The sequence below is a fragment of the Primulina eburnea genome, chromosome 3 (assembly GCF_022965805.1).
Source record: "Primulina eburnea isolate SZY01 chromosome 3, ASM2296580v1, whole genome shotgun sequence".
NCBI classification, from domain to species: Eukaryota; Viridiplantae; Streptophyta; class Magnoliopsida; order Lamiales; family Gesneriaceae; genus Primulina; species Primulina eburnea.
This window is the reverse complement of record NC_133103.1, coordinates 50,196,219-50,268,307: the sequence shown is the minus strand read 5'-3', so window position 1 is coordinate 50,268,307 and position 72,089 is coordinate 50,196,219. Positions and strand designations below refer to the sequence as shown.

At 34.8% G+C, this 72,089-nt stretch overlaps 3 protein-coding genes across 4 annotated transcripts in view; 2 read left to right on the top strand and 1 right to left on the bottom strand.

Annotated features, from left to right (window-relative positions):
* The window catches only part of LOC140827815 (uncharacterized), a 4,329-nt gene extending 3,650 nt beyond the window's left edge, over window positions 1–679 (top strand). Inside the window, exon 3 of the mRNA XM_073190662.1 lies at window positions 146–679. Coding sequence (XP_073046763.1) covers window positions 146–481 — 336 coding nt within the window. The 3' untranslated portion in view covers window positions 482–679. The remainder of the gene's footprint in view (window positions 1–145) is intronic.
* A 29,722-nt stretch (window positions 680–30,401) lies between these two features.
* On the top strand, window positions 30,402–41,361 carry LOC140827813 (uncharacterized). 2 transcript variants are annotated; one of them, XM_073190660.1, is made up of 10 exons: window positions 30,402–30,520; window positions 32,677–32,782; window positions 33,862–33,961; window positions 35,229–35,372; window positions 36,374–36,432; window positions 39,017–39,084; window positions 39,174–39,225; window positions 39,955–40,092; window positions 40,188–40,787; window positions 40,994–41,361. In XM_073190660.1, the coding sequence occupies exons 1-10, from the start codon at window positions 30,513–30,515 to the stop codon at window positions 41,207–41,209; spliced, it is 1,491 nt and encodes a 496-aa protein (XP_073046761.1). In that variant the 5' UTR covers window positions 30,402–30,512; the 3' UTR covers window positions 41,210–41,361. The 2 variants fall into 2 exon arrangements, with proteins under 2 accessions (XP_073046761.1, XP_073046762.1); XM_073190661.1 differs by having other exon boundaries at window positions 30,472–30,520; window positions 33,872–33,961.
* Window positions 41,362–56,195: 14,834 nt separating this feature from the next.
* Window positions 56,196–58,104, bottom strand: LOC140827812 (cytochrome P450 83B1-like). Its single transcript, XM_073190659.1, has 2 exons — window positions 57,110–58,104; window positions 56,196–56,910 (listed from the first exon to the last, which is right to left on the bottom strand). The coding sequence occupies exons 1-2, from the start codon at window positions 58,028–58,030 to the stop codon at window positions 56,305–56,307; spliced, it is 1,527 nt and encodes a 508-aa protein (XP_073046760.1). The 5' UTR covers window positions 58,031–58,104; the 3' UTR covers window positions 56,196–56,304.
* Between the last annotated feature and the right edge of the window lie 13,985 nt (window positions 58,105–72,089).

Below are 72,089 nucleotides of genomic sequence, written 5' to 3'. Positions count from 1 at the left end.
TAATTTGTGAACTTTCACTTGCTGCCCGGGCCTTCATCTGCCCCATTGTTACTTTCGAATATGACTTAATGACAACATCAACTGTCGTAGATACTTTCCCCGATCCCTTTTGCACATGATGAAGACATGTTTTTCCTTGTTTCAGGTTGCCATTCCAATCGTCCCTACGATCAGGGTGATGGTTACATTCAAAAAATTCGAAGAACTACAACCTTTAGACGAGTTCTCGACTCCCCCTTCAAGTCCCACAGGCGATGACAGAGAAAGTCCCAATGTGATCAAATCCTCGACTTCCTCCTGGTTCCAATGGATAAAATCCCCATACCAACGTGCCGGCTCTTCTGTCGGTTGCTCCAGCAACATAATCGAAAATACTCAAGACCCCTTCGCGATTCCTTCCGACTACACATGGATTACTGCTGAAGCCAAGAAGAAGATTATGCAGGAAAATGTCAAATCCAAGAAGTCCAAAACCCAATAGTATTCATGATGTGTTGAAATGTCGATAAGTTGATTATGCTAACTTTCATTCTGAGGACTACATTATCGTGTTCGAAATCATTTATCGTTTCAATTGTGATTCCTTGTAACACATATTTCGTGGATTAAATATTGTATTTCCATGGTATTATTATTTCGTTGTAAGTTTGTATTCATTTGTTGTTGTGTCTGCATTATGTAATAACAGTAGTTATTGTCTCGACCATATCGTCTGTAGTTTATTTCTTCATCGTATGGATCGATCTGTAATATTCGTGATAGTCGAATACACTCGAATAACATCATTACTATTAGGTATAACTTTTGATTTTATCAAAAATATTTGATTCTACGACGGGTATAAAAGTTTAAAATCAGACGTTCGATTCTCATATACATAAGAACAGTGGTTGAGTTTAAGTGAAGCACCGGAGTCTATTATCTAGTATAACCATTTTTGTATTTCTCTGGTACGATGATCAAAAGATGACATATGAGCTTTGGTATGATCCAACAAATATTACCACTTGTTTCTTCTATGCTTTAGTTATTGTATGATCTAGTAAAATTGAACAACATATATTAATTCTCTTACATATTCGATGAACACAAGGGTCACTCTACTTGCAGTGCAGTGACAAAAACCATCTCAAACGGGAAAATACTCGAGTTTGATCTAGGTGATAGTGAAAAAAACCCCACCTCGTGTAATAAAAAAAAATATTCGAGTAAAATATCCAACGATCGATCAAATGATAGTTTTGATAGATAGATCACTTGATTTTTATACTCTGGAACATAAGTTAATGTGAATTTGATAGGAATTTTGAGGTCCTACTTCACTAATTTAACAAGGCAGGGAATATATATATATATATATATATATATATATATATATATATATATATATATATATATATATATATATATATATATATATATATATATATATATACAAGTCAGTGGCTTGAGTGACGAGAGAGAGAGATCAACAGAATTCATTGAAACACAGGAAGCTTTTCTGAGAATTCCATCGATTAATCAAGAGTGTATATGCTCTGTACTGAGAGTGATATACAAGAGTGATCTGTGAGGGATTGATAGCTGAGTGTGTGTTCTCTTGTTATGTTTCTATCTTCGAATCCTTGTAATCAAACAAAGATAAATAAGATTACTTTTCCTTCTCCCGTGGATGTAGATCAATCTTGATCGAACCACGTAATTTCCGTATTCTTATTTTTGCTCTTAGATTCAGTTTCTTGATTGGTGTTTGCAACTCAGTGTTCATATAATCTTCATAGCTGTGTATGTTCGATTGATTGTTTACACAAGTGTCTGTCAATTTATTCACTACAATTGGTATCAGAGCACAGGTTGCTTGATCGACTGTGAATAGACAAAGATGACGACAAGAATTGATGTGGAGCGTTTCGATGGTAGGGGAGACTTTGGGATTTGGCGACGAAGGATTCATGCCATTCTTGTTCAACAGAAGGTGGCTAAGGCATTGGGTGGTTTTAAAAACCTCCCTGAATCTCTCTCAGAAGACCAGAAGAATGAACAAATGGAACTGGCCTTCAGCACATTAACCCTGCATCTTGATGATAAAGTTCTGAGAGAAGTCTCATCAGAGACGACTGCAGCCGATTTGTGGAAGAAACTAGAAGACCTGTATCTCACCAAATCCCTACAAGATCGTATCTACCTGAAGAGCAAATTGTTTGGATTCAAGATGAATGAAACTAAGACAACGACTGACAACATGGATGAGTTCAACAAGTTGTTACTTGACCTTGAAAATATTGGGATCAAGATTGATGATGAGGATAAAGCCATCATTCTTTTGAACTCTCTCCCAAGATCCTATTCCACTTTCGTTGAAACTCTAAAATATGCCAGAGACTCGCTCTCCTTGAATGATGTACAGAAGGCCTTAAGATCCAAAGAATCTGATGCACTTACTGAAAACAAATCCCTTCCAAGTGCAGACAGTCTTCTGGTGCGGGGAAGGCCCGAGTTCAGATTTGATAGAAGGAAATCTAGGAGCAAGTCTAGGAACAAGTCAAAGAATAGGATGTTCAAGGGCAAGTGCTTCCACTGCCACAAGGAGGGTCATTATAGAATAAACTGTCCAGAAAGAAAGAAGAGCCAAGAGAACTTCAAGCTCCATGGAGAAGTAGAAGTTGCCCAAGATGGTTATGAGAGTGCAGAAGTACTTTGTGTCTCAGATCAGAAAACTGATGAGGGTTGGGTAATGGACAGTGGTTGTTCTTATCACATGTGCCCACACAAGACCAGCTTTGAGTCATATCAAGAATTCAATGGAGGACATGTAATTCTTGGAAATAACAAGACCTGCAAGGTTGAAGGGATCGGCTCAATAAGACTCAAACTTTATAATGGCACTGAGATGGTACTAAATGATGTGAGACATGTTCCTGAATTAAAGAGAAATTTAATCTCTCTTGGAGCACTGGACATAATTGGATGTACTTTCAAATCTGAAAATGGAAAGCTCAAAGTGTCAAAAGGATCTCTTGTGGTGATGAAAGGAAATCTGATCAATGGACTTTATATACTCTCAGGAAATACCACTATCATGCCTACTGCCCTTATCACTAAATCCACTGAAAGCAAAAACCTATGGCACTTGAGGTTAGGCCACATAAGTGATCGAGGTCTACAAGAACTAAGTAGACAGGGACTTATAACAACTGCATGTGTGACAGCTCCTGAACTCTGTGAGGTGTGCATAAAAGGGAAAGCTACCAGGGTCAAGTTCACCAAAGCTGTTCACACAACCAATGCACCTCTTGAGTATGTGCATTCTGACCTGTGGGGGCCGTCTAAGGAACCATCAACAGGTGGAGCAAACTACTTTATGTCTCTAGTTGATGATTATTCCAGAAGAGTATGGGTGTATCCATTAAAACACAAAAGTGATGCTTTCGATAAGTTCAATCAATGGATAACCCTCCAAGAAAATCAAACTGGAAAGAAGTTGAAATTCCTAAGGACAGACAATGGATTGGAGTACTGTTCGAAGGAATTCAATCAGTTCTGTCAAGACAAAGGCATTATTAGACATCTAACAGTTCCTGGCACACCGCAACAAAATGGCTTGGCCGAAAGAATGAATAGAACACTATTGGAACGTGTAAGATGCATGCTCTTAACCTCAGGATTGTCAAATGCTTTCTGGGCAGAGGCAGTAGTTACAGCAAGCTACCTGATCAATAGGTCTCCATCTGTTCCACTTGGATTCATCACACCAATGGAGAAATGGACCGGAAAAACACCCTCATTGGACCATCTCAGACCTTTTGGATGCACTGTTTTTGCTCACATCAAGCAAGGAAAGCTGGAACCTAGAGCCATTAAGTGCATGTTCCTTGGGTATCCAGAAGGTGTTAAGGGATACAAAATAAGATGTATAGAGGCAGGAAGAGAAAGGACTTTCATTAGTAGAGATGTTACCTTTAAGGAGGAAGAATTTCCTGTCAAGATGAAACATGAACAGAATGTGTCAAGAGCTTGTAAAGAACCTGAGCTCAGTGTTACACCAGTTGAGGTGGAGCTGCCAATTTTCCCATCTGAGGTAAAGAATGAAGATCAGGAAAGTCAAGACCATCCTAATAAGCATGACTATCAACTGATTAGGGACAGGAAAAAGAGAGTTATCAAACCACCACAGAGATACGGACATGCAGACATGGTTTCCTTTGCCCTAACAGCAGCATCGAAAATCGAAGACAATGAACCTGCCTCATTGAGTGAAGCCATGAATTCTGCAGATAACACACACTGGATGAATGCCATGGAAGAAGAAGTGAAATCACTTGAAAAGAATGATACCTGGAAACTGGTCCCGACCCCAAAGGGACACAAGATCATTGGCTCTAAATGGATATTCAAGAAAAAGGAAGGTATTATAGGCGTGGAAAATCCTAGATACAAGGCTCGACTTGTTGCTAAAGGGTTTGCTCAAACTGAAGGTGTGGATTTTCATGAGATATTCTCACCAGTGGTTAAACACAAATCCATAAGGACCATTCTGTCGATTGTTGCTAAGGAAGATCTGGAATTAGATCAGCTGGACGTTAAAACAGCATTCCTACATGGTGAGTTGGATGAAAAGATCTACATGCAACAACCAGAATTGTTTGAAGTCAATGGTAAAGTTCCAATGGTGTGTGAACTTAAGAAATCCTTATACGGTTTAAAACAAGCTCCTAGGCAATGGTATAAGAAATTTGATGACTTCATGATGAGTCATAATTTCAGGAGAAGTGAATATGACTGGTGTGTGTATCATAAAAGGTTAACAAGTGGCAAGAATCTCTATTTACTCCTGTATGTCGATGACATGCTACTGGCCAGTGAAGACCGGAGTGAAATCTCAAAGTTGAAGGCAGAACTCAGTTCAAAGTTTGAGATGAAAGATCTTGGATCAGCAAGAAAAATCCTTGGCATGGAAATAAGTAGAAAGAGGTCAAGAAGACAACTCTTTCTCACTCAAGCAGGATATGTTCGAAAGGTCTTGGAAAAATTTAATATGCATAATGCTAAGTCAGTACAGAGCCCTATAGCTAATCATTTTAGACTCTCGACTGACCAAAGTCCCTGTACAGAAGAGGATATAACATACATGGAAAGCATACCATATTCCAGTGTGGTGGGCAGCTTAATGTATGCTATGATATGTACCAGACCTGACCTGGCTTATGCAATCAGTCTAGTTAGTAGATTCATGACCAATCCAGGAAAGGAACACTGGTCAGCTCTCAAGTGGATAATGAGATATGTGAAGGGATCGGAGAACATGGGATTGTCATTTACTGACAGCAGAAAACATGAAAACGAGCTGGTTATCGGCTATGTGGACTCAGATTATGCTGGGAGTATTGACACCAGAAAATCCTTGACAGGATATGTGTTCACGTTGAATGGAACAGCAGTAAGTTGGAAGGCTATGCTTCAACCGGTTGTGGCCCTATCCACAACAGAAGCGGAGTACATTGCTGTCACTGAAGGAGTAAAAGAAGGAATTTGGTTCCAAGGATTCTTGAGAGACTTAGGTTTCGATCAAAAATCAGTGCTCATACACTGTGACAATCAAAGCGCAGTACACTTGTCCAAACATCAAGTGTTCCATGAAAGGTCCAAGCACATCGATGTTAAGCTGCATTTTGTAAGGGAAGTGACCGAAACAGGGAAGATACAAGTGGTAAAGATAAATACACAAGATAACCCAGCAGACATGTTCACTAAGGTTCTTCCCATTCGTAAGCTGGATTATTGTATGGACCAGATCAAGTTAAAACGTGATATAGAACCTTAAGGCAAGACAGGAGGAGGAAGAGTAACTTATGTGAGAGAATTGACAACAAGGTGGAGAATTGTGAGGCAAAATTGTGTTAGTCAACTCTCTTGAGGTCAACACAACAACTTGATAAGACTTAAGAAGCTTGACAGCTGGAACCAGTGTTCGGTAATCAACAGAAAGTGGTTGATAACTGTCAAGAGGACCGAAAAGGAAAGGATATATACAAGTCAGTGGCTTGAGTGACGAGAGAGAGAGATCAGCAGAATTCATTGAAACACAGGAAGATTTTCTGAGAATTCCATCGATTAATCAAGAGTGTATATGCTCTGTACTGAGAGTGATATACAAGAGTGATCTGTGAGGGATTGATAGCTGAGTGTGTGTTCTCTTGTTATGTTTCTATCTTCGAATCCTTGTAATCAAACAAAGATAAATAAGATTACTTTTCCTTCTCCCGTGGATGTAGATCAATCTTGATCGAACCACGTAATTTCCGTATTCTTATTTTTGCTCTTAGATTCAGTTTCTTGATTGGTGTTTGCAACTCAGTGTTCATATAATCTTCATAGCTGTGTATGTTCGATTGATTGTTTACACAAGTGTCTGTCAATTTATTCACTACAATATATATATATATATATATACTCATACCTTCATCATTGAATTGCACACCTACAAGAGTTCCCTACACCTCCTAGTTCCCCATCGTCTGAAACACTGAAAATAAACATATGTGCAAAATTATCAAAACAGTATTATACGACAGCCTATACAGGGGCGGACTCAGGAATTTTTTTTTTCCAGAGAAGCAGAGTTTTACGCGAACAAATTTATTGATAAAAAATCCATGAGTCAAGCTATTATTCATATATTTTTATGATACATGAAATATTTTTAATATTTAATACATGTTTATATCAATGCATATTAGTTAAAAAAAAACCCCATTGTTCAAATAGTTAATAAAACTATAGAAATTAGATTGCACTTTGTCAAGTTAAATGCTAATCAATTTATGTTACAATAAAATTTATTTAATTGATGAGATGTAGACATGTAGTTATATTAGACCAATTAAATAATCTTATTTTTATTTATCATAAAAGTTATAAATAATTGTAGCTATATACTCGCCACACTACCTACTTGCTAAATTATAAATATTCTATATCTCCATTTAAATTTTCTCTAATCCACAAGAATAATAGTAATAATAATAATAATACCCAAATAGATAAGTATATATAGCTATATGGGTTGAAGATAGCACGGGCTAATAGCCCCCGCATATAAGTCTGACCTTTTTCAGTTATATAATTAGTCAAAATTTGGTTTCGATCCAATAATTTGGTTTTTTCATTCTACGAATTTAGTGAGATTTTCATCGAAATTTTTACACAATAATGTTGATATGATGCTGAAAAAGTCGCATTGCAGTAAATAATCACGTCAGTAATACATTAAAGATCAGATTAAATGCGAAAAATATCAAAATAATAGGATTAGTACTATAGGCTAAGCCTTATGATTTTTGGTTTCTTCTCTTTTAATTAAAAAGTTAGTAAATATGAATTAATTATTTTAATCATATATTTTATCCCTATAAAATAAAAATTAAATCTTCCTCATGATCCCTAGACTGATAATTTATTGAAAATATAAAATGTTAATCCAAAATTAATTATCTTATTTTCCCAACTCAATGTAACGCAAACACCACATGTCATGTAAACTGAATTAGCCAAACACAGAAAGTTTGAGAAAAAAAAAATGAAGATTAACATCGTGACACAAAGTCTGTGTATATTATCACTACAAGAAAAATGATTTCGATTTGGAAAATAAAAATAAAAATAAAGAGCCAACTTTCAAAATTTCTAAATTTTCGCGTATGAAATTTCGATTTTTTTTTCCCACCAATCAGTTTAATAAATTACTATTATGTTCATGAAATTAAATTAATACCCATTCTTTCCAAAATTAATTAAATTAGTTCTAAGACATAAAAAAAAATATATGAAGATTGTACATACCTAGGCTCAAATTCTTGAACATGAGCAATGTTTTTGCCATGAGCATCCGACCAGCTAACTCTCCTCATCTTTGGATTTACTATTTCATCAGAATTGTCAACCATTTTTGTTTTCTTGATATTACTTTTGAGAGGAGGAGCAAATGTTTCAACTTCTTCTACTCCATGTGAGACAATATTGCCTAATCTACTCCCAATGCAATTTGATTCTCCTCCATCTTTGGTAAAGAATTTTTTCGTGTCGTTGTAGTCGAGTTTGACTCTTTTCCTTTCCTCTTCTTGGGTGTCGGAGTTTCTTGATGCAACATAGCACGAGCACACTAGGGAGGTGCACTTGCCGTGCGCCGGCGTCGCCAGGACACAAGAATATTTAAAACTGAAAATCCTTATAACAGTAAACCCTGGTTTAACCTTGTTTGGTTGTAAACTTTGCCATGGAGATATTATAGAACTTGTATGGGTTGGTGAGATTGGGAGTGAAGTTTGTTAAGGAAATGTGTACTTCTAGTATGAATATATTTATACAACATGCATACCTTTGTTGTCTTGCTTCACAATTAAGATAGTGCGTTTAGGATTTTTGGTGCGGTGAAATGTTTCATTGTTTGACCTGAAAAGAAAGATGTAGGACCGAGTACTTATCTATCTAAAGTTACAGTGAAATAGCTGTCAGAAATGTTATCAAACGAAATATCTACCATTATACAAAAAGTTAAGACTAAAAATACTATTGCAATTCTCAACTTTACAATAACTCGAACACCATGTTTCAGTAACTGTGCCACATATCTAGTCACACACATGATTAACATGAATGATCGCGACTACTCGACAGAAGACATTCTCGAGCCTCATGCCTGCTTGATAGTTGAGCTGATTTTTGAATATTTGATCGAAAAAAATACCAACTATTGCAAAAGTTGACATTTTCAGTAGATGTGCACGTAATTTAGAATCAATGATAACTTAATTACAATCATAGATCATATCTGCATGCGTCCACTGTGGGTTGTTTTCTTTTCTTGTGGCTTTCTACTCATTACCACAATGGGACGACCAGCAAAAGAAACAATATAAAGAAACTGATATTAAACTGAGAGCATGCGATAAGGGCCCTTCTAATCATTATATATATATATATATGTGCAAAAACTTGTGCGAGACGGTCTTACGAGTCGTATTTTGTGAGACAGATGTCTTATTGGGGTCATCCATAAAAAATTATTACTTTTTATGCTAAGAGTATTACTTTTTATTGTGAATATCGGTAAGGTTGACCCGTCTCACAGATAAAGATTCGTGAGGTCGTATTATTTTGCTCGTAAATATTCTTTATTTTTCTTAACTTTGATATAATGAGCAAGACTAGCAGCTAGCCATGAATAAATAGTTAGCATATCTACTTAATATAATGAGTAAGACTAGTAGCTAGCCATACAAAAATAGTTAGCATAGCTTGAAAATAACTTTTTTGGTTTACCAACATGTCCAATTTTGGGTTTTAGTGCATCAAACATTGGTTTTAGTGCACCAACTTTTAATTTTCGACTATGGTTCAATTGTTGACGTTGTGCTGGACATGTCAGCATTTTTCGACGTTATATCAGTATTTTTGAATGTCACATCAGCAATCTGTCGAAATAGGACCAAGCACAATTTTTTTTTAACTGTATCATAACCGAATTTTGAATATTTAGTTGATCAAAGCTCAAAATAAAAAGTTAGCAAACAAAAACAATTCTCCCTACTTAAAAAGTCACTCATAAAAGCTTAAATTTGCAATCAAAATAATGTTTTTATTATAATTTGAGCTTATCTATATCGAGATAATACAATGTGAGTACAACAATATATCAATAAACAGATCCAATTTTGGATTTTAGTCTATTAACTTGTCAAACTTTGGTTTTAGTGCACTAACTTTTAATTTTCGACTATTATGATTTAATTAATGCTGATGTGGTGCTGCACATGTCAGCATTTTCCGGTGTTATATCAGTATTTTCTGGTGCCGTATCAGCAACCCATCGAAATAGGGCCAAACGTAAAAAAAAATATTATATCATAACCAAATTTCGAGTACTTAGTTGATCAAAATTCGAAATAAAAAGTTAGCCGACAAAAAAAATTCTCCCTACTTAAGTCGCTCATAAAAGCTTAAATTTGCAGTCGCAAAATAATGTTTTTTTTTTAATATTGTAATTTGAGCTTATCTATATAGAGAACACAATGTGGGTATCACAATATATCAATAAACAGATGCCTATAAAAATAATTTGTCGTTTTTTGTGTTATACATATACAATCAGCAAAAATTGGTCCACCCACTAGACAATTAATTAAGAGAGAAAATTATAATTTTAATCTGACGCTTAATTTTGTTTATTTACGATTTTGGTCATTTATGTTATCGAATTTAATTTTATACCATTGTTTTTATTTTTTAATGGTAACTTTATTCTTTTTCCGCATGGTATTGATGTGGCGCTGTTACGTCAATGTGTTTAGTGCTACATGAGCATTCCATAAAAAAGAAATACTAAATTTGTAAACAAACGACCATTATTTTTCTATAAAAGATACTTGACAAAGACTCAGTTTTGACAAAATACTCAATTTTGACAAAATAGCATATAAAAATCAAAAAGAGGTATGACAAAAAAAAAATTCACTAATTAATTCGAAGTAATAGGTTATCCATATTTTGAAGAAATCACATTCGATAACATAGGATGACAATGAGTAGGGTATGGGTCGGATTTGATACATTCATCCCCATACTCTTTATTAAATTCATCCTCATACCCATCCCCATACCCATCGGGTATTGAATTTCATCCACATCCCCATACCCATCGGATTACCGAATACTCGTACCCTATCCAAATACCCTATTATCATATACAATTGGATTTTTTCAAATTTAAATTGTTTCAACGAAGTTATGAATATTTAAAAAATTATTTAAATGAACAATAAGAAAAAATATTATTGATAAAATTTTTCAAAGTAAACTTTATAGAAAAAATAAAAAATAGTTTATATTAGTTGAACAAAAGTACGCAATTTAACAAAAATAAATTATTTTTCAATTTTTAAAGTCAAACATGGAATAAACTTACCGATGAAGAAGATGAGAAATTAATGAAAAATAAAAGAGCGATAAAATCTTGAAACGTAAAAGTGAAAGTGAAAGGGAATAGAAAAGAAAAAGTATCGATATATATAAAGAGAAAAGGAAAAAGTATCGATTTACTTTTGAGAAAATGAATCTTTAATATAAATAAATATAATTACTATACACACACACACACACACACACACACACACATATATATATATATATATATATATATATATTAATTTAAAAGGGTATTCAGGTCGAGCGTAGGTCGAATTATATCAAACCGCCTCCATACCCGAACCCGAAAATCCCCATACCCGATACCCAATTATTTAACCGAGTCTAAAAATTTCTTCTATACCTTCTTCTATTCGGGTCGGGTATCGTATCCTACAACGGGTTCGGAGGAAATTGCTATCCCTAGATACACATATTATCCAAAAAACGTGTAATTAAATTAATCAAGGGACAATCCATTGAAAATGCTCGTCGGATTTTCATGCAGTTGAGGAGGTATCGATCAAGCATATGTCTTGTTTATAAACATTTATATAGTATATTTTTTTGATTTATATATTGAAGGGAAATATATTTTCCTTATTTAATTGATACAATTTCTTATCTTAAATGATTTCCTTAATAATATATTTCCTTGTGGATTTGATTGAGTATAATATTTAATTATGGTTTTGCCTTTCTAGATAGTTAAGATTTTACTGTGATATAATATCTTCCTTGAATTTATTTTCCTATTGATAATATTATGTGCAATATTGGGTTTTACATTTCTAGATATTATCTTTGTGATAAATATCTTCAAGATATAATATTTATGATAATGATTTACATGATATGGTATTATTGATTTGTTTCTAATAGAATTCTTGTTTACCATGTCTTATAGATTTCTTTATGGAAGATAAATTTTAGGAGAGATGAAAGCTATATAGAAGAGGTGATCAACGTGATGTGACAGTGGGTGAATAGAGAGAAGATTGTAGAGAGAGAGACTAAGAGAAATTCATAGAGTTTTAGTGGAGGAGTTTTTCGTGGAAAGTTTTCGTGAAGAGTTTTCACGTGAGAAGATTTTCGTGGGAGTTCTTCGTGGTGGTCTTTTCTCTCGGTCAAATATTCACTCACATGTGCACGTTCAGAATTTCAGAGAAAACTTTATTCAAGAGACGTTGCTGTGCTGGTTTACGTGTTGCCCTGAATGTTGTCAACATCTATAGACAACATCCGTAACGATGTTGGCTGAAGATCGTGTTTAGCTGCTCGTGTTTTTAGGGATCTCGTTTTTGCTTTCTTATTCATGTTTTAATATTGTTGGTTGTTTTTAGAAAGCTTTATTTCCTCAACTTGTTGAGGAAATTGATTTTTGTCATAATCACTAGTATTAGATTTTTTGTAAACAATTGATTTTTCTAGTGATTAATTTTTGTCATAAGGCACCGCACAAGTATTTATACTTGTGCATATTTAATAGTGTCCATCTATTTGTTTCAAGTCAATTTGTGTTATAAAAGTTAATTTTCCGCTGCATGTAGATGTTGTCCGAGATGTTGTAACATCTGGCACAACATTTAATTCTGACAAAACACAAATTCTCCTTTTTACATCATATTCTGATATTCTCATTATTTATTAATATCTCTCGGACAAAATAATCCTTACAAGTGGTATCAGAGCCAACTCTTGATATACTAAGTGCTGATTCTGGTTTTTGTTTTGTTTTGACAGAAATATTTAATGGACACATCACTTGCAAACGGAGCACTTCGACCACCAGCTCCTAAACCTCCTGTCCAACAATAGTTTCGACCAAGGAATGAAGAAAAACGCTGGTTGCAAGTAAATCCTTCAGGTGTTGCCCTAGGTGTTGCCACTTCTGGCCGCAACATCTGCAAAAATTCAGTATGTTTGAACTCCACAACTTCTGGAAATTTGAGTGGAGATGATGGATCAGAGGCTGATTATGAAGAACTCACTCTTGAGGGTGTACAAACGCTTTATGAAGAGTTATTTGAAGATTGGACCAAAAGAAACAAGTTGAACTCAAGTCTTGTGAAGGAGAACACTGATCTAAAAGCCGTAGTTGCCAAACTTGAGGTAATTTTGAGCAAAAAAGATTTTGAACTTGGTAAGACCAAAGAAGAACTTCAAAAGGCAATTGAAACCTTGTCCAAGTTCAATTCAAGCACATCCAAGCTTGATTCCATACTTTTGATGGGAAGAGATGACAAAAAAGGCTTAGGCTTCAAAGACAGTGTACATGAAACTAATGAATCTTCAAAATCCACTGTTTTTGTGAAGGGAAAGACTGAAACACTCACACCATCACAGCTTATGCCTTCAATGAAAATCTCTCCACCAAAAAGACAACATACTACACATGTCCCTAAGAGAAGAAAACGAAGGTATGTATGTCATTATTGCTTTAAGCCTGGTCATATCAGGCCCTACTGTTTTAAACTCAGGGATGATCGCATGAATCAAAAGTCGAGTCAGATGTTGCCCCAAATGTTGTCCAACACTTTCCGCAACACCTCCCACCATCGATCTACAGTAAGAAAAATTTGGGTACCAAAGGTAAAAACTCACTGTAAAGTTGTCTATACTTCGTTGAAAACTAATACTGCAGGTCATTGGTACTTTGATAGTGGAAGCTCAAGCCACATGACGGGATTACGAGAATATCTCACCGATTATGTTGAGCAAAAATGTGGTAGAGTGACATATGGAGGGGGAGCTAAAGGAAAAATTGTTGGAAAGGGTACTTTGAATGTTGAAGGACTACCAAAGCTCTACAATGTGCTTCATGTTGAAGGATTAAATTCAAATTTGATAAGCATAAGCCAATTGTGTGATGATAATTTGCATGTCAAGTTTGATAAACATACTTGTGAAGTTTTTGATGAAACTAACTTGTGCATTATGACAGGTACAAGGTCTTCGGACAATTTTTACCAAATAGGTGAAGAACTTTCATGCAAACATGCAGAAGTTAGTAAACTCGACCTATGGCATCAAAAACTTGGACATGCTAGTTTCAAAACCCTGAAGAATTTGAGTAAGTACGATGCTGTACGAGGTATGCCTAACCTATCATTTAGTACACCATATCTTTGTGGAGACTGTCAAAAGGGTAAGAAAACTCGCGTGTCTCATCACATGTTGCCCCACTTTGGGACAACACGTTGCCTCGAATTGCTACACATGAATCTTATGGGTCCCGTGGAAGTGGAAAGTTTTGGAGGTAAGAAGTATTCATTTGTTTGTGTTGATGATTTCTCACAGTTTTCATGGATAAGTTTTATTAGGGAGAAATCAGACACTTTCAATGTCTTTAAAAAATTGGTCACAAGGATTACAAACATTCATAAATTGAAGGTGAGAAAGATAAGGACTGACCATGGTAAGGAATTTGAAAACTCCTCATTCTCATCTTTTTGTGACAAAAAAGGTATTTCACATGAATTTTAAGCTCCAAAGACACCACAACAAAATAGGATAGCCGAACGTAAGAATAGAACACTTCAAGAAATGGCAAGAGTGATGTTGAATTCAAAGTGTATTTCAAAGCATTTTTGGGCAGAAGCCCTTAACACCGCTTGCCACATTTCAAATAGGGTGTATTTGAGAAGTGGTTCGACTATGACATCGTATGAGATAATTATGGGAAAGAAGCCTAACCTTAAATATTTTCATGTTTTTGGTTGTGTGTGCTATGTTTTGAATGACAGGAATCAACTTGCAAAATTTGACTCAAAGAGTGATAAGTGTGTGTTTTTAGGATATGCCACTAATAGTCGAGCTTACCGCATGTTTAATTTACGAACTAGGACTATTATGGAATCCATTAATGTTGGTTTTGATGACTGTGCAGATTTGAAAAAGAAAACAGCTGCAAATAATGTGGAAGACCTACTGGAAATTCCAATCATAGTGAAAAATGCAGATGTTGCTCCAGATGTTGCTCCAGATGTTGCAACACCTAGCACAACACTTGACGCAGTCAATGAAGCTGAGAACGAAACGAATAACAATGATGACGCAGTAGATGATGGACATAATATTCCAAGTAAAATTCAGAAAAACCATCCATCATCTCAAATAATTGGAAGTATGCATGAAGGTGTCCAAACTCGAAAGAAAGAAAAAGTGGATTACCGAAAGATGGCTGGACTTATTTGCATGAGCTCCATATACTCAGAGCAAGCACCACATGTTTGGTATGACATATTGAGTAATATCTAATGGAAATTGGCTTCAAACGAGGTGAGGTAGACAAAACTCTTTTTATTCAAAAAGTCCAAAGGTGAGATTCTTATTTTTCAAGTCTGTGTTGTTGATATAATCTTTGGTTCCTCATCTCAAAAGCATGCTGATAAGTGCATGTCATCTACATTTGAAATGAGCACGGTTGGTTAATTAAGTTTCTTTCTTGGTTTAAAAATAAAACAAATGCATGATGACATCTTTTTGTGTCTCTTTCAACTGCTGAATCCGAATATGTAATAGCAAGAAGTGGTTGCACTTAAATTTTGTGGATGAACCAAATGGTAGAATATGTGCTTAAGAGTGAAACCTTAGTTGTGTACTGTGATAATTCTAGTGCAATCAATCTTTCAAAAATAAAATCCAGTGCAACACACTAGACCTAAACACATTGACATTAGACATCACTTTATTCGAAATTTAGTAGAAAAATTATTGATTCGGATGGAATTTGTTGATACAAATAACCAATTGACTGACATATTCACAAAAGCATTAGACTTTGAGAGATTCTCCAACCTTAGGAAATCTCTCAGCATGTGTTCTGTTTGATCATTCATAGATGTTGTCTCAGATGTTACAACATCTCGGACAACACCTAACCATGCATGTGCATTTTTAGGACTTAGACATACTACATTGCATTCATACTGTGATATGTTGTGTTGAAACTATGTAGCATAATTTTCTAATGCACTTACAATTCCTTGTTAACTTTTAAATCTTCACACCTATATATGTGAACTTTGTCAAAAAGAACTTGAAGATTGGTCACTTGACTCTAACCAATGTGACAAATCACCTAAGAAAAATTGAAAAGTAAAGTGACGGGTCTGTGATTAGAAGGAAAGATGGAAAAAGCTACCTAAAAGAGCCCAATGAAGGCTGTGCTTTTAGTGTGGGAGCTACCCCTTCTAAAATTAACAAAGAAATAGAAGAAAATGGAAAAAGCTACCTAGAGGAGTCCAATGAAGACTGTTCTTCTAGTGTGGGAGCTACCACTTCTAGGTTAAAAATGTTATTAAGTCGCTGAGTGTGAAGATAATCAAATTTGTTTTCTGCAATTGTGTGTGTTGTCAGGAGATGTTGCCAACATTTGTGACAACACTTCATCTGTGAACATATCTCATTTTTTTTCATGTTTCTATTTATGTTACATTCTGTTATTAGGCATAAATAGGTAATGCATAAACATAACATTGTGAATATTGTTGTGTCACGAGGACATGAGTACTTCAACAGAGAAAATTCGATGAAAATCCAGATTTTACTAAAAATTGAATATGTGTGGTTTCTGATGTTTTAGTGGTGTTAAATCGATGTGGGTTTCGATTCTGGAATTTTTTTTTAAATGATTCTTGACGCAATTATTCAGTAATTTTGGATAGTGATTACTCGTTAAAGCTGATCTTGTCTTCTCTAAGAACTTAGTTTGTGACTATCATCTGGCTATAGAGGTAGATGTCCATTCTAGACAAAAAAGGGGAGAAGATGCGACTCAAACTCAAGGGACTGTCAATTGAAATGATCAAATGATAACATCTATCTGATTCCCTTGCTTGATTTCTTTTTTATTCTGCTTTCCCTGATGTGTTTCTGTTTTAATGAACTGTTAATGATTTTTGCAGGTGTTGTCTCAGGTGTTGCCAACACCACGAACAACATCCGTACTAACCTGATTTTATTCAGGGGGATAAAAAATCTCATATTAAGGGGGAGTTATGTGGGGACCCGGGCTCTAATTCTTTTTCTTGGGATTAAATGGATTGCTATTAAAAACGTGGGTCAAATTTTTGCTTTTTACAATAAATCAAATGTAACTAAACAAACATAATTCTTAGTTTAACTTACAATATAAACATGAAGTACAAGTCTTGTTCTTACAACTAGTGTTCAATACCATCTATAAACAAACGGTAGTACAAGTCTAACAAAAGAACCACTAGTCCTCTGCTGCGCCCGAGATCACCACGCTATCACGATCATCTCTGTCTCGACCCAGATCCTGCCCCACCTGTTGTTATGCACACATACAGACATAACAACAGCCGGAAAACCGGTGAGAACAAATCCCAGTATAAACATGTAACATGCATATAAACAATCAAACATGAAACATGCTGATATGAATGTCATTCATATAAAATCATACAATGTGAATCTAATCATGTCTAGACTCGACTCGACTAGAACTCTAGGGATCCCGTTGTGAATAAGACGTCACTGGCTGTCACCTACCCTACCAATCGAGGTGCTGTACGTCTTATTCCTAGACTTCGGCCTGATATGTATCCGCGTCTACAATAGGGGCGGTGATCTTCCCCTAAGCTGAGATATCGCCGAACATCTAGTAGTCTGCCTGATCTCCAGACTGCCCTATCTTAATGCATGAATACAAAATCTGTAAACAAGCATAATGCAATGCTACACGATCTGTAAACAAAGCATAGCAAGATCTGCATACAAATTCTATAAACAAATCTATAAAAATCATAATCATATCAAGGTATGAACAATAAAACAAGTATGTGATTTTGGTTGGGAAACTCAAATGTGATCTCATTTGAGTCGTGATTCCCCAAACAAAACATGTACTATACCTTTCGTCGTAGAATCGCTGTCACGGTCGCCAATACGAATATCACCTTGTAGCTTGGAGTGAGAGGAGTCCAAATCTATACTTAGATTTTAGTTTGGATAAGAAAATCTTGCACTAATTAACTTTGAATTGAAAGAACCTTTCTTCTCCCTGGAATCTCTCTCTCTCTCGATTTTGCTTCTGAAATGGCAAGGAATAGAGGACAAATGGCTTGTTCTTTGATGTACACGTCTCGCGCATATGCGCGACATCACCCGCGCATATGCGCGAGACCTACTGGTCTCGGCCATGCAGAATTTAACACTTAGATTAATAAAAAAACGAACCAAACGCGAAATAAGGGAATGATTATTAAATAATCATTCCCTTATCATGGCTACCAAACATAGCCTAAAAATACATTTGAAATATATTGATTTGAAATTCATTCATCCAAATATAACTTTAATATTTTTGTACCAAACGTTGGCTTAAATTTGGGCACATAAACAAGAAAATGTGCATATGCGCCACTTTTCTCGCGCATATGCGCCATTGTTACTGGAGGTGTCGCGCATATGCGCCGCTTCTCTCCGCGCATATGCGCCAATGCTACTGTAGATGTCGCGCATATGCGCCACTCTTTCCGCGCATATGCGCCAACTGTTCTGTCCAAATTTTTAAGGTTTTATCCTCTTGTCCATGTATTTCTTATTCTCATCTCACTAAACACTCCTCATTATATATATATATACCTACGCATATATATTCCGAGTATTATGTCGATGAGAACTATTAATCTCGAGCCTTACATTTCTCCCCCTCTAAGAAATGATTTCGTCCTCGAAATCGTAGAAAATTACCAAACATACATGGCAAGTAATATAATCAATACTAAAACTTTACTTACATCATGTAAATAATTCAGGATGTTTCTGTCGCATATTCGCTTCTGTTTCCCAAGTCGCTTCTTCGATGCCATGACGACTCCATTGGACTTTCACTAACGGAATAGTCTTTGTCCTGAGCTTCTTTTCTTTCCGATCCAGAATTTGGATAGGTTGCTCGACATAGCTCAAGTTCTGATCAAGCTCAGCTACGTCAGGTTGAATGACATGAGAAACATCTGGCATATACTTACCCAACATCGATACATGAAAGACATCATGTATCCCAGATAGAGAAGGAGGAAGTGCAAGTCGATAAGCTCGATCGCCAATCTTCTCAAGAATCTCGTAAGGACCAATGTATCGAGGAGATAGTTTCCCGCGTTTGCCAAATCGAACAACGCCTCTGAATGGAGAAATCTTTAAGAATACTCTATCTCCCGCCTCAAATACTAATGGTCTACGTCTGATATTGGCATACTTTGCTTGTCGATCTTGTGCTGTCTTCATCCTCTTCTGAATGAGTTTCACCTTCTCTGTCATGTCACGAATCATATCTGGCCCAAGTTCTGGTACCTCTGAAACGTCATCCCAGTATAGCGGAGATCTGCACTTCTTGCCATACAAAGCTTCAAACGGTGCCATCTCAATACTCGTCTGATAGCTATTATTGTAAGAGAATTCGCAAAGAGGTAGGGACTCTTGCCAACCAATGTCAAAATCTAGCACGACGGCTCTCAACATATCCTCTAATGTCTGGATAGTCCGTTCTGACTAGGGGTGGGAAAAATACCGAAATTACCGAAAAATAATCATACCGTACCGACATTTTTTTAGGTATACCACATTTTTTCGGTATATCGAATTTTTTTTCGGTATCATTATGGTATTGGTGTGAATTTTTTCCATAGAAAAATTTCGGAATTTCGGTAACGGTACCGGTATGAATTTTTTGATATCGTTATTTTTGCTACGGTATACCGAAAATCCACCCCTAGTTCTGACTGTCCGTCTGTCTGAGGATGGTAAGCAGTACTCAGGTGTAATGTCGTACCTAAGGCCTGCTGTAGACTGTGCCAGAAGTGTGAAGTGAATCGTGGATCACGATCTGATACGATAGACTTCGGCACTCCATGCAATCTGACTACCTCTCGAATATAAATCTCCGCCATCTGATCCTGTCTATACGTCATTCTGTATGGGATGAAACATGCAGATTTGGTCAATCTGTCAATAATAACCCAAATCGCATCGCAGCCTCTGGATGATCGTGGTAACTTCGTCACAAAATCCATGGAAATGTGATCCCATTTCCATTCTGGAATGGCTAAACTTTGAAGTAATCCACCAGGCTTCTTCCTCTCGGCTTTCACCTGTTGGCAGTTCAAACACTTAGACACAAATTCGGCAATGTCCGACTTCATTTGCTTCCACCAGAACTGTGTCTTCAAGTCATTGTACATCTTTCTGCCACCCGGATGAATGCTGAACCGACTACAATGTGCCTCTGTCAGAATCTGCTGTCTCAAATCTGCAACATCTGGCACAACTAGACGGTTATTCACGTACAACACATGATCTCGTACCTGATATTCTGATACATGCCCTGATCCGACCATTTGGAATGATCTTTGCACATTCTGATCAGTTCTTTGTGCTTCCTTGATCCTCATAATCAAATTGGGCTCCACTTGGATCGTAAACAGTCGTAGTGGCTTACTATCTGTATCAAATTTTAATCCAGATGTACAGCAATTTTCAACTAACTTGTTAACACCTATCGTCGATAAGGACAAAGAACATACCTTACGACTCAAGGCATCTGCTGCTGCATTTGACTTCCCTGGATAATATTTGATTTCACAGTCAAAGTCTTTCAGAAGATCTAGCCATCTACGCTGCCTCATATTCAGTTCTGATTGAGAGAATAGATAATTTAGGCTCTTGTGATCGGAGAAGATCTCAAATTTCTCGCCGTAGAGATAATGACGCCAAATCTTTAATGCAAATACGATAGCCGCCAATTCCAGATCATGAATGGGGCATCGGATCTCGTGTGGCTTTAATTGTCTCGAGGCGTATGCGATCACATGGCCTCGCTGCATAAGAACACATCCCAAACCTCTATGAGAAGCATCACAATATACAACGAAATCACCCGTACCTGAAGGTATCGTCAGTACTGGAGCACTAGTCAGCCTTTTCTTCAATTCTAGAAAGCTAGACGCGAACTCCTCTGACCAAACAAATGGTGCATTCTTTTGCGTCAATTGAGTTATTGGCTTTGCAATACTGGAGAAATCCTTGATAAATCTTCTATAGTATCCGGCTAGGCCCATGAAACTGCGTATTTCTGGCACAGAAGTCGGTCTCGACCAACTGATCACAGCTTCCACTTTACTCGGATCTACAGAAATACCATCTCCAGAAATGATATGCCCCAAGAATACAACTCGATTCAACCAAAACTCACACTTTGACAATTTAGCATACAGTCGCTCGTTTCTCAACGTCTGCAAAACAATTCTGAGATGCTTTGCATGCTCATTTCTGTTCTTTGAATACACCAAAATATCATCGATGAAAACAATGACAAATTCATTCAGATATTTCTGAAACACTTGGTTCATCAAGCCCATAAATACCGCAGGAGCATTGGTTAAACCAAAAGGCATGACAATAAATTCGTAATGTCCATACCTAGTTCGAAATGCTGTCTTTGGTATATCTACATCTCGAACTCTGAGCTGATGATACCCAGAACGCAAATCAATCTTCGAATACACGGAGGATCCCTGCAACTGATCAAATAAATCATCAATCCTAGGCAAAGGATATTTATTCTTGATCGTTGCCTTGTTCAGTTGCCGGTAGTCTATACACAATCGCATCGAACCGTCTTTCTTTCGCACAAATAGTACCGGAGCGCCCCAAGGAGATACACTAGGTCTGATATATCCCTTGGCCAGAAGATCTTCTAACTGTGCTTTCAGTTCTTTGAGTTCGATGGGTGCCATCCTATACGGAGCTCTCAAAATAGGGACGGTACCTGGTGTAAGATCAATACTGAAATCTACTTCTCGAACCGGAGGTAATCCTGGGATTTCATCTGGAAAAATATCTGGAAATTCCCGCACTACTGGCAGATCTGCCAATGTCGGGCTCGACTTCTGCATATCTACAGCATAAATAAAGAAACCATCCGCTCCTTTCTGCAATAATCTGTTCATAGTAAGAGCCGAAATCAAGGGAATCCGAGATCTGGAACCCTTCCCGTAGAATTTCCACTCGTCTGTCATCTCGGGTCTGAATCTGACAATCTTGTGGAATCAATCCACGGTAGCTCTGTACTTTGTTAGCATGTCAATACCAACTATACAGTCAAAATCAGCTAGACCCAACACTATACAATCTAGGTCAATCTCATGCCCCTCAAACTGTAGAATGCAATGTCTAACCGTAGTTACAGATATCAATCCACTTCCCAACGGAGAATTAATAGACACAACATCTAGCAAAGATTCAACATGCAATGAATGCAGTAATGCAAATCGCTCCGAAATGAATGTATGCGATGCACCTGTATCTATCAAGATATAAGCAGGATAACCATAAAGAGAGCAGTTACCTGCTATAACATCGTCTGGTGCATCTTGTGCTTGCTCTTCGGTCAATGCAAACACTTGAGCCTGTTGCCTCGGAGGTTGACTCACCGTCTGACTACCTCGAGCTCTGGGTTGGGTCTGTGCTGGTGGAGGCTGAAAAGAGTGGACCGATGATGCCTGCCGCTCAAACTGAGGTACGGAACCGGATGCTCTTCCACTCTGGCCTTGCTGTACACCTCTCTGTGGACAGACTTTGGCAAAATGTCCCGGTTGCCTACAAATATTACATCGGCCTGTAACTCCTTGGCACTGTTCAGTCGCATGCCTACCTCCACAAGAATTACAGTAGACACCTGAAGTCCTTGAACCTTGATCAAAACCCGTCTGTCTTGATCCGCTGGAGCTTGACGAACTGCTCCCAGGTCGCTTAAACTGTTTCCCCTTCGCCTTCAGCTGTTCTTTGCGTCCACTACTACTACCACCACTTTCGAATCGAAGAGGAGGAACTTGGGATGGAGGTAGTGGCGGTCTCGGACTCGGTGCAACATAAGGAGCACTCCGTTGCCTAAGCAATCCTGCTTCATCTCCTTTGGCACGATTCAATGCATCCGAGAAATTATCGGGTCTCCCAGTATTGACCAACGTAAAGATATCTGGATTCAGGCCATTTATAAACTGATCTGCCATGGCCTCATCATTCCCTGAAACATGAGGTGTAAAACGAAGCAAAGAAGAGAATTTGGCAACGTATTCCTCAATGTTTAATTGCCCTTGCCTCAGATTGGCAAATTCAGCACCTTTGTCTTTACGGTAGGAGATAGGAAAGAACCTTAAATAGAACTCCGTCTTGAATCCCTTCCAAGTAATCTCGGTACCCCGCTGCTTTAAAGCTCTCTTAATGTTCAACCACCAATTCTTGGCTATATCTTGCAATTGATGGCCAATTAGCTTTATTCTCTTCTCGTCACTATACTCCAAAGAGTCGAATAACATTTCAATGTCCTCAAGCCAACTTTCGCACTCGATGGCATTCTCGGTACCTTTTAAGGTGGGAGGTCGAAAGGATTGGAATCGCTTCAGCAACGTCTCCATAGGGGTCGCTGTAACATCCATAGGATCTCCGGATGTGCTCCCCTGTTCTGGCGCTGCTGGTCGTAGAGGTACGGCTGCTCTTCTAGGTGGCATATCTAGTAATCCAAAGGATTAGTATACAATATATACAACTGTCTCAGCCATCCTCTAGTCAGTTACCTCTGATCTAGAATCAGTTCTGATTCAGTTTATCACATGCTGAAAGAAATCAAACACAAACAACATGTAATAGGAAAGCAATAATCATGCTAGCACATCATAAGCAAGGAAGAAGACTCGATCTACCCCGCTCATTCTATCCTATCTCAGTCTAAAGGAACTCTCTGCTCTGATACCACCTGTTGTGGGGACCCGGGCTCTAATTCTTTTTCTTGGGATTAAATGGATTGCTATTAAAAACGTGGGTCAAATTTTTGCTTTTTACAATAAATCAAATGTAACTAAACAAACATAATTCTTAGTTTAACTTACAATATAAACATGAAGTACAAGTCTTGTTCTTACAACTAGTGTTCAATACCATCTATAAACAAACGGTAGTACAAGTCTAACAAAAGAACCACTAGTCCTCTGCTGCGCCCGAGATCACCACGCTATCACGATCATCTCTGTCTCGACCCAGATCCTGCCCCACCTGTTGTTATGCACACATACAGACATAACAACAGCCGGAAAACCGGTGAGAACAAATCCCAGTATAAACATGTAACATGCATATAAACAATCAAACATGAAACATGCTGATATGAATGTCATTCATATAAAATCATACAATGTGAATCTAATCATGTCTAGACTCGACTCGACTAGAACTCTAGGGATCCCGTTGTGAATAAGACGTCACTGGCTGTCACCTACCCTACCAATCGAGGTGCTGTACGTCTTATTCCTAGACTTCGGCCTGATCTGTATCCGCGTCTACAATAGGGGCGGTGATCTTCCCCTAAGCTGAGATATCGCCGAACATCTAGTAGTCTGCCTGATCTCCAGACTGCCCTATCTTAATGCATGAATACAAAATCTGTAAACAAGCATAATGCAATGCTACACGATCTGTAAACAAAGCATAGCAAGATCTGCATACAAATTCTATAAACAAATCTATAACAATCATAATCATATCAAGGTATGAACAATAAAACAAGTATGTGATTTTGGTTGGGAAACTCAAATGTGATCTCATTTGAGTCGTGATTCCCCAAACAAAACATGTACTATACCTTTCGTCGTAGAATCGCTGTCACGGTCGCCAATACGAATATCACCTTGTAGCTTGGAGTGAGAGGAGTCCAAATCTATACTTAGATTTTAGTTTGGATAAGAAAATCTTGCACTAATTAACTTTGAATTGAAAGAACCTTTCTTCTCCCTGGAATCTCTCTCTCTCCCGATTTTGCTTCTGAAATGGCAAGGAATAGAGACAACTCTATATATATCTTGCATGGTTGAGGACAAATGGCTTGTTCTTTGATGTACACGTCTCGCGCATATGCGCGACATCACCCGCGCATATGCGCGAGACCTACTGGTCTCGGCCATGCAGAATTTAACACTTCGCGCATATGCGCCACTTTTCTCGCGCATATGCGCCATTGTTACTGGAGGTGTCGCGCATATGCGCCGCTTCTCTCCGCGCATATGCGCCAATGCTACTGTAGATGTCGCGCATATGCGCCACTCTTTCCGCGCATATGCGCCAACTGTTCTGTCCAAATTTTTAAGGTTTTCTCCTCTTGTCCATGTATTTCTTATTCTCATCTCACTAAACACTCCTCATTATATATATATACCTACGCATATATATTCCGAGTATTATGTCGATGAGAACTATTAATCTCGAGCCTTACAAGTTAACTGGAGATTAACTGAGAAATTGAGTTTGATTTGATTTTGTCTAGAAAGGCAAAAAGGGGGAGATTGAAGGGAAATATATTTTCCTTATTTAATTGATACAATTTCTTATCTTAAATGATTTCCTTAATAATATATTTCCTTGTGGATTTGATTGAGTATAATATTTAATTATGGTTTTGCCTTTATAGATAGTTAAGATTTTACTGTGATATAATATCTTCCTTGAATTTATTTTCCTATTGATAATATTATGTGCAATATTGGGTTTTACATTTCTAGATATTATCTTTGTGATAAATATCATCAAGATATAATATTTATGATAATGATTTACATGATATGGTATTATTGATTTGTTTCTAATAGAATTCTTGTTTACCATATCTTATAGATTTCTTTATGGAAGATAAATTTTAGGAGAGATGAAAGCTATATAGAAGAGGTGATCAACGTGATGTGACAGTGGGTGAATAGAGAGAAGATTGTAGAGAGAGAGACTAAGAGAAATTCATAGAGTTTTAGTGGAGGAGTTTTTCGTGGAAAGTTTTCGTGAAGAGTTTTCACGTGAGAAGATTTTCGTGGGAGTTCTTCGTGGTGGTCTTTTCTCTCGGTCAAATATTCACTCACATGTGCACGTTCAGAATTTCAGAGAAAACTTTATTCAAGAGACGTTGCTGTGCTGGTTTACGTGTTGCCCTGAATGTTGCCAACATCTACAGACAACATCCGTAACGATGTTGGCTGAAGATCGTGTTTAGCTGCTCGTGTTTTTAGGGATCTCGTTTTTGCTTTCTTATTCATGTTTTAATATTGTTGGTTGTTTTTAGAAAGCTTTATTTCCTCAACTTATTGAGGAAATTGATTTTTGTCATAATCACTAGTGTTAGATTTTTTGTAAACAATTGATTTTTCTAGTGATTAATTTTTGCCATAAGGCACCGCACCCGCACAAGTATTTATACTTGTGCATATTTAATAGTGTCCATCTATTTGTTTCAAGTCAATTTGTGTTATAAAAGTTAATTTTCCGCTGCATGTAGATGTTGTCCGAGATGTTGTAACATCTGGCACAACATTTAATTCTGACAAAACACAAATTCTCCTTTTTACATCATATTCTGATATTCTCATTATTTATTAATATCTGTCGGACAAAATAATACTTACATATATAATTCTATCTTATGTAATTAAGTTGAGGTAAAAAGACAAAACTATATAATAATTGCTAGATGTAATTAATATGTAACCATCAATTAAGAATAATAAATCGAATTTATATCTACGATAAGCGTAACTACGTTATTCCTATCACCATTTCCATTATTTTTTGTACTTGTAAAAAACAGAAACTTTTCAAAAAAATATCACTAAATTTCCACATAATCATAAAATTGGGTCATATTTATATATAATTGCAAGCTCGACACTTAGATATTAAGTTTCATGATGTTAAACTCAACCACCTGATTTAGCTAATCTACTAGGATAGATCAAAGTCAGTATTTTATGTTAAACTTTTTTAGTGTAACATTTTTTTTTGTGCACATCTAATTATCGAAAATCAATAAATCTCACGTCACGATACCCCGTGCATAAAATAATAGTACCGTAAGAAATTTTAGTTATAGTTAGCGTGCAGTACAATTATTCAACTCATAAATAAGAAATCCATGCACGTGTGCAAGTGACAAACCCCTAATTAATGTGGACAAGATCTTGTACACACAACTTACAACAATACCAAAATTTTCATCTTATGATCCTCATAGAGTTGAAAAGAAGCCACAATTTTTTCATCTTATGATCCTCACGGAGTTGAAAAGAGACCTGTTGGGTGCAATAATTGTCCTTGTTTGGTAGAGCGATCGAGCCATGGTGCTTGTACTGCTGTGCGGTTTAAAAGATTTGAGTTGCACCATTACCACTAGCTATAGCTTTTGGTAAAGCGGTAAGCACTCGGTCCTACAAGACCACAATATAATTATACTCATCTAATAGAACTATAGTAGTTTCTTGTAAAATTGTAACTATAAATTTTATATTATAGTGGAAACAACTTAAAGAGTTTATGTGAGGATTATCCAATGAATTTGTTTGACGAGCACATATGTGTACAAATATACTTACATGTGTGAGGATTAAATTTGAAAATAATGCAACATAAATAGGTGTGAGACCCCTCGCCTCCATGATATTGTAATCGCCAAGTAATGATGATTAATGAGTAATAATGGAGACTAAAAGCTGCATTATGTCATTTATTTGGTTGAATAATGTCTTTTAAGATGAAGTTAATGACCATGAATACGTGCCTTTAAGAGGAGGTTAATGTCCATGAATAAGTATCTTTAAAAGGAAGTTAATGACTATAAATAGGGACATTTCAGGTGAGATAAATGACCATGAATTGACTGACCCTTTACCTTACCATTGGAGGCCTATATATAGAGATCCACAACATGCAAGAAAATCACATCCAAATCACACCGAAATTTCAAGAAAGAGTGTTGCCAAGTTATCGAGTCAAAAATCTGTCAAATTCAAGTAACATAGGCTTTCCGCTTAGGCGATCGATTAGAGAAAATTCTAGCAATTTTTTCAAGTGTTTGGAGCATATTTATGTAAGTGAGCTTTCCGTTTTGATGGGAGATATATGTTTTAAAATCAACTAGCATATATGTATTATATGTTTTTAAAATATGATTTTTGAAATCTATATTTCTGAAACACTGGAACTTTGTGAACTAATGATATGAATATATATTTTTGAAAATTCCATATTCTTGATTCCTGGCCTCAGTGCTTAGATGATAGAACATATAAGGGACTGATATCAGTTAGCCATGAAATTCATAATTTAATCCGTGCATAATGATACATGTTTATTCTTGAAAAATAAGATTTTTTTTGTATATATATGCTATTATTGTTTTGTTGAAAAAAATAATTTTTAAAGACTGGGAGGAATTCTCTTGCTTATTGAGTGACGACCATATCACTCACCCGCTCTCAAATAAAAATAAAGACCAGTTAAAGGATGAAGAACAAACCCAATTATGGTGATGATAAGATAAGAGAAGAGCACAACCAATGTTTGAGTTTCATTTTCGTTATTAGTTTATTCAATTTGTATTCTTCCGTACCATAGTTAATGTTATACATTCCGTAGATGTGATATATTATGTGATTGTTTTGAAGTTGTAAAGATAATATTTATTCTGGTTTGAAAATTCTGTACTTCTGAGCCTTACTGTTTTGCAACTATGTGATTGTAAGATAACGTCGTTGTCATACGTCCCGATATCGAGGTGTGATAATAGGGGTTTATTTCATCCTACCTATGCGGGCATTGCCCCCATGATAGGATGGATGGTCAAGATTTGTCCATGCATATGTAGGACCCACTTTTTTTTTTTGAAATTGTATGTTTGGCAAGATCTTGGCCATCCATCCTCTCATGGAAGCAATGCCCACATGGGTAGGATCTCATTAACCGATAATAGGGATATAGTGAGCAAGCCAATGTCATTCTTATTAGAAGGCTAGCCAATTACGAACAAATTTAGAGATCACGGTGCTAATAAGTGTATTTTACTATTGTCACCCAATATGAAGCAATATTCTACATAAATTATATAGCAAACTCAAAGTCTTTTATGCGAAAATGTGTACATACATATATGGAATGCCAAAATAGGCATGCTTAATTCAATTTAGCTCTGCTCATGCATAACTTAAGCAAGACAAAAACTTATGTGAGACGGTCTCACATGTCGTATTTTGTGAGACAGATCTTTTATTTGGGTCATTCATGAAAAAATATTAATTTTTATGCTAATAATATTACTTTTTATTGTGAATAATCGGTAGGGTTGAGCCGTCTCACAGATATAATTTCGTGAGATCGTCTCATAAGAGACCAACTCCTTGAGCAAGATAACATTTTGTTCTTCTTCCTATACAAAAGCTCTACCAAAATTTATTGCTTGGGGTTGTGCGGGAAATAGAATTAAATTCTATATAAAATTTTATGTCAAAAAATAAAAATAAAAATTCATTATAAAAATATCCTCCTTTTTCTTTTTCCTTTTCTTTTTCTTCTTTTTATATAATGATCATTACTTTCTAAAGTAAAAGTGTTAAAAAGTACCATGCGCGTGTGCAATTGATTTAAAGTCGTGATTTGTACTCATAATAAGAAGATGGCAGATATAATTATGCTGTCTCTATTCTTGAAACTAATATTCCCACAATAGGTATCATAAAATTGACAACCATTTGCCAATTATGAATTATCGAAAATTCTTAAATTTTTCCTCACTTTGTAAAATTATTTAAATTTATGTCCTATAAATTTTAAAAACCATTCTATATATTAATATTAGGCTATATTGTGATTTTCGTCATATATCTTTTTCCTTATACAATTGTATTTTCAAAATTGAGTTTAATTTTGTATTTTCTATATTTTGGCAATTTCGAATATTTTTCATTGAAAGTGCTGATGTGAGGAATACATCAACATCAAGCCAGCGCTTCGTCGGTGACATATTAATACCACGTCGAGAAAAGAACCAAAATTACAAATTAAAAACACAAAGATAGCAGACTAAGACTGAAATTTGACAAAATAGATCTATGACAAAAATCAGAAATATGTCAACATACAAGGCCAAAATTATTAATTTTTCATAATATTATGGAGAAAATCTCCTGTAACATTTTTGTCTACAATCTGTATACCACCAATAGAAATTTATCACGTGTATTGCTTATAAATTTTTTTAAAAAAATTTATAACTCATTAATTATAATGAGTTACAAATTTTTTTTAAAAAATTTATAACTCATTAATTAAGAATGTTACAAAAAATGATATAAAAATTTATAACTCATTAATTAAGAATGTTACAAAAAATGATATAAAAATTTATAACTCATTAATTAAGAATGTTACAAAAAATGATATATTGGCGTAATATTTGAACAACATATCGAAAATTTTGTGTTTGATTTTATTTCATTCAACACAAACATTTTATATCTAGGCTTTTACAAAATTTGTTTTGGGCTAGACCCGACTCGAATTCATTAACCCGCAGTATTCTATAGCCCAATAACAACTGGAATTTGAAGTTGGGCTCAGCCCGTAGTGCGCACAGAATCTGAAAATGCAATTTTGACCCAACTTTTCGATTTCTGTTACTTGGATTCTCATTCTTCTGCTTCTTTCAAATCGATCGGTTCCCTAGAATGAACAGGTACGAAACTAATGTTTCTGTGATTTTTTCGATCAATTAGCTATTTGGTATGTCGAATTATTTGCTTCTAATTTTTTTTTTCCGGATTATATTATTTTGAATTTATGATTATCCATGTTGGGGTTGTATCAGATATTCAATGAAGTAAATTTGGTGAACCATGCTTAGTTTCAGGGATTATTCTTCACCGGTTCTTTTGAAATTTCAGGCTACATTTAAATGGTTTTTGATTTTTTTTTTGCTCCGAGTTTCTTTGATGCTGTGTTCTGCATTTTAAGATATTAATGGGTGACAAGAACTGGCGAAATTAGCTTCTTCTGGTGTAGAAAATGAAAGAGGTTGCTAGGGGTGTGCAACGGTCGGTTTGGTTTGGTTTTAATAAACTTCGGTTTGGTTTTTCGGTTTACGGTTTTTCGAATGCTTAATCCTAAACCAAACCATTTTAATTCGGTCCGGTTTGGTTCTTTTGTATTACGGTTTGGTTATTACGGTCGGTTATTACGGTTTATGTAATAAATTTAGTTATAAATGAAGTTGTATGCTATAAATTTTAAAAAAATATAATAAAAAACTACAATCAAATTTGTTTGATTATCTTACAAAAACAAAAATAAAGTAATAAAAAACAGACATAGCTATCATTCGTGTTACCAATTTGTCAAGTATCTCACAAACATCAAAATAATAAAAATTACAGCTATGACAATTATAAGCAATTTGGAATTTGGATATGTTGATAGTGAATAATTCCAACACTGGATTTATCAACTTCTGCAACAAAAATTCTCATGTATATGGAAATTAAATTATCAACCCATTATATGCATACTCCCGTTTTTTTTCATCACAATTAATGAGTCAATGACAAAAGGCATATTATCGAACAACATGTATGCATACTTGAATCTTGTCCAAACACCCACTTTTTCCCAACAGAGAAAACCCCATAAACCAGAAAATTAAAAATGGGAAAACCCATAATCACTCAATCTACGGTAAAAAAAAGTAAGAAAATAATTTTATCATAAACAAATACCATGCACAATATATAGATTAGAGAGCAGAGAACTACCAAAGCAACACATATTTCTTCTTCTCCAATCTACTTGTGTTGTTGGTTTATTGAAAAGAGAATGTGTGAAGCAAGGCACAAGCACAATAATTCAACAAAGGTTTGCGACTGTCCGGTTGAAATTTTGAATGTCAAAACCTAAATAAATAAATTAATTAATTATTTACTTAATTTTAAGTTTTATTTTTAATTTTTAAGTTGGGACATTTTTGGAGTACAATATAATAAAAAAAACAAATAATTCTCATATATTCGGTTTTTCGGTTATTTCGGTTTTTTTTTTAAAAAAAACCGAAAAACGAACCGGAAAACCGAAAATGCGTAATATAGAAACCGAAACCGGTCAAATAACCGAGAAAACCGAATTTTACGGTTCGGCCGGTTTTTTCGGTTTTAACCGAAATTTGAACACCCCTAGAGGTTGCGCCTGAATGTGAACTGTATTGGAGCCATGGTTTTGAGATGAAATTTGATATTGTTGTTACTTTAGAATGTATCTTGGTGCTTATGGAGCTGATTGTTTTTTCCCTTCTTGTTTGCTTGGCTTTTTTTATTAATTTAAATTGAAAACAATTTGTAGATCATAATCATAAATTTTAAGAGCGAAGATTTTGTTTTGTTTTCGATTAACCGATTTCCGTGGATGCAATATGAGTATACATTAAGTGTTTGTTTTTCAAATTTATCTCTTTGGGTCTTGTTTGTCTACCTATTCTTGTGTTTTAATGTCACAAATATGTTTTTCGGTTTTAGGAAACTTGGACCTTGAATATTCATTAAGTTGGGGACATTTTACAAAATAGTCCTTGTCAAATTTGAATAATAAAAATTACTTCCGTCTTACTAAAAACTTGTCATCATATGCTTAGGATCATGTCTATTTTTACAAATGGAGGTCATTATTTTAAAACTTATGCTTGACTAGGGCTCTTTGTGTCAATTCCCCTATTAAGTTGTCTCTCTCCATATGTTAGTGAATTTCAATTCCATATGATCATTGAAGTTACCAGACATTATGAGTATAAATAAACAAACTCGATGTTTGGATCTTTCTTGAATGTTTTCTATTTGGTGTTTGGACAAGGATAACTACATGCAGAGTGGCATTCAATACCCATGTCTTGAAATTTGCACAGAGAACTCTATGCAGCGGTGCAGGTGTAAAGTTGCCTGGTTCTGACAGTGATCAAGTTAGTCTCGTCTTTACTTTACCTTTCTCTATGATATTTTTTCAACTTCCAGTACTTTCAGACAGGAGGCGAGTCTTTGAATCATTTTTGGGTATTGCATTTTGTGATTCTTGCCATTACAATTGTTGTTCTCATTTTACGCTATAACTTTCAATATGTTTCCATGTAATTTCTCCTCCTCGAGCTTTAAGATTCATGGTTTTTTATATAACTGCTTATCATCTGATACTATTTTCTTGAATGAGATGATGAAACTCATTTTGTTAAGTCAATTTAAAGGTGCCTTTGAAGAGTGGAGGGTAAAATAATAACGGGATTCCTATTTTTCTTGATTCTTCATAAATATATTACTGTATGGTGCTTCATATTGTAAGTCAGAATTCTTTCTGATCAGTATTAAAATTAGAAAATAGAAATTCACAATATACAAAACGAGGGAAAGGATCAGAAAATCCTCGGGGACTAATGGCGAATTTTTTTGTTAGCAAATACCTTTGTTTAATTTTCTAGTTTTCAGTTATTAAACTATTTAGGAATACGGTAGCTTTTGTGAACATTGAGCAGTTCTACTTCCCCCTTTTCTTCTGAAGTGTTTTTCCTTCCTTAATTTTTTTTTTTTGCTCATCATGTTCTGATGTGCCTACTCGTGCTTGGGGACAATAGTAGACTTACCACTTACAAAGTTTCATTTTTTGGAGAACAATACTCCTTTAAAAATCTTTGGAGTTGGATGGAGCACCACTACTTTTTGGCGTAATGTAGATGTTTTATGTACTATGGATACCATTCTATACCGTTTCTCCAACTTCTGAAGTTTCCTACATAAATTAATTGGTGTTCTTCTTTGTTTTTGAGCCCTAACCTTTAACTTTTTTGGTTTTGTATACACTGATCACTTGCCATTAATTGTGAAGATTTGTTACTCCTTCAAAATAATTTTTAAGCTTTTATTTTTTCGGGTCTTCTTGTGTCTTAGGTTTCATCAGCATTAAATAGTGATGTGAATTCTCATAGGCTTTTTTACCCTATTTGAAGTGTTTTTTCACAAAAGTAACTCTTTAATTGTTGTCTATAACAAGGAGCTTGCAGACAAACAGAAATTTTCTAGAGATGATCGTGTGTATGATGTTGCTATTGTTGGAGGTGGCATGGTCGGCATGGCTCTGGCATGTTCTCTGGGTATGTGCCATTTTATTAATACTGCTGCAATCACAGGATTTGGGTTATTATTTTCTCATCATGTTAATCTTGCTGGTGTTTTGAGATTTTCTTATGGCCTTTAATGTTCACATACTGAACTTAGATGAAAAATCTTGATTTTTACTTTATTAAGTATTCAAGTATGACTTTTAGGCACCTTGTGTGGGGCTCACTGACATGCTATTATAAATAAGGAATTTAGTTTACCTGATTCGGGTCTATAAACTTGAATGACCTTTTTTTCCAAAATAAAAAGCATCAACACGATACATATACATTGACAAATAATGCCATGTACAATTCGTCTCATATGTTTGATAACACAATCTTATATAGAAATATCTCTCTAATAGCTACCATCACAAAATATAATCAAAAGTGTAGCTACATCTCAACCTAGCTCCACAAGTTGTCCTCTGTCTCCTTTAAATTTGACTCGAATGCATGTAAAATCAAAACTTAAGAAGGTGTGCTAAATACAGTAAACTCAAGTATAAAAGAGACAAAGTAGTTTAGTTAGCCATAAATCAAACGTAAAGCTTATGTCGTGGCAAAGAACACTCTTTGATAGCACTACCTCTTTAATAAATCCAACAACTAAATGAATATAAACCATCACCAGGATACAATTCGTGTCTTTAACTATGCATACCGAAATACGATACAAACACCTGTGATTGGAATACCAGTGGGCCTTAATGCTCATCAGCTTCTATTAACCTGAGGCCAGGAAATTTAGTTTACCATATCGCGGCTATAACTATCATCAACTAGTGGAATGCCACCGGGGCTGGGAAACCAAAGCTATTGGAATACCATAAAATCATAACTATAATATCTATTGGCCACGTGCTCCAACTTTCCAAACCTGTTTTTTGAGCTTTGACATTGGCAGTGTGCTCCAATTTCAAGTTAGAACTTTGCACTTGTCATGAAGCTATATATATTTTGTTAAAATGCATGTGCATTTGAAAAGGAGCTTAAAGTTATTTACTCTTCTTTATGTGACTTCCACTTTAAAAAATTGTGAAGTCTATACTTTGCAATTATGAAACCTTGTTGGTCGTTTATTTTATTCTTGAGACTGAAGACATCTTTATTTTACCATTTTTCCTCGCTGATCTCTGTTGCATATTGGAGAAGAATGATTTTATAAGTTTTGATGCATGCTTACCAATTTCATATTAAAAAGTAAATGTTTTATGTGCAGTTGAATCATATATGAATATCTTACACATTCTTGCAGCAAGCTCGCCATTGACGAAGCAACTACATATTGCTATAATTGATAGCAATCCTATTTTACTGAGTAAAGATTACATAGAGAAAGAGGATCCTCCAGATTCAAGGGTTAGTACAGTAACCCCGACAACTATAGAGTATTTCAAAGGTAATACTTCTCAATTCCTATATCTCTTGTATAATTTTGAAATCTAAGAGGAAGTGCAACAATTAACTTAGAAAATAAAAGCAACATCATGTAAGTGATAAGGAACTTGTTTGTTGTGATATATGCTACTAAGTCTCGGAAAGTTGAAGATATGCTGGGCGAAATGTTCCTCTAAATGCTACATAAAGAATCGGTAATTTACTTTGGCTTCAACCTGTTTATGTTAGTGGCACAATCTAATCTGAATGCATGATGATTAGTTTATTTTTAAGTGCATGTGATGTTTCGGTTTACTTTTACTTTTTTGGTTGTACCATCCTTTGGAAGCATATGATGGCGCATTTACTTGAAGCCTGTCTGTTTCTATGTTTGGCTGAATTTAAACTGTCACAAATATGTTAGGAAGATGGTGATCTGTCTTCTAAAAATCTGCAGATAAAACCAATATTACAATGTTTCTTTGTCTTGAAACCTACACTGGCATTTCTTGATTATCCAGGAGTAACTCCTTTCGAAGATTTATACCTGATTATTAAGTTACATCTGATTTCACCTTTGTATTCCTAGCGATGAATTAATGGTTTGTTAGGCAACATATTTGAGATTTCCTTTTTTTCGGTACGTTCACCCTTATGCAAACCAACACTTATGGTTTTTCCATTGAAACTCAATTTTGCATCAATTTCCTATGCTGCAAGTCATTGTTTCTTTGTTAGGTTAATATTTTATTTTGCGCTCCTCAAATTAAAAATAAACATCCATCTCAAAACTTTAATGACAGTGAGTCGTTGTATGGATTGATGATGTTATAACATCCAAAAATAAAAAACCAAACTGATGAGTAGGAGAAGCCTGGTGGGTCAGTATAAAGGGAAAACCTTCCATTTACACAGTTCTAGAGAATTTTGGCTCAGACTTATTTATTTTTCTTGGGTTATATATGGGAAGTTGTGGCAAGGTTTCTTAATGAACTATGCAAGTATGATATCTGTTCTTTTCAGATATTGGGGCCTGGCAATATATTGAACAGCATCGACATGCCTATTTTGATAAGATGCAGGTAATGGCATTGTCGATCTTATATGTTGTCCATATGATTGGTTTGATCTACTCCTTAATGTCTCACACCTCGCTCTTCGGGGCGTGGTAAGTTGATGCTATTATGCATGAATATATTGATTGAAAAACGGGTCTAGGAATTTAAATGGGGAATTGTCTTTTTTGGAAGTGGTTGAAGTTTGCATTTAAGAAAAATCACATAAAAGTTTATTTTCTTTCATATGTTGGGGTGTTAGCCCCTGTCAGCCTTGAGCATGCCGTGCTTAGGGAGCAGGATTATTGTTGCACCTTATATGATTCTGTCTACCCCTTGCTTTCTCTCGGCTTTTTTTCCTTGAAATGAAGCATTTACCTCCAACTTTGTAATTTCTGAAACATGGATTGATGACACTATCAATTCCGCTTAGCATATAAAACACACATGTCTAGTCCTCAAATATGACCTTTGTGAAGCACGTAGTTATTTCCAAATTCCATCTATCTACCTTTTTACTCCCATAAAAGGATCAGTTTCAATCTTTTTGTTAATTAGAAACCAAGGTTGTAAATGGCGGGAGGCGGTGGCGGGGCGGTCGGTGACCGCCTACCGCCTTGGCCGCCCAGGCGGTGCCTAGGCGGTTGGATTTTTTAAGTAATTTTTTATAGATAATCATGCAATATTATCATTTTTATGTAAAATGTGCAATTAAATAATGTTTAAGCACAAAATATAATATCATCTAGATAATGTGCAATTAATAAAGATTCATCATTATATTAATGTTATTATGCTAACGAAGTAATATATTTTTTTTAACAAAAAACGAAGTTTAAATTTTCAAAGTTTCAATCAATTATCCATCATTAGAACAAGTAGTATACTAAACATAACTAATCTTCCAAATCATGTACATATGCACCATCTACTTTATCCATTATCCTCTCATCATCGGACTCAATCAACATTTTCTTCATTCTCCTCCTCCGATGTTTCTAAATATTCATTAAGTTCTCTAATGGGGATGTTCCTTGCACTCCTCCTTGGATGTAGCACTTCATCCGCTCCCGAGGCCTCCACTACCATTCTCCAAGTAAGACCTTTAAATAGTCCTAATATTTAAAATTAGTTGACTTTGACTAGGTTTTTAAAATTGTTGACTAAGTTTTAAAAATTGTTGACTAGGTTTTTAAAATTGTTGACTACTGCCTCGCCCGCCTGCTCGCCGCCTCGCCCGCCTCGAGCGCCTGTTCGCCGCCTCGACCCGCCTCGACACCCCTCAACCCGCCTCGACCCCCGCCTCATGCATAAGCGGTGCGGTCGAGGGCCGCCTACCGCCTAGGCACCGCCTAGGCGGCCGCCTCGACCGTCATTTAGAACACTGTTAGAAACGCAAGATCTCATAAAGGACTCATATCGTTGGCCTTTCGTCGTCGATCTGTTGCCATTATAGAAACCTGAACCTGTGACACCCCAGTTGAGTGGTGTGGAACTTTCTGGCAGTAAGTAAAATGGCATATGCTAAGCATTCAAAATATGAAGTGTCAAACTTCAGGCACAACATTTGGTACTAATCAGAGGTTTCTGGTTGAAGTTTCTCATGAAATCAAACAGTGGCTTACATCCAGTTCTAACCAGCTATCATGTTTACCCTTTTGCACATGTGAAGTCTGGAGTCTTTCCTTTAATTGAGTCTCTTCCACATTTAGCATTTCTACTCTTCAATGCTCAAGCTAACAATATCCTTTTACATTTTAAACACCATTTCGCTTTGATTTTGTTAGAATGTGTTTGGATCAAAAAATTTCAATCCATGATTTCAAATTCTGTTCATCTCTATCTCGTTTCATTTGATCTTTTGTATTGATAATTGTAAATTTCAAATATATTCATCCAATATCAGTGTCGTCTGAAATCCCTGCCCGAATTTTTATCCCCAAATTAAATGTTTTCATCCAAACACAACCTTCAAGAATCATTGTAATATTTTATAACACAATTGTGCTATTGCACAGCATCCCTTCAGGATTATACACCTGCTTTGTGTGCCTTTTCTCTCTTCATTGGCTTGTGCTTGTTCATATGTATAATAACCATGCCTAGGTACTCTTAACACTTCGTCATTGCTAGAATAGAGTTCCTGTTTATTTTAGTACTATTCATGTCTGAACCTTTTTAGCTTCCACTTTTAGGTTTGGGATTATACTGGTCTAGCATATACAAGATACAATGCAAAGGATATAGAAAAATAAGTACTTGGGTGAGAGAAAATTCAGCAATGTGGAATATCAGTGTCATTTGAAATCCGTCCTTGAAATTTTTTCCAATATCAGTGTTGTTTGAAATCTCCTTGAATTTTTTCCCCAAATTAAATTTTTTCATCCAAACACAACCTTCAAGAATCATTATAAAATTTACCACGCAATTGTGCTATTGCACAGCATCTCTTTAGGATTGTACACCCGCTTTGTGTGCCTTCTCTCTCTCTTCTGATGTGCTTGTTCATATGAACAATAACCATGCCTAGGTCCTTTAACATTTCGTCATAGCTAGTTCCTGATTTTTTTAGTACTATTTATGTCTGAACCTTTTGAACTTCCACATATAGGTTTGGGATTATACTGGTCTCGCATATACAAGATACAATGCAAAGGATATCGACAAAGAAGTACTTGGGTGAGAGAAAATTCAGCAGCGTGGAACATCTCATAATCATAAAGTCAGTTCTCTTTCTTGCAAGTAACGAGTTTTGGCCTTTCATTCAGGTGTGTGGTGGAGAATAAAGTGCTTCACAAGTCTCTTTTATCATGCATACAGGTACTTAAATTTATGAAGTGTACTGAAAAATGTTTTAGCATAGTTATTAATCGTGCTAGACACACCAAGGATGTAGTTTTGAGAGAACAATATTTCTTATCATTTCTACAGGGTACAACTACAAGACAATAATTCTGCAAGTAAATGATGCAAACCAGTCACACTAAATTAGGGTTAACTCTTAGTTACCAAGTCTCCTATAAATAGAATTCCATAATTAGTATAATCAAATCCCTATAAATCCTCTCTTTTTATAAAAACCCTTAAATTTACTCTATAATTCTACAATGGCGATGAGGGGTATTGATGCCCCAAGGCAAAGGGTGCAAAGTCAGCGAGGTGCAAGGCACACAGCTTTGTTTGAATTTGATGGAGTTGTTTGATATAAAAGTTTTTCACCTTTTTGCTTCGCACCTTGAACCCCAACACCTCTGGCCACCTTGACCTTGTCCTTCAAAACTATGGTTTTGTTTGTTTGAACGAGTTTTTGAATTGTTTATCATATGAAACGGAAGGTTGTTCATCTACAACTATTTAATTGTGTTTGGATGGAAGCATTTCATTGTGGGTTGGATTTAGAAGAACAGATTTGAAATGATACCTTTAATTAAGCATCCAAATTAATCAGAACAGTCGCCAACCCCTTACAATCAAACACAGCTTTAATTAATTACTTAGTTCATATGGAAGTTTGGCATCATTTTCCATTTGACAATGTTGTTCTGGCAGAACTCAGACTTCCGGCAGAAGATATATCCTTTCAGGTTAAGTTCAATGAACTTACAACCAAACACTTCATCAAGTCCCTATGGATGTTCAGCAAAACTCGAACTGAGTGATGGCAGTAGCTTACGTGCTAAATTAGTGGTAACTTTCAATTTAATGTTATAGTACTGAACATCTGTTTTGGCTTAAGAACCTTTTTATTATTCTTTCTTGCACCAATCTTGCTTATGTCACAGGTTGGAGCGGATGGGTCAAAATCACGTGTTAGGGAGTTGGCGGGAATTGATACTACTGGATGGAAGTATTCTCAGAATGCCATTATATGTACTGTAGAGCATACCATAAAAAATGGGTGTGCTTGGCAACGATTTCTTCCCCATGGTCCAATTGCACTTCTACCCATCGGTGACAACTTCAGTAATATTGTTTGGACCATGACCCCGGAAGAGTCATTGGATCGGAAATCAATGCATGAGGGTGATTTTTTGAAAGAAGTAAATCGGGCCTTGGATGATGGCTACGGTCCACATCCCGAATCACAATTATTTGGTGGGAGAGACGTGGTTTCGTGGCTAACAGCAGATGCGACAACATCTGCCAATGATTGCTTCGAAGTGCCACCCAAAGCCTTAAAATTAGCCTCGGAAAGAATGGTGTTCCCATTGTCTTTGATGCATGCTAATTTCTACACTTCGAAACGTGTAGTTCTTATTGGTGATGCGGCACATACTGTCCATCCTTTGGCTGGTCAAGGAGTTAATATGGGATTTTCTGATGCATTTTCTCTTTCGAAAGTCATCGCAGAAGGCATAGCTGTGGGGTCTGATATCGGGGAGGTATGCTACAGGCCAAGCCCTGGGAAAATATATCACGTACATTGTCGCTAAAATTTTAGTGTACCCCATGAACGACAGTAACAATAGCTGTAATTATTCAGTTCTAATATGTTTCCACTGATACGCCTCGCAGAGTGTTTTGTATATTTTAATTTCGAGTATATTAAACCATTATTCAGTACCTTATCCTTGTTATTTTCATTCAGGTATCATTGCTTAGGAGATATGAGTCAGAAAGAAAACCTGCTAACTTGACAATGACAGCAATCCTAGATGGTTTCCAGAAGGCGTATTCTGTTGATTTTGGTCCATTAAACGTTCTAAGAGCTGCTGCATTATTTGGCGCTCATCATATTTCTCCATTGAAAAGAAACATCATCTCATATGCCTCAGGTGTCCATCAGTTTCCTCTTTTTTCGTGACTCTGTTGTTAAGTGAGCGAGTCCTTTGAAGGTAGCTTCTGCTTCAAAACAACTCATAGCTCGATTTCAGGTCAGTTAGTTCACCAGTTTGTCTTTATGAAACTCAATGTTTCCGGGTAGTAATTATGTTCATGCGTTCTTGGCTCTAGCTCGACCAGGATTACATGCCAAACAAGGTGATCCTATACAATATAGATTGTCAAACCCGCTGGGTGTTCTTCAACTATTTAACATAGAACCCGTGTGATTTGACTATTTATATCGGATAAGGGACATAGGGTACACCCTATCCGTTAGGGGCTAGCTGCATTTGGCGGCCGATGATAAATCCAAGTTGCATACAACCCCTCCGACTAAAATGGTTAATAAGTCAAGTCGCTTTATTTTTTAAAACACGCGTAAAACCCGGTATGCATGAATTTATGTCTACATACGCTTGAATTGAAGCTAGTTATGGTTGATTTTTATTTTCTTGCATATAGCTACAGTAACAGATGCAGTGGTTTTAAACTTGTGTTTTAAAAAATGAAGGATTTTAGTAGCGTATTAATATTGCTCAGGGGGTTATATGCAATTTCGATTTATCACAGGGCCAAATGCAATTAGCCTATCCTGTAGACTTAAGAATCTTCGATTACATTTCATCTAGTTAAATCAAAATATGATTAATATTATTAGTAGAATAAATGGGTATTTTGGAATTAATTATAAAAATTTGGCTAATTGAGCTTTTAAGTATTCATTGATTGTGTTAAAACTTATGAATCTTTCTATTTTATTGAAATATATAAAAAAATTGTTTGAACTTGTATATGTCAATCAGTTAATTAAATGATACAAATTGAAATCTTTGCGAAGATACCTTCAAGCCTTAATTAAGTTCAAGTAATCAGTTTGGCTTCTACTATTCTTTTGTTCCAGTCTGGATCCTGGTTTTCACTAAAAGATATCAAGTCACATACTTGATTAAATGTATAAATGAATTGAGCCGGCTCGCAAGTTTTGAGCTGGCTTGCGGGTTTTTTGAGATGACTTCGATAATTTTTTTTAATTTATCATGTTTTCGAGATTACCTCAATAATTCATGTCAATGCTAGTGAAATTGTGGTGCCATTTTCCAATTCTGCAAATCATTCAATTAAAAGAGGAGGAATATAATCACTCTAGCACAATATATTACTCACCATTTCAAATTCATTCAAAGTTAAAATATTACATTCTTTGATCAAACATTGTCCATATGAGAACATGTGAACTATGGCGCTCTGTTTACGGTCTTTAGGAATAACAAACTGATGATCTATATAGAGTTTAGGTCATTGGCGGGATCAAAAGAATTTCTTTTTTGTTGTGCAAGCAACGTATTTACGCGTGTGAATCAAATCTTCTACCTACAGACAATAACGGAATGAAATGCGAATGTTGAACAAGACGAAGCCTTGAAAAAATGAACAAAACAGAAGAAGTGTTGAAGTAAGATGTAGGGCTTGTCCTGTGTGACCGCAAAAATAAAAAATAATGAAAACTATGATTATTATAGCTCGAGATTTACGATGTTAAATTATTGATAATACCATATTTTAAAAGTCCTAATTGTATTTTGATTCATTGAAGACTTTTAGAGAGATATATTTTTTTATTGAGATATATGTTTTTTTTTAATTTCATAAAATATTTGATAGAATTTTTATATGTGCAAATATTTTTTATTAATTTATGTTTTTTTTAAAATGTTTATTAACAAACAATATTTTTTTTAAAAAATAAAAATTAAAAGGCCCGTTGCCCGGTCTAGCCTGAGATCAAGATAACGTACAATGAAATAAATGATTTTATTTAAGAATACTTGATGGAAAATAATGTGGCACAATATTATGTGGTGGCATAAATTTGACTACGAGTTATTCGCTAAAACATATTGTGTAGAAAAAGGAGTGCTCGCAAACAATCCAATATGGTTTCTTTATTCACAACAAAGGCTTCATTCCAAACTTAAAATTATATAGTTAATTGCATATACTATCGATGTCGATATTAGTAAAAATCTATTAATTTCCATGATTTCAAATCTTGAACACACTCATTAGTGTCCGTACATATCTTCACATATACGTGTGGTCAAGATTTTAAAACACAAGAAAATGGACATGTATAGTTTTCCGCAATCTCAATATTTCACACAACAGTTTATGAATTATCTCATAATTATATATACCTCTTGGTCATGACACAAAGAGGGATCGAACTACCTTGGTATGAGTCTCGTGCTGCATCTACTGTCTTTAACACCCCTCAAGCCACTCCGAATACTAATCCACATCCAAGATATGTGATGATTTCCACCGTGCTGCTATTCAAGCACAAATCGATCATGCTCTTGCCAAGATTCTTCAAGCCAAGGCTGATCTGGCATACTATGATAATCGCATTGCAGATTATAGGCTGACCTTGGAGGTGGCTGTCCATTCTGGAAAAAAAAAGGGAGATCAAACTGGAGCACAAATTGATGTGTTGGGTTCATGGTTTTCTCGTGTCCAAATCGCATCGGAAGTTTAAATTTTTTTTGTTTGATTTTGACAATCAAAATGTTTGGACACTCGTATGGTTTAAATTGAATAAACATACATATGATGTTTAGTAATATACATATAGTGAATTTTCACTTGGCTTTAAATACGCCATTATAAGTGGACATAGCTCTTGTTGTAAATCCTTACGTACGTTCTTCAAGTCTCATTTCTTCAATCTCTTAATGGCCGAAATTCTTGAGGGAATGTGGAGAAGTTTTTCGAAATTGTGAAGTTGTGGAGGCTAGATTTTCTAGTCTCCTACTTAAACCATGCCTTCATGACCTACTTTCCATAATATAAGACTTAGGTTCCATAATTAACTTTAATGAGTTTGATTAATTAATTGGACTAGTCTAACTAGTTTAATTAATTAATCAAAGTCCATTTAAAACTTTATTTATTTAATATGTTGGACTTATACTCCTACAAGCCCATCAAATATACCTCTCACTATATATTTAATTTAATATTTAATAAATTCAAGTTTTGAGTTTAATAAATTAAATTCTCAATTTTTATAAATTCAACTTCTTGAATTTATTATCTCTAAATTTTAAATATTATAAATTCAAAGAGTTGAATTTATTCTTTCAAAATATAATTATCATAAACTCAACTCTTTGAAATTACTATATCATAAGAAAGGGCAGGCTATTAATAAAGAATCGATTCCAAACCACAATGCTAGCAGATGAAAAAGACCAGCTTTTCTTTTCTCCAGCACTCCCGTACAGTAACAGGAGTCAAGAAGGACGAAGAAACCTTTGTGGCCCACCATTTGTTAAACCCCTTTTCTCGGGCTAAAGGGGTTCTTCTTTAGACTCCGAGGCTTGAGTTTGATCATAGTTCTTCTAGGACAGGGGTCCCCTCGCGTAGTACGGAAGTAAAGTTTAAGTTATGGTATTCATAGAATAGAACAAGAAAGTAGCTCCAAAAACTTGCCCGCGTGTACAGAAAGTCTTCCTCTGTATAATAAAAATTTAGCACTCTCGACTGGACTAATAAATGAAACTATAACTCAACAATCAAATGAAAGGTCGTGACCAACATTTAACCTAGCCGAAATTGATCAATGGACAGATCTCCACAAAAATAAGAAATAAATTAAAGTAAAGTATTAGTGTCTCATAAGGAACAATTGAAATTCCCTTCTCAAATAGGCAAAATCGAATTCGAAACCAACAACAATTTATACACCCAAAGATATGATGTATGTGAATAAATTCCTCTCCTCTCTTCGATATTTGAAAGAACTCTAACTTAAATCATCCGTGCCAACGAGAAAGCTCAGTTGAGAAGGAAGGCACGAAGAGTTTCCATGATGTGTCGATGTTTTCGTTCAGCACGCCCATGAAAAAGGCAATTAGGCCAAATTAGATTGAAGGGAAGGTACATGAATAGGGTCCCCAAAATAACAAGAGATATGAAAAAAGCAGGTCCGATTACGCCTATTCCTAATCCTAAATGGAATGGAACGAAGTAGGGGATCCATATGTAAACATAGACTCTTTGAATTTATTTTCTCAATGGGAATAAAATGATCCAGTGCTTGTATGATCCTCAATAGTTCAGGGATACAGCTAGCCGTGGGTTCACAAATCATTGTGATTCATGATATTCTTCTTTATTCGGGTTTACCCTAATTTACCCCATTTCATGCACCAACATTTTATCATAAGAATGTAAGAAATCATTTTCTGATAAAACCCATCGAATCATGATAAGAGCGTCTAGTAACATAGCTCCATGTTTCCATAGGTATCACTGATAGTGCATGCAAGAACCAATCGGTTATGATTAATGTATATTACGGTCCCTTCATCTCATATATCTCGATTGAATCTGCAACCAATGGTTCATCGATGGTTGCATATCAGATTCGATAGCTATGTGATACAATCATGAAATATTCATAGTGTCATCGCATGCACAACTAGAGAACTCATTCTCTAATGTACATCTCATACCCTGGCCAGAGATTTCATGTACTATTATTTTGTTAGATCGCATAGGATATCCACACCCGTAGGTGAGCGGTGAATTCCCTGCTACAATTCACTGGCTCCTACACATTTCGTAATTGAACCCAACCTCGCCACCTTCTGACCCTCGCCGAGTCGGTAAATGAGTCAAAGCACAATCTTAGTATGTAGAGCCTCAATGTTGTCACGAGTCGTAAAGACTAATCATATGCAATCACAACCACAGACTTTTCTTCTCGATGAATGATAACCACTTGGAAAGTTCAAGGAAGGGTTGTTCGGTAAAATCATCGTATAATTACTCATCTGCATGATTGGAGATCTCTATGCCCTTACCATGAAACACGGTACACAACATCACAGATGCTAGTCTCAAGTTCAAATGAACTATATCCTTAATTTTTAGGCGGCTGAATTGACTAGTAACAAATTTAGAATAGACAGTGTTTACAAATAAGTTTCAAGATCGAATTACGATTCATTTATATTAAAGTATAATTGAAGACTTTATCTATACTAATGCATGAGTATACAGATAAAGTAAAATAAAACCATAAAAGTTAAATTATATTAAAATAAATTAAAGATTGTTTATTACATTTAAGTCAATAAATTTCCTAGCCAACCGTTGGCTTGCAGGGCATTTGCTCTAACATGATGGAGCTGGTCCGTCTGGAACATGAGAAGGAGATGACAATGAAGTGCCTGGCACTAATCAGTGATTATGTTTTTTGGTGTTTGTTTGTTTTTTTTCCTGGTGATTAGTTGTGTCTGTTATTCCTTTTTTTGTACGCTATTTTTTTTGGTACTTTGTTTTAATGGTCTGATCTCTTGCCCTATCTCAAAGTTATATATTTATTGAATGTCTGTTTCTCTCATGTGTTGTCTTATGTGTTGCTAACATTTCGCACGATCTAATTTAGGGAGAGACATGTTATCACATTTAGAGCGAGAAGGATTCTCATATACAGGTGGAGAAAATTGTGTTTGTTCTAATTTTGTTCAGAAAGACAAAAATAAAAAGATTGAAAGAAAAAATAATTTTGGATCCCAAGATATATTTTATTCCTTAAATTTAATTTCTTTATTGATAAGATTATGTGAAATATTGACTTAAGAGTTTTGCCCTTCTAGATATTATATGTATGATAAATATTTTTATGATATGATATTATTGATTTAAAAAAAGCTTGTTTCTAATAAAACTCTTAATTTTCATATCTTTTAGATTTCATTTTGAAGATAAACCCTAGGAGATGAGGCACCTATAAATAAGAGAAGCAAGCCAAGGAAAAGATCTTCTTCAATTATTGGTGCTTCGATTATTTGGTCTTGGATTATTGCTCTCGTGGCTTTTGACTCTTCGCTTGGAAGTTTTCGTGGCTGCTTATTGTTACACTTTTTCACGTCGTGATTTTCAGATAAAAATTATTCATAATTGTGATTTTGAAGAGTGATGTTTCACGTGTTGCCGTGATTGTTTGAGATATCTGCAGATAACACACGTGAAAGTGTTGGTTGAAGATCACATTTTGTTGCTTCAGTTTTTGGCTTCACGTTTTTGCTTTTTTGAAGACGTTTTATTGTTGGTAGTTGGTTTAGAAAGCAGTTTATTTTCTCAACATGTTGATAATATTGATTTTCATTAAAATTAATAGTGTTTGGTTATTGTAAACTGAAAGTTGATTTCTAGTAATTATTTTACCCTAAGGCATCGACCATGAGTTATTTTAATTGTGTGAAGGATCGTTTGCAGAGCACCTTGAGGTGCTTCAAACAAAATATTCTCTAAGAGCTGCAATAACTCGTGTTCTAAGAATGTATACACCGATGAATTAGATCGAGTTTGGTATAGAACCAAGCGGAAAACACTCGAAATAATCTTTCGTTAAGAAACACTGATATATTTGTATATCTTATGTGACTGATTAACCAAATGACCATATTAGTTTTTGCATTCATTAGTTCAGTTATGGTGAAAACTGAACCAACGGATGCTCTAACTGGTTAAATCAGTTTGAGAACAATAGTTAAACAGTTAAATACACAAGATATGTTTATGGATGTATGGAGACTTCAAATGCTCCTACGTCACCCCTTCTACCACCTCGAGTAGGATACGTTAGAAGACTTTGATCGATACAAATACTTGTACAAACCCACCTAGCTTAGGACTTACCCACTGCCTAACTGAACTCCTAGACTAGACAGAAGGCAGCATCTTCCATTCAACACTTCTTTAACGTCTATGTGAGGAAGATTATATACAAAAGTTTAACGTCTTTGTGCAAGACTCTATTTTGGGTGATGAAGTGTGTGAGTGTGTGTGAGAACTGATTTCTGAAAACTACCCGAAAGTGTTCTCACACACTGAGAGAAATATGCTTCTAATATAAAGCTGATAACATGTTTAAGTGTTTCCTCGACTGGGCTGAACGCTTCTCTCTTAAGCTGATATGACTTTGAAGCGTGTCCTTTTCTTTTCTCTCTTGTGTTGTATATTTCTTAACCGATCTTCACCCTCCACTTATAGGCGCGAAGTTTGATCGTACAGTGAGATATAATTATTGTATCTGTTGCATTTTGAATATGTTCTTAGAAATTTGTCTTGTTCTTTCTGGAACACTTTTTCTTTAAGCTCTGATACAACGTCCATTATTGTCCTTTGACTGAATAATTGTTTTGTACCTTTGTGCACAGCTGGATTCCAATTATATCAGCTTGTCTTGATCTGCAACTGATTGCTCCTAACTGATGTCCTGAACTGGTCAGTTGAACTAGTCTTTAGTTGGGCTGGTGAAATCAGTTGACTTGTCAGTTGAACTGATTTCACTCTTGTTCAGTTGAACTGGTCTGTTAGGCTCTTCATCAGTTGAACACTTCTTCGGCTGGTCAGGCTTCTGAGGTTCTCCTGCTGAATCACCAATCACCTGAAAATTTAGTTGAACTCATTTACAATACATCAATTGAACTAGTTCAGTTTGGGTGATCAGTTGATGCTTTCAGTTGGCGTCTTCAACAGCTTCAGTTTTGGCTCGTAACTGATTATTTCAGTTTCAACTATCTGCACACTTAGGTAGATTATTAAAAACAAACAAACAAGTTTTGTTAACATTAAATTAAGATTGCAGACATGAAATATTCCAACATTGTGTGTTATAATATTTCGCTGCGTATTGTCACTATGTATTATAATATTTTGGACAACATTTAAATCTGACACGCACAACCGTTCGTACTTTTTACATTTTATGTTAAACAAAATATACCCCATACCCCACAGTTTTAAACTTATGTTTTCAATAATGAAGGATTTTATTAGCTTATTAATATTGTTCAGGGGTTATATGCAATTAGGATTTATCACAGGGCCTAATGCAATTAACCTATCCTGTAGACTTAAGAATCTTCGATTACATTAATTCATATAGTTAAATCAAAATATGATTAATATTATTCGTAGAATAAGTTAATGGGTATTTTGGAATTAAGTGTAAAAATTTGGGTAATTAAGTTTTTAGTAATTTGGGTTTGAAAAATAAATGTTTTAAACAGACTCAAATGCTAAATAGTTTGCATTTAAAAAAAATATTTTCTTTCTGGAAAATTTCTCTTAACATTTTTAAATAACGTTAGGCTTGACAAACTGATGATCTATCCGGAGCATAGGTAATCGGTGGGGTCGAAAGAATTTCTTTGCTGTTGTGAAAACAAAGTATTTATGTGTGGGAATCGAATCTTCTATCGACATAGTAAACCTCCGGAACTATATGTGATGAAAAATGCGAGTGATTGGGCAAGATGAAACCTGGAAAGAATGAACAAAACGTAGGGCATTTCCTGTGACTTCAGAGGTTAAAAAATAGAGAAAATTACGATGATTAGAGCTCGATGTTTATAATGATAAATTATTTATAATACTATATTTCAGAAGTCCTTGTGGTTTGATTCATTGAAAACTTTTGGAAATAAACTTTTTTTTATGGAGATATATGTTTTTTTTTAAGAAAATATTTGATAGAATTTTTATAATAGCAAAATTTCTTTTATTAATTTATATTTTTTATTTTTTAAAATGTTTATTAACAAATAATATTTTTTTTAAAAAAAATAAAAATTTAAAGGCCCGTGGCCAGGTCTAGCCTGGGATCTAGAGACGTACAATGAAATAAATGATTTTATATAAAAATACTTGATGGAAAATAATATATTTTAATATGGAAAAAATAATAGTTGACTATTTGAATGTTGAAAATAAGAGTTGTAAAGTTAGAAATTTGTGTGTGATGATGTAGGTAATGATGTATTTTATTTTTGGATTATGTGTAATGAAACTCTATAAATAGATCTCTCATTTGTGAAGAAAATCACAATTGAGTAGAGAGAAAAATATTATAAAGTGTGTAGTTTGGTAAATTTTGAGAGTTTGAGATTTTTACTTTTTACCATAAATTTTTACTTTTTCACAACACGTTATCAGCACGAAGCTCTAAAAGTCCTACATACTTTTCCAAGCTCCAAACAGAAGAAAAAGGTAACAAAAATAATTATATTTATTTTACTGTTATTTATTTATTGTGTATTTATTTAATATACAATATAATGTTATTATTAGAAATAATAAAAATAAATTTTTCATAAACTTGTTATAAATCCTGGGAGGATGTTAAGACGACATCCCACACTCCCGGTAAGGGATACGACAAGTATAAAAGCCTATAAGATTTTTAAACAAAATAAATTATGACACTCATTATAATATTATGATATGATATACATAATTATTTAAACATGTCTAATATTATATACATCATATTATTACCATAAAATTATACAAATACATACATTTATTTTTTGTACACCAACGGTCATAAACGGTAACAAACGGCTAGTTTTTGCCCTATAAATATCATCTCACAAACACATTCAATCACTCCAACTTTCTCTTCTTCTCTAAAAATTATTCATCATCAAATTTTTCGAAGAAAAAAGAATATGGCTTTCTCAAGGATATTTTTAATTATTTTGGTTATCATACTCACGAGTCTTGTATTTATCGGAGAATATCCTCCTCGTGCGTTTTCTTTATTTTTACAAATACTTGTACTTGTTGTTTATCCGTTACTTTGTATTGCAATATTTATTAACTAATAAAATGCATCGTAATTTTTTTTAGTACCACCATGTCAAATTTAACAAAGCTCGAATTTATTGCGCTCGACATCACGGGAAAGAATTATATGCCATGGACTCTAGATGTAGAAATGCATCTTGAGTCATTGGGTCTAAGCGAGACCATTAAAGAAAATGGCATATGCACGTCACAAGAAAAGACAAGAGCCATGATATTTTTGCGTCGACATCTCGACGATGGATTGAAATGTGAATATCTGACTGAAAAAAATCCCATGGCTTTGTGGAAGGGATTAAAAGAAAGATTTGAACATATAAGGGAAGTTATACTTCCGACCGCCCGGGATGAATGGAATACACTGAGATTCCAAGATTTTAAAAAAGTCAGTGATTACAATTCGGCGATGTATAGAATAATCTCGCAATTAAAATTTTGTGGACATGAGGTCACAGAATCTGAGATGCTTGAAAAAACATTTTCCACATTTCATGCATCAAATATTACTCTACAGCAACAATATAGAGTACGTGGATTTGCGAGATATTCTGAGCTCATCGCCTGTCTTCTTGTGGCGGAAAAGAACAATGAGCTATTAATGAGAAATCATCAGTCCCGACCCACTGGATCAACAGCATTTCCCGAAGTAAATGCTGTAAGTAAAAATGAATTTATACCTGGAAACCAAAATCAATTTCAAAGACAAGGTTTTGGTCGAGGTCGAGGTCGAGGTCGTGGACGTGGACGTGGACGTGGACGTGGAATTGGTCGTGGTCGTGGACGCGGTCGTGGTTTTGAAAATAATAGAGATAGTATAACTCATCTCAAAAGAGCGTCCCAAACCATCCACAGAAAAGACATCATGAGAATACAAGTATTAATGAGAATCACTCAAAAAGATATGAAAGTTCTTGTTACAGATGTGGTACTCCAGGACATTGGTCCAAAGTTTGTCGAGCCCCTGAGCATCTTTGTAAACTTTATAAAGAATCATTAAAGGGGAAAGAAAAGGAGACCAACTTCACTGAACGCAGTGACCGGTTGAGTGATTCAACTCATTTTGATGCTGGTGATTTTATGAATGATTTCTCTGGAAATGATCAACATGTTGGTGGGATAGAAATGAACAATTTTGATGCTACAGATTTTCTCAATGATTTCTCTGAAAATGAACAATTTAATGGTAGAATATAAATGTACAATAATTGATTTTTCATGTATTCATGTAATAATGTTTTATTGTATAATTATGATATGTGTTATATTTACATATGTATTTTCAATAATTTTATTCCATTGCATATTTTTTTGAAGTTCAAATATGAAAAATGCTATGAGCAAAGCTGAAGTTTGCATACCCGATAGTGGTACAACGCACACTATCCTCCGAGATAAAAGATATTTCTTGGAACTAAAACCAACAAAAACAACGGTGAATACAATATCAGGTCCTGTAGACTTGATTAAAGGATGTGGTAAAGCACAATTTTTGTTACCTAATGGTACAAAATTTTTGATCAATGATGCTTTATATTCACCACAATCGAAAAGAAATTTGTTGAGTTTTAATGATATATATTCCCATGGGTATGATACTCAAACAATGAATGAAGGGAATGAGAAATATGTGTCTTATCACATATAAATCAGGAAAGAAATATGTGATTGAAAAACTACCAATGCTCCCTACTGGATTGCATTATACACATATAAGTCCCATTGAATCAAACATGGTAGTTGATAATTCTTCGATATTAACCAATTGGCATGATCGATTGGGACATCCTGGTTCAACAATGATGCGAAGAATTATAGAAAATACACATGGTCATCCACTGAAAGACCAGAAGATCTTTCAGAATAATAAGTTTCAATGTAAAGCATGTTCTCTTGGAAAACTTATTATAAGACCATCACCAGTCAAAATCCAAACTGAATCACCAATGTTTCTTGAACGTATTCAGGGTGATATTTGTGGACCAATCCATCCACCATGTGGACCATTCAGATACTTTATGGTATTGATTGATGCCTCCAGCAGATGGTCACATGTATGTTTATTGTCAACTCGAAATGTTGCATTTGCAAGATTACTTGCTCAAATAATAAAATTGAGGAATCAGTTTCCCGATTATACAATCAAGAAAATTAGACTTGATAATGCTGGTGAATTTACTTCCCAGACTTTCAATGATTATTGTATGTCTATGGGAATCATTGTTGAGCATCCTGTTGCTCATGTACATACACAGAATGGATTGGCTGAATCATTGATTAAACGTCTGCAAATGATTGCTAGACCAATGATTATGAAAACAAAGCTCCCTATTTCTATATGGGGACATGCAATTTTACATGCTGCTTCATTAATTCGCATCAGACCAAGTGCATATCATAAATACTCTCCATTGCAGCTTGCATTTGGTAAAGAACCAGACATTTCTCATCTGAGAATTTTTGGATGTATGGTGTATGTGCCTATTGCACCACCACAACGAAAGAAAATGGGACCTCAAAGAAAGGTTGGAATTTATATCGGTTATGATAGTCCATCAATCATTCGATATCTTGAACCTCAGACAGGAGATGTGTTCACAGCACGTTTTGCTGATTGTCATTTTAATGAGGAAATATTCCCAATGTTAGGGGGAGAACAAAAACATACCGAAAAAGAAATTATATGGTATGTATCATCATTGTTACATCTGGATCCAAGAACAAAACAATGTGAAAAAGATGTACAACAAATTGTACACTTGCAAAGAATAGCAAATCAAATACCAGATGCATTTGCAGACACAAAAGGGGTAACTAAATCATATATACATGCTGCAAATGCCCCTGCTCGAATTGAAATTCCAAAGAAACAAATGGAAAATACTCATGATGTCATTAAACGCCTGAAGCGTGGAAGGCCAGTCGGTTCCAAGGATAAAAATCCTCGAAAAAGAAAATTCATAGAGAAACACGATGATCACAAAATAAAGAATGATGTTTCTGAAGAAACACATGATGATCACAAAATAGAGAATGCTGTTCCTGAAGAAACACATGATGATGCAAATGTTCTGTTAGAACCACAAACTGACGAGAATCATGAAATCTCTATCAATTACATTAATACTGGAAAAATATGGAACCGAAAAGATATAGATGAAATTGATGATATATTTTCTTATAATGTGGCAATCGACATCATAAATGATAATGAAGATCATGAACCAAAATCTTTTGGTGAATGTAAAAATCGGCAGGACTGGATAAAATGGAAAGAAGCCATCCAGGTTGAATTGGATTCGCTAAATAAACGTAATGTTTTTGGACCTATAGTCCTTACACATGAAGGTGTAAAACCTGTTGGATATAAATGAGTTTTTATTCGAAAGCGAAATGAGAAAAATGAAATAGTAAGATATAAAGCTCGACTTGTTGCACAAGGTTTTTCTCAAAGGCCTGGAATTGATTATGAAGAAACGTATTCTCCTGTGATGGATGCAATTACGTTTCGGTATTTGATTAGCTTGGCGGTATCTGAAAATTTAGAAATGCGTCTTATGGATGTTGTTACAGCTTACTTATATGGATCACTTGATAGTAATATATATATGAAAATCCCTGAATGATTTAAGATGCCTGAAGCACAAAGTTCAAAACCTAGGGAATGTTATTCTGTGAAATTACAAAGATCATTATATGGGTTAAAGCAATCAGGTCGAATGTGGTATAATCGACTAAGTGATCACTTGATAAAAAAAGGATATGTAAATAATTCAATATGCCCTTGTGTTTTCATTAAGAAAACAACATCCGGATGCGTAATTATTGCTGTATATGTTGATGATTTAAACATCATTGGAACGAATAAGGAAATTCAAGAAGTTGTGTCATACTTGAAGGAAGAATTTGAAATGAAGGATCTTGGAAAAACCAAGTATTGTCTGGGTTTACAAATTGAACAAAAAGAATGTGGAATGTTTGTTCACCAGACAAATTATACAGAAAAGATCCTTAAACGTTTTAATATGGATAAAGCAAATCCTTTAAGTACTCCAATGGTTGTTAGATCATTAAACATAGAAAAGGATCCATTCCGTCCATGTGAAGATGATGAAGATATTCTTGGTCCAGAAGTACCATATCTAAGTGCCATCGATGCCCTTATGTACCTTACAAATTGTACAAGGCCTGATATATCTTTTGCCGTGAATCTGTTGGCAAGATTTAGCTCATATCCAACAAAGAGACACTGGAACGGAATTAAACATATATTCCGTTATCTACGAGGAACGACAGACTTGGGACTTTTGTATTCAAAAGATGCTAATCCAAGTATAATTGGTTATGCCGATGCTGGATACTTATCTGATCCACACAAGGTACGTTCTCAAACTGGATATGTATTTACTCGTGGAGGCACTGCAATATCTTGGCGTTCACAGAAACAAACGCTCGTAACAACTTCATCAAATCATGCCGAGATTATTGCACTACATGAAGCAAGTCGTGAATGTGTGTGGTTAAAATCAATGACCCAACATATCCAAATTTCATGCGGATTATCATTTGATGAGAAGCCTGTGATACTATATGAAGATAATGCTGCATGTGTTGCTCAAATGAAAGAAGGATACATAAAAAGCGACAGAACTAAACATATTCCTCCTAAGTTTTTCGCATTCACCAAGGAGCTTGAGAAGAATAAATGTATTGATGTTCGTCACATTCAATCAAGTGAAAACTCATCAGATCTCTTCACAAAGGCACTTCCTACGTCAATATTCAGAAAGCACATATATAATATTGGGATGCGCAATCTACGAAATTTGTGAAGAATTGTTCATGTCAACATCAGGGGGAGTTTACGTGACTGCACTCTTTTTCCCTTACTATGGTTTTTATCCCAATGGGTTTTTCCAAGTAAGGTTTTTAACGAGGCAGTACAAAACACGTAATGAAGACATCATCGTATCATGATCATCATCACAAGGGGGAGTGTTGAAATAATATATTTTAATATGGAAAAAGTAATAGTTGAATATTTGAATGTTGAAAATAAGAGTTGTAAAGTTAGAAATTTGTGTGTGATGATGTAGGTAATGATGTATTTTATTTTTGGATTATGTGTAATGAAACTCTATAAATAGATCTCTCATTTGTGAAGAAAATCACAATTGAGTAGAGAGAAAAATATTATAAAGTGTGTAGTTTGATAAATTTTGAGAGTTTGAGATTTTTACTTTTTACGATAAATTTTTACTTTTTCACAACAACCACAAATTTATGCATTCATAACAAATGCTTCATTCCAAACTTATATTAATAATTATATAAATTTTTAAACCCGAGAAATAAACATAGAGTTTTCAACAATCTCGATATTTCACACGAGCCGTTTATGCAATTATCTCATAATTATATATGTCTCTTGGCAATGAGACAAAGAGGGATTTTTTTATGCATCGCCATTCCCGGGAATGAATCGGTGTTGACATCTTCCTCGGTCATTCCGTCTGGTAATTCCCAGTCAAACGCATAAAGAAGGTTTGCTAGTGCCAGCTCCGTTACTGCAACACCTAAGAACATCCCTGGGCAGCTCCTTCTGCCTGATCCAAATGGAATCAACCCGAAATCTCGCCCTTTATAGTCGATTGTGCTATTCAAGAATCGATCTGGCAAGAACTCATTCGGGTTTTCCCAGTATTCGGGATCTCTACCAATAGCCCAAATATTAACATAAACGGAAGTTTTAGGTTGAATTTCATACCCATCAATAAAACACCTTTCTGTTGTTTCTCTTGGCAAAAGTGGAACGGGCGGATAAAGTCTCAAAACCTCCTTAATCACTGCTTTAAAGTATGGAAATTTTTGGATGTCATCTTCGTCTAAAAGGGGTTTCTTTCCTACTATGCTCCTGATTTCTTGTTGAACTCGTCTCATCGCTTCAGGCGCCTTCATAAGAGCCGTCATTGCCCAAGTTATCAAAACCGAACCTGTGTCGGTTCCACCGATAGAGATGTTCTGCAGCGAAGTGTGAATATTCATGACCTTAAAACTTGTCAAGTAGCTAGATATATAGGCGTAAATTAAACGGCCGGGTAGAGTTTTTTAAAATTTTATTGGATTAAAAATGAAACTCGAGTTCTCGCGTGCAAGTGGTGTAACTCTTTCGGGTAAATATAGTTTATATTTAACATATATGTACTTCACCGATGCTTACCATGAGAATTGCCTTGATACAGTCACAGCTTATATCCATCGACCTTGTGTTCCCTTCTTTCATCTTGATCAGAGTATCAAGAATGTCACCTTCCATCGCCTGTGGCCTATTCGAACTCATGTGCTCGTCGATAAGTTCTTGGTAGAACGAGTCCAAAATCTCGAAACATTTATCAAGTCGAGAAATCTTCCCCGTAACTTTATCTATCCAACCAAACAAAGGAAAGTAATCAGCCAAAAAGAAACCGCCCATTATCACCACAGCTTCGTGTCCGACCTCATCGACGGCTCGTTTAACAGTCGAGCTCTCCCTATAAGATTTCCCAAAGGCAGTTCGACAGATAATGCTGCTCGACATATTTATTAATGTTTCGCTTAAGTTGATATGCTCAACTTCATCTGCTTTCTTGGATACATCCTCAATCATGTGGAAAACCTCGTCCCTACGGATCAGGGTGGATGAATTTACTTGATTAACACTAAGGAGACGAGTAACAACAAGTTTTCTCATCTCTCTCCAGCAGTCGCTATAAGCCGAGAAGCCGATATCATGGCCATCATACGATAGCTTCTGCGTACCTGTTCTATTTGGTCTATTAGAAGTCACAATATCGTTGGTTGTGAATACTTCTTTGGCTATTTTTGCCGAAGAAACGACAATCAGTTGTACACGTCCAAGCTTCAAGGAAATAAGGGGGCCATGTTTCTTGGAAAGATTATACAAGAACAGATGAGGATTTAGGCTGTCGAACTGGTGCAAATTTCCGATTAAAGGGAGTCCACGAGGGCCGGGTGGAAAACGGGTTCGCTTCGTAGTAGTTTCGTGCCATTGATTGAGGAAAATGAAGACAACTGGGAAAAGTAAGAGTAGGAAGAGCAGAATAATGATTTCCATTTTCCAGTGCAGAAGAGAATCAGACATGCAAGCCTAGGTAAACAAACTCCTTAAACCATGAAATTGAGATTTATACAATTTTACAAATATATTACAAGGATAAAATGAAGGGACTAAATTATTTTCAGATAATATAGTATATTTTGGCACATGGTTTTTTTTTTTTTTTCATATAAAATTTAGACAACTTGAGAAAATACATTGGATTCGTCCGCGCAGAATGTATGTTAAATTGATGGCCAAAATCATCAACTCGAAATTGAATTATTGCATAGTTCTATCTGAACGACAACTGCTCGTTGGTTACACTGTCGGTTGAATAATCCGAAGTTGTGGTGCTTCGAGATGCCCAGCGAAATGTAGGGACGAAAAATTCAATGCATCACACATTTAATTTTGAGGATTTAGCAGGAGGGTAAAGTGTCATGTCCTTTTTAAACTTCGATAATATATTAGAAAGTAATATTTTTGAGGAAAATTATAATTTTACTCGGGTAAGTTGATATGTTTTGAGTTTTAGTTTTATAACTTGTCAACTTTTGGTTTTCATACGTTAATTGATTTTTTTTTGTTTTGGTCATTAATTATGTCCGAAAATATTAACTCCATTAAATATGATTTCTTTGGTACTGATTCTTTACTACGTGACACATGTAACGAAAATTGGACTCATATTACGTAAAATAAAATTAATCTGACAAAAAATAAAAGAAAAAATAGACCAAAACGACTCTCAAGACTTAAAAATTGGAAGGAAAAATTTGTATTTTTGTATTTATTTTTGTATTTATATTTTAATATGTTTAATAAAAGTTTTATTCTTATAACATGAGTCACATAAGAGATTATCAGTGTCAAATAAATAATATTTGGTTGATTTAGTGGGTTTGTTTAGGTTGCTATATATATTAAAATCAAATTTTAACAAGTTACATGACAAAAATCTAAATATATCAATTTGCAGTACTAAAATTACAATTTTCTCTTTAACATGAAAAATAATACTTTTGTAGTGAAATATGATACTTCTGACATAAAAATACAATTCGCTCTACTTTACAGTGCTTTATCAACTGTTCTAACAATAAAATCATGATTGTTGGGTGCAATAATTGTCCTTACTTGATAGAGCGATCGAACCGTGGTGCTTGAGCTGCTGTGTGGTTTAAAAGATTTGAGTTGTACCATTACCACTAGCTATAGCTTTTGGTAAAACGGTAAGCACTCGGTTCTACCATTGGTATCATAGCCAATGTCACAAGTTCGATTCCCATTGATTGCAAGGAGTGCAATTATTAGAAGGGAGATTGTTGGGTGCAATAATTGTCCCTGCTTGGTAGAGCGATCGAACCGCGGTGCTTGAGCTGCTGTGCAGTTTAAAAGATTTGAATTGTACTATTACCACTAGCTATAGATTTTGGTAAAGCGGTAAGCACTAGGTCCTACAATGATCAATTAAGAATTTTGATAATGTTTCATACCAAGTTCGGGGAGCTTGTTTGAGACCATATAATGCTTTGTTGAGATGATAAACATGATCAGGAAATAAATGATTTACAAAATTGGTGGTTGTTCAACATAAACTTCTTCCTGTAACTGACCATTGAGAAATACGCTTTTGACATACATTTGGTATACTTTGAAGTTCTTGAAAGAGGAATATGCTAAGAATATTCTTATTGCTTCCATTTGAGCAACTGGTGCATAAGTTTCGTCATAATTGATTCTTTCTCTTATCTGTATCCTCGTGCAACCAACTCGGCTTTGTTGCGCACAAGTGAACCATCTTCGTTCAGTTTGTTTTTGTACACCCATTTTGTACCTATAATTGAATTTGAAAGTGGTATTGGAACTAAAGTTCATACATTGTTATGGATAAACTGCTTTACCTCCTCTTGCCTAACATATATCCAGTTTGGATCAGCTAGAGCTTCATTAGTTATCTTAGGTTCAAATTGAGAAACAAATGCAGAGTATACAAATAAATTAAACATTTGATTTCCAGTTCTTACCGGATCAGATGAATTACCTACCATCAAGTCTTGTTGATGTGATTTACTCCATCTGTAGTCGGAACTGGTTGGATCTTTTTTCGTAACTGTCTCAGTTTGTAACCGAACATTTCATTCAGTTTCAGTTGCAACAGTTTCAGTTTGCATTTGAATATCGTCGTGTTCTTCCACAAACTGATTGTTAGGAATAGTTTCATGTTCAACTGTTTGATCCACCACCTCTGGTTCAGGTGTTTGAAGGATGTTTCGGTTGATGTGAACCTCTTCTTCACTATCATTCTCCAAGCTAATCTCTATTAAGCGATCAGCCAGCTCAAATGGATCAGTTGGCTTATCAGTTAGAACCGATTCATGAAATACAACATGAACTGTTTATTCTACATTTAAACTACGCTTATTGAAAACTCTGTAAGCCTTGCTAACTGATGAATATCCAAGGAAAATTTCTTCATTTGATTTAGCGTCAAATGCTATTAAATTATTTTTGCCATTATATGAATAAAACATCTGCAACCAAATATTTTGAAATAAGATACCACACTTTTCTTTTCATGTCAGATCTCATATGGCGTTTTCAAATGATTTTTATTAATCATTGATCTGTTCTGAGTATAACATGCAGCATTTACTTCTTTTGCCCAAAATCTTTGAGATATACAGGAATCAACAAGCATTGTTCTAGCTGCTTCTTTAAAAGTTCGATTCCTTTGTTCATCTACACCATTTTGCTGAGATGTTCTTGCAGCTGAGAACTCATGCTTGATTCCATAATTTTCTAAAAATAGACAAAGGTTTTGATTGACAAATTCAGTCTCTCGATCAGACCTTATTCTGTTAATCCCAACTGATTTTTCATTGAAAAGTTTTTTGAAAAGTTTAATCAGTTGTGTAGCAGTTTGATCTTTTGATTTGTGAAAAATAACCCAAGTAAATCTTGAAAATTCATCGACAATCACTAGGGTTTATTTCATTACCCCTAAACTTATGACTGATATAAGACCAAACAAATTCATGTTCAATAGTTCTAAGCATCGGGAGGAAGATCTACTCCCCTTGTTTTTAAAAGAAGATCTTACTTGTTTACCAAACTGACATGCTGAACATATTTTGTCTTTTGGAAATTCAATTTTAGGCAGATCAGTTACAAGATCATGACTACTCAGATGAGCGATGGATTTGAAATTCAAGTTGTTAACCTTTTGTGCCATAACCAGTTCTTGGAAGAATTAGAAGATACAAGACAAACTGGTTCATTAGGTTGATCAATCCAACTTATTTTATAAGTGTTGCCACACCGATTTCCTATCATGATGATATTATCAGTTGAATTCTTGACTGTGCAGGTGTGTTTGTTGAACTGAACAGAGAAATTATTATCATATAACTGACAAATGCTAATAGATTATATTTTAAATTGTCAATGAGTAGAACATCATCAATAATAATGTTATCACAGATAAGCTTACCCTTACCCACGGTTCTAACTTTCGAGTTATCTCCAAAACTGATTTTTGGACCAGAATATTTGACCAGTTGGGATAACAAACAAGCATCCCCTGTCATGTGACTTGAGTATCCGCTTTCTAGGTACCTGATTGAGTCTTTAGTTGATGTAACTGTCACCTGCAGTCACACACAATGAATAATTTTGCTACCCACATCTATTTGGGTCCTAAACTGATTAGACATTTAGGAACCAAGACTTGGATCAGTCTAACTGACTTTCCAGTTGTTGTGTTTTAGATAGTTTTTCTCGGTTTGTGTGTGATTGATGTGTTGTGTGCAGATGAAACAATATGCATTTTAACCTTGTTCACCTCGTTGTTTATCAGATATCTTTTCTGAACAGGCTTATGATTATAATAAACATTCATAGAGTTCTGATTTTCATAGCTGAATTGTTTAGGTGACCAGCTTCGTGAATCATTTGAATTTGAATGACTATCTGATTCCATATCTCTCAGCCTTGTTCTTATTGTCAATCTTTTGTTCAACTGGTTTACTTGGCTCTGATTGTCATGTAACATAACTGATTTTACAAAGTGAATATACTTCCCTTTGCACATGTTCAGTTATGGCTTGGTATCACTGGTTGAAGATTCATCTTGACTATTAAAGCCTAAATCAGTTTCGTACGTAACTGATTTTTTTATATCTTGCATTTCAGTCAATGTGACTGATGATTTATTCCAAACTTGAATAAGATCAATTTGTCTTGAATTCTCAAGTTTCAGATGCTGAATCAAAGATTGGTTCTCATTCATTTCAGTTTTACTCAGCAATATCCCTTTTTAGACTCAACAGTTCAACTGATTCATCAGTCTTAGTTTTATTGTCTTGGGGATCAGTTCGATTTGCTTTGGCATTCTCAAATGAGAGAGCAAGTTTGTGATACTCATTAACCATATTGTGTAGTGTGGAAATGAGTTCTTCCCGTGTAAAATCAGTTGAACTGAAATCAAATACCTGCTCACTACTTGATTCCAGTACTGTATCATTAGCCATCATTAAGCTGCTCGAGCTCTCAGATTCTGATTCATCACTATCAATTTCTGCCTATTTGGACTCGCTTTCTTCTGCTAATTTGAATGATAACTTATCTTCCTTAGCTTTTTTTCTCCGCTCAAATGATTTCTTTTCTTTTTCAGATGAACGTCGACTATCCTTCTTTGGCTTAGGACAATCAACAATGTAATGTCCAGTTTTGCCACAGTTGTTGCAAGCATTTGGTTCCTCCTTGGATATATTCTTGTGAGAGTGTCTTTGCAAGGATCCCTTGTTCTTTCTCATAAATCTTTCAAACTTCTTGATGAACAATGACATAGCATCATTGCTCAGTTGCTCTACAGATTTTTCAGCTGGACCAGTTGGTTCAAGTTTCAAGACGATGAGAGCAGTGTAACTGGTGGAGTTGATGGTTTTCCCTCTCTCGTCTGTAGTTCAAATTTGCTTGCCTTGATATCTCCAAATAGATTGTGTAATTCCACTTTGTTGAGATATTTGGATTCTCTCATTGCCATTGTTTTCACATCTCATTCTTTGGGAAAACCACGAACAACTTTTAGTGCAATTTCTTTATTTGAATACACATTCCTTAGTGCATTCAGTTCATTGATAATACTGCTAACTCGTTCGTCAAACTCATTCATTGATTATCCAGTCTTCATCTTGATATTATCAAACTTTTGTACTGCGACTGAGATTTTGTTTTCTATTGTTTGCTTGTTGCCCTCGCACAACTGAATCTGGTTTTCCCAAATTTTTTTGGCTGTTTTGCACGTCTTGATTTGCTGAAAGTAATTTTGTCAATTTTTTAATTAGAATATTCTTTACCACATTATCCAAGTTTATTTTTCTCTTGTATTCAATTGTCTATTCCTCGTGGTTTTTCAATGCGGTGAGGTGCTCCATAAGTTATAGCAATAGCTGTGTTATCTTTCATGATCTTAATAACTCCGTCAGTTATAACATACCGCATATCGTCATCTTGTGCAGCTAAATGAGCCTGCATTCTGATTTTCAAGTTATCAAATTCCTCTTTGAGAACATAGGAATTTTGTTGAATGAAGACATGATGATCAGGTGTATAGACAGAATGTATCAGAAAGTATTCAAAAACAAGATTGAAGCTGCTTTGATACCCATTGTTAGGATTGGTTTGATGGGTCAAAGTGATTAGAAGGGAGGTTGAATAAACACTTAAAGATTTTTGACTCTTTTCAAAATATGAATCAGTTTAGTGATAAACTGAATTCAATAATCTTGTTGTCGATATCATTCAGTTAACTAGTTTGAAGTGCATAAATAAACTAATTGATAGATTGAGTACTCAAAGAATAAATGAATGCTGAACACAAAGATTTTTACGGATGTTCGGAGACTTCAAACGCTCTTATGTCACCCTTTCTATAACAAAGATATATTTTCACTAAAAGACTTTGATTGATTACAGGAACTGTAATTATCCACTTCAGTTTGCACTTAAACACTGCCAAACTGAAACTCTTAGTTTCTTACAACTTATCAGTACAAAAACTGATTATCTTTCGTAGCACAACTGATCTCAAAAGATCGAATATTTCAATGTGGAGTGCTAGTGATTTTCTCAAATGATAGCCTGAATGCTATGAATATATCTATGAAGTCAGGGATTTTTGTAAATATCGTAACTGATCTTGTATGACTGATCTTTCACTTGTTCTATCTTTCAAGAATTCTCAATTCAAAAATCAATCATCTTATCACTAAACTCCTCAACTATTTATAGGTTTTGCTTCCAACGGTAATATTGAATGCATTAATTAATACATACGTTGATTCGTCATTTCTAGGTATGTCAACATTCTTCTGACAATAGTACGATGTTGCAGTCTGCTGTGCGGCGCTCCTTCTGTTAGCTGCAGTTTGCTTAGTATGATTTGTCGGTTCAAAACTGGTTTAACTGATGACATGTCAAACTGACAATTCGACTGATTAGTTGAACTGATTTAAGGCGTCCTGTTCAGTTCTAAGTGATAGTTCAGTTGTCTTATCATATTCAGTTAGCTTTGTTCAGTTCGATTGCATCCGATCATTTTACTCATTAATCTGAAGTTTGGATGACTTCAGTTTAGATAGCTTCAGTTTGAATTACTTCAGTTGTATGGTTTCAGTTTAGCTGATCAGTTCTGCAAGCTTCGATAATTTATTTGTCAAACTCTGAAACCTTTAATTCTAACAAATTTTAATTTTAATTATTGTATGGAGTCTATTTATTAGATAAGCAAGGAAAATTGCTTATAAGTCTGACATATCTATTGATTATATATAACTTTAATTCTCAACTATACAGTCTCATACATGAACATTTTTAGAATCCCTCTCATTCTGATCGGTTAATTCGTGATTCCTTTGCATATAAGTTTCAGGAGCCGCTCATTTTCCGTACAACCTCATGACATCGACGATCACCTTCGTCCTTTTCGGCCCCGAGCGTCACATATTTCACTACAAAAGTATTGTTTTTGAAAAAAATTACAAGTTATTATAAAAAAATCAAAATTTGATAAATTACAAGACTAAAACCCATATATATATATATATATATATGTATATATATATAACTCCTCCAATATAACTAACGAGTGATGTAATCATCGAATTTTAAATGTGCAATATAGCTAACGAGTGACGTAATCATCGAATTTTAAATGATATATATATATATAATTAACAAGTGATGTAATCATCGAATTATATAATGTAATCATCGAATTTTAAATGCCTGAGACCAATAATTAGACTTTGTACAAGATAAATCCTTTCATATGATGTATAATTCACTCTATTTTTTTCGGCAAAATATAGAAATAAAAATCTGTAGTATTATTAAAAATATATATAAAATCCTTTCATATGAGGTATACAGGCTGATGGCTCCGGACAGAGCACGCACAAAAAAAATGAGATTGAACAAAATCAATATAATATGTGTGATGTCAACATCAAATTTTAAATGAGAATTTTCCTTTCCACGTGATATATAAATTCTGTATAATATATTTTTTATTTTTGAAAGATTGAATCCCTCAGGCCAATCATTGTAGTTTGCTACAACCTAATTATGTTGGTTATTTGAAATCTTTATTATTCAAAAAGAATTTAAAGTATTAATTTCATACTACGTGTAATTTAATTTTAATTATTGTATAGACTCTATTTATTAGATAAGCAAGAAAAAGTGCAATCTGATAAGTCAGCCTATTTTGGATTTTAGTGTTGTATCTTGTCAAATTTTAGTTTTCACTCACTAACTCGTTTTTTTTTGTCTTTATTTTGCTCGAAACCACTAAATCCACTGAATATTTCTTATTTGATATACATGCTCTATTATGTAGTTTATGTGAGAAGAATAAATATTATATTGCACTCATTAAAATATATATAAACAAAATAAAAGGAAAAGACAAAATTTGTCCCTTTTATTTTGAATTATTGAGGGTCGTTTTGCTTTAATTTTCTGATTTTTTAATTAGACGAATATGATCATATATATTCCAAGTAGGAGAGAATTGGTGCCAATTAAATCATAATCGATGGATTTAGTGGTTTCAGACAAAATATGTAAAGTCCCAGATTCGACGACTATCCTCATTGTACCATTAGATGAGTATTTTCAGTATGTTTATATCATCACTCACACACACCATATGAAACTTCTCAGGGGTCACCCATCCCATAATTGCCTCAAATAAAACACACTTAACTTTGGCTTCTTATGTTACGAGCTCTAAAAAAAAAATGTATACAAGCTGATGGCTCCAGAAATAGCAAGCACAAAAAAAAAAGAGCTATGATTGAAGTTACATGGAATGTTCCATGTAACGCCGGCCTGTTATTTTTTGTATATAACATTATACATTTTTTTACAAGACATCATAATAAAATATTAAATGTTAGTAACTTGATTATGCTATAAATAGAGGCATAATGCATCCTTCATTTTTGTCAAATATTTTATCATAAATACCGAAAAAATGGCCCTAATTTCATAGGACATTGTTAACCCGATAGACATCTTTGCTCCAAGCCTACGGGGCATATTTTTTTCACTTTGAAGACGAAGTTGAACAAAAATTGGAGCAATATTTTGGTCTGAATACAAATTACGAAGATGAATTCTATGACTTAAACACGGTTTCGGTCAACTTTGGTTATTCAGGCAACACGGACTTCACTTAACTTCTGGTATGTGCCATTACCTCCCTCCTATGTTTTTCTTTCTTTTTAATATAAAAATAATAATAATTGCTCTTTCCTAAAATTTACATAGAAATTTTTTCCCATTTTCCATGAATTTTTTTACTTTCTATATAGAAGAAGAGGAAAGCGTGTGCCAAATTTTTTTTTTTACTTTTAAGCATTTTCTTCTCAGACAACTAATGTGACACATGACTCATCGGTTGTCACGTCTTGAACACAGGGTCGACACCGACGTTGATTTGCTACCAGATAATTGAAAAACAACAAGTCTCGTAGCACAATATAAACCGAAACTAGTTTATTCCATAATTTTCAGAAAAACAACATTGTCTTTACAACCGAAAAAGAAATAATAATGCGGAAGCATTTTACAACGTAAATAAAAATTCGAAACTAAATTCTCGTGAATCATCAGCACCAAAACTGGTCCGACTCTTCCTCTTCAACATGTTCTTCGGATTTATCTAGGGAGATGAGAGTAATGGGTGGGTGATATGGTCGTCACTCAGGAAGTGAGGCCGTTCGAGCACAACATAACGAAATACATAAAAATTCGAAACACATATCATGCATAACATGACTCATACCAAATGCATACAATTGATCAGGCACTAAGATTCCTCTACTTTCTATGGTTGTACTGATATCAGTCCCAAATTTTTACTCCTCTAAGGGGGCGAGGTCGTATAACAGTTATAATCCCACCGTGCAAGGGCCATGAACATATAATGCATAATGGGACTCCCACCCATATCCAGTTGAATCCTCACAGTGCCAACACATACATCATGCAACTATCGTAACCAGAAGGTTGTAGAAGAAAAATTTGCACTCGACCGAATTTTCAAAAACGAAAATGCATATAACCGGAATTTAAATCTTTAAAATAAGCCCAGTTACCTTAAAACAACGTGAAAGGGTGGTTCCTGCACTGGAATTTTCAAATCCCTACTCCGGATCTAGACTGCAGCAGCGCTTCGATACTCAGCACACTAAGAGAGCAAAGTCTCGAAAATTTCCTAGGGAGAACTAGAGAGAATTCGAAAATATTGAATGAATTCTGAGGTGTGATTTTCGAATGTCATGGCTCTCCTATTTATAGAGGTTGACTGCTATCCTGATCGTGCATTATCCTCACATTTGAACTTTTGAATCAAACTTTAATTCTATGATAATTATCTTTCTTTATCCATGATACTTGGATAAATTCGAAATCTATATCCATCTCTTGGATATATTTTGGAAAATTATACAACTGTCAAGCCTGCTAAATTTCGAATTTTGTGTCTAATTTCCAATATTCGGTAAATCTTTTATTTTCAAGTACAATTAAATCCTTGCTCTTAATATCCCAAAAATTTCCCTTCGTAATTTTCAAATTAATGGTAATTTTCCCCAAAATAGGACTTTCGATTTTTCCTAAAATTCGGGTAGGCAAACTTTTAAATTTTTCCATGCCTGCATTTTTTTTATCGTGTAGACTTTTTCCTATCTCCATAATTTAGAAAATCCTAATTTAAATACTCCAAGATTTCGAAATTTAGGGATAATATTATCCTCCTGCTTTATCTTTATCCAGATAGCTTAATATCATATCAAATCTTAGATCTTTATCTGATATAATTTTTCTAACTTTGAATTTATATCTTAAAATTTACCTTATATCCAAAAACTCCTTATTTAAATTTCTTAAATCATGGTCTATTTATTTATCACAATTTCAAAATATATGCACAATATTTCCTTAAATTTCAAGCTCCATTAATATCGCACGTGATAAAATTATCCACACAGCTTTAGGTAAACTTTCAAAATCTTAAATAGATACCCAAAGAATGAATAATTCTAGCACAATTAATTACAAAAAAATATTATAACGAATTAAAAAACCTTGGGTTTTACATCCCTATTTTCTTATGCGAAGTTTCGTCCTCGAAAATTGTGTTTGCTTGGTCTACGAAAAGGCGTGGGTATTGGTTCCTCATCCTCACACCTAATCATCACGGCTTGCCCCTAGCCCTTAGAGCCAGCCTAGCACCAATCTCCCAGGACCGCGAATCAGACTCTCCAATGTCTGAACCACGGCTTGGATCAAGCCCGCGCACAGCCGCCTCGAACCATCACTTGATCGAGCCCCCTATGTCCAAAACATGAAGGTCCTATCGTACTCAACACAAAGCTCGATCCAGCCCTGACCTTAACCTTCGAAGACCACCTACCAGACGTGGTTTGAGTCCCAAAACCCTTTATCCAGGTAGCTCCTTTCAAGACATAAAAAAACGCGAGCCACAATTTAAGAAAACCGATTTTTTTTTCATGTACTTGTATTCAAACGTATGGAAGTCATTAGATCTTTAATATACCATGCAAATTCAATAAAAAATACATACTATGGTGTAATCGATAAGAAAACAAAGGTTTAGGGCGTGCGTTGGTGTTGAAATGATCGAAAATTTCAACTAACACAGCGAGGGACGAATACCGGAGGGACGCGGCAAGGCTCCTACCGAAAATTTCTTGCAAAAACACACAAAAATTGCTGCTGTTCTTGAGAGAGGGGTGAGGGGATGGCTAGGGTTTTGGAGTGAAAAATGATAGACATATAATAGGATAATGAAACTATGTTCAAAATATTAAGGTATAGTGGTCTAGACCCAAAAGCCCATTAAAACAAGTCCAATAGGCGCAATGACACTATCGCAAAATATTTCATTTACGTAGATTTTTTAAAAATAACCCGAACTCTCAAAAAGTCCTCCATTTCGATAAAAAATGAATACTTGTTTAAAATATGGCTCAACGTCTAAAAATATCTTAAAATACTAATTTATGAGAATTCTCATTAAATACATCATATATTAAATAATTATTTAATAAAATTTTTTTCTTAAGTGTCCCCGATTTTTGTTCCTCTTTCGAGTGTAAAATACTGCTAAAAGCCCAAATAATATAATCTAGTATCGTGAAATAAAACACATTTTCATATCATAAACAAACATTTAAAAATAATTAAATAAAATTTTAATAAAACCCTAGATTTGTATGCAGTCAAGTTACGTCGTTCAAATTTCTAGACTTTACACCCTTAATATCTAAATTCTAAACATTCTTAATATATGTTTCAATTACTGCCAACTTGTGTGTATTGAATTTATGAATTTGTCATATATATAATTTTTTTTTTTTAAAAAAAGTGCTACTAAAATTTTTAAATTCCTTATTATAGCTAGACTCTCGGTATTCTTCTAAAAGATTCATACTTTATGAGAGTATTAATATATTAACATTCATAATTGTTGATATAAATTCTCCTAAATATTTATTAAACTCTTTACTTTCAATTCTTAATTAAAAAACAATATTAAAAAACTCATAAAATATATTAGTATTGAACTTCATATTATCATATAATTCTATATTTATCATGTTATTCTATTGTTGCATATAGAGTTAAATTTTTTCATATATCTTCGTGTGATACTATAACTTATTACTTAATTAGAAATTGCATTAAAATTAGAAAAAAACATGTAGAGAGAAATGAAAATGATAAAATATTTAAATGTAGTATAAAGATGAATTATTTCATAAAATTAATATAGGAATTATATTTTATTCTTTTGGATTTGTATTGATAAGGAGGACATTTTTATCTTTTCACAATTGAAAAATAAAGTCCACGATCCACACTTATAAAATAAAATAAAATGTCTTTTTAAAATGAAATAAAATATGATATATTTTGTTTCATTATATACACATAAAAATGTGTATAGAAAGTTAATTTTTTCGATGTACAGTTGAAAAATATGCCTTTTATCCACATTTTTTGAGATACATATAGATCGTATATACCTCTAGGCCGGCCATGAGACAAAGAGGGATTTTCTTATATAGATTTATATATATCCAAGTTGCATGTAATCCCTGATCAAAATCAAGAGGTTAATAAGTCAAGCCCCTTTATGTTTTAAAACACGCGTAAAACCCGGTATGCTTGAATTGTAAAAAATTGGCTAATTGAGTTTTTAGTATTTTGGGTTTGCAAAGTAAATGTTTTAGAACATACTTAAATGCTAAATAGTTTGCATTTAAAAAAAATATTTTCTTTTAGGGAAATCACTCTTAACATTTTTTAAATAATGTTAGGCATGACAAACTTATGATTTATACGGAGCATATGTTGTAGAACCCGTAATTTGGACTGCGTATAAACCATGCATAATTCCTAGTAATTTAATTGCTTGAGTATTTAAATTCTTTTCTTTGAATTTATTTATTTTACGCAGTAGTTTAATTGTTACTTTTTCAGTTAAATAAGTGAGGCCGGTCCGGAGATGGAGTTTTGAGATAATTAATAAAGATTTATTTAAGAAGTGGTATTCTAGCATGTTTATTTCATTACATTTCAAAAGTTCGTGCATTAAGATTTTTAAGTGGCATTTCACGCTCGATCGAGGATCGGAGACCAGAGAATTTTCAGGAAATTTATTTTATTTCACGAATTATTTTTATAAATTAATTTAGAGCATTTTAAGTGTATTTTTCTAAAATAGGATTCTATTAGGGTATTTTTACCCGCGAGACTTTATTTTTAACGGTACGCAAATTTTATCGAATCAGAGAACTTTTAATGGTTCGGCTAATATTTTTAAAATCTTTTCAACTCGATATACTTTTCGGGAGTGGGTTCGAGCTTAATGGGCCTACTTTTGAGTTGATAGGGCTTAATCATCTTTTTAATATTTAAATTAAACAAACTAGGCCCATTAACTTATAGTTTTTTTATATAATTAGCACCTAAGTGTCATTAACCTAAACCTAAAGATCCCATCAGCCGACACCCTACCCCAGCTGCCTCCCCTCTCGGTTTCAGCACCATTCTCCAACAAAAAACCGTCGGTGGCCTCTTGTCTTGCTAAAGGAGCTTCACCCCCCTCGTTTTTGATCACCAAAACACCATAAGGCACGCAATGTACCCTTATTTCTGCATCATTTATGTCATATACATGCTGTTGTGTTTTTTTTGTGTGTGTGTAAATTCCGATCCAGCCATGTACAAGGAAGCTTTTCGATTTTTGTTCAAATACATGCATCATTTGTTCACTACTCATGTTTTCTCTGAATTATTGCAAAGGGACGGCTGTACCTTGTGTTAAGGGGTTGTTTTCACCAAGAAAAGAAAGAGCATATAGGCTGGAGATGAAGCTTTGGTGAGTAGAGAAAGGGCCGAGTGAGTTTTCTTGGGATTTTGGCTTGTAGGTGGGAGGACCGGTGGTGTGACTTGGTCCAGCGGTGCAAGGGCCGAACTGAGCCTTGGATCAGACCCTGGT

What these genes read in the sequence shown, in the direction of transcription:
- LOC140827813 (XM_073190660.1), top strand. An exon ending in CTGGTTCTGACAGTGATCAA is followed by an intron (nt 32,783 to 33,861) that starts GTTAGTCTCGTC and finishes GTCTATAACAAG; the next exon opens with GAGCTTGCAGACAAACAGAA. An exon ending in CCTATTTTGATAAGATGCAG is followed by an intron (nt 36,433 to 39,016) that starts GTAATGGCATTG and finishes TTCCACATATAG; the next exon opens with GTTTGGGATTATACTGGTCT.
- LOC140827812 (XM_073190659.1), bottom strand. Translation starts at nt 58,030, where the DNA reads ATGTCTGATTCTCTTCTGCACTGGAAAATGGAAATCATTATTCTGCTC. An exon ending in GTATCAAGGCAATTCTCATG is followed by an intron (nt 56,911 to 57,109) that starts GTAAGCATCGGT and finishes ACTTCGCTGCAG; the next exon opens with AACATCTCTATCGGTGGAAC.